This window comes from Lolium perenne, chromosome 5 (assembly GCF_019359855.2).
Source record: "Lolium perenne isolate Kyuss_39 chromosome 5, Kyuss_2.0, whole genome shotgun sequence".
Lineage (NCBI taxonomy): Eukaryota > Viridiplantae > Streptophyta > Magnoliopsida > Poales > Poaceae > Lolium > Lolium perenne.
The window spans coordinates 158245266-158317354 of record NC_067248.2 but is presented as its reverse complement, the minus strand read 5'-3'; the positions used below and the strand labels follow the sequence as shown (position 1 = coordinate 158317354).

The window sequence follows — 72089 nt, the reverse complement described above, 5'->3', positions numbered from 1 at the left end:
AGTTGAAAGCAACCGCTGAAACTTAATCTTCCTTTGTGTTGCTTCAATGCCTTTACTATGAATTTATTGCTTTATGAGTTAACTCTTATGCAAGACTTACTGATGCTTGTCTTGAAAGTACTATTCATGAAAAGTCTTTGCTATATGATTCAATTGTTTACTCATTGTGTTTACCATTGCTTCGGATCGCTGCATTCATTACATGTGCTTACAATATTATTGATCAAGATTATGATAGCATGTCACTTCAGAAATTATCTTTGTTATCGTTTACCTACTCGGGACGAGTAGGAACTAAGCTTGGGGATGCTTGATACGTCTCAAACGTATCTATAATTTCTTATGTTCCATGCTACTTTATTGATGATACTCACATGTTTTATACATACTTTATGTCATATTTATGCATTTTCCGGCACTAACCTATTAAGAAGATGCCAAAGAGCCGATTCTTTGTTTTAAGCTTTTGGTTTCAGAAATCCTAGTAAGGAAATATTCTCGGAATTGGACGAAATCAACGCCCAGGATCTTATTTTTCCACGAAGCTTCCAGAAGTCCGAAAGGGAAACGAAGTGGGGCGACGAGGCGATGCCACGCTAGGGCGGCGCGGCCCAGGACCTGGCCGCGCGGCCCTACTGTGTGGGTCCCTCGTGTCGCCCCCTGACCTACCTCTTCGCCTATAAGAAGCCTTCGTCGATAATAGTTCCAGGACCGAGAGCCACGATACGGAAAACCTTCCAGAGACACCGCCGCCGCCAATCCCATCTCGGGGGATTCAGGAGATCGCCTCCGGCACCCTGCCGGAGAGGGGAATCATCTCCCGGAGGACTCTTCACCGCCATGGTCGCCTCCGGAGTGATGTGTGAGTAGTTCACCCCTAGACTATGGGTCCATAGCAGTAGCTAGATGGTTGTCTGCTCCTAATTGTGCTATCATTGTTGGATATTGTGAGCTGCCTAACATGATCAAGGTCATCTATTTGTAATGCTACATGTTGCGTTTGTTGGGATCCGATGAATAATGAATGCTATGTTATGTTGATTATCAATCTATCATCTATGTGTTGTTTATGATCTTGCATGCTCTCCGTTATTAGTAGAGGCTCTGGCCAAGTCGTTACTTGTAACTCCAAGAGGGAGTATTTATGCTCGATAGTGGGTTCATGCCTCCATTAAATCTGGGACAGTGACAGAAAGTTCTAAGGTTGTGGATGTGCTGTTGTCACTAGGGATAAAACATCAATGCTATGTCTAAGGATGTATTTGTTGATTACATTACACACCATACTTAATGCAATTGTCTGTTGTTTGCAACTTAATATTGGAAGGGGTTCGGATGATAACCCGAAGGTGGACTTTTTAGGCATAGATGCATGCTGGATAGCGGTCTATGTACTTTGTCGTAATGCCCAATTGAATCTCACACTACTCATCATAACATGTATGTGCATTGTCATGCTATCTTTATTTGTCAATTGCCCAACTGTAATTTGTTCACCCAACATGCTATTTCTTATGGGAGAGACACCACTAGTGAACTGTGGACCCCGGTCCATTCTTTTACATCGAATACAATCTACTGCAATACTCGTTCTACTGTTTTCTGCAAACATCATCATCCACACTATACATCTAATCCTTTGTTACAGCAAGCCGGTGAGATTGACAACCTCACTGTTAAGTTGGGGCAAAGTATCTTGGTTGTGTTGTGCAGGTTCCACGTTGGCACCAGAATCCCTGGTGTTGCGCCACACTACACTCCGCCGCCATCAACCTTCAACGTGCTTCTTGACTCCTACTGGTTCGATAACCTTGGTTTCTTACTGAGGGAAAAACTTGCCGCTGTACGCATCATACCTTCCTCTTGGGGTTCCCAACGGACGTGTGCTTTACCGTCACAAGCAGCAAAGCTTTTTCTGGCGCCGTTGCCGGGGAGATCAAGACACGCTGCAAAGGGAGTCTCCACTTCCAATCTCTTTACTTTGTTTTTGTCTTGCTTTACTTTTTATTTTTACTACTTTGTTTGCTGCACTAAAACAAAACACAAAAAAAATTAGTTGCTAGCTATACTTTATTTACTGTCGCGTTCTCTATATTAAAAACACCAAAAAAATTAGTTACTTGCATTTACTTTATTTTATTTCATCATGTTTCCTCCTAAGTTTATTCTTAAAGATGTACCGGTAGGCCGAGGGTCTATCCTTGGGAAAGATAATATAGAAGATTTTTTCACTCATATTAGTACGGTTGAAGATTTTGAAGATAGACATTTGGTAGAACTTGCTCCTACTTATGAAATTGTTGTTGCTTCTTTAGTACACGCGTTAGAAGCTAGATTTGTTAATCTCAATCCTGTGATTCAACATATGTTTCTCACACTCAGTGATATGGAAGAAGTAGAAAAGAAAGATTTTGTGTTAGAAACCCTTTTAAAGAATTTGGTGGCGTAGCAAGAGAAGCTAGAAAAGTCTTTGCTAAATATAATATGCTTGGCTCTTATACCAACTTTGCTAGTACCCTTGAAAAGATGGAAAAAAAAGATAGACAAAAGTACACTAATCAAGTTAATTATGAGGGGGATATTAAAACATCAATACCTTGCAAGCTCTTAGGAATGTGCGAGGCACTAGAAAATAATTATGGTTGGCTTGTCCCTGAAAATTTGTTCTTTACTGTTCTTCGCAAACAAACATCATCTTCCACACTATACATTTAATCCTTTGTTTACAGCAAGCTGGTGAGATTGACAACCTCACTGTTAAGTTGGGGCAAAGTATCTTGGTTGTGTTGTGCAGGTTCCACGTTGGCGCCGGAATCCCTGGTGTTGCACCGCACTACACTCCGCCGCCATCAACCTTCAACGTGCTTCTTGACTCCTACTGGTTCGATAACCTTGGTTTCTTACTGGAAAAACTTGCCGTTGTACGCATCATACCTTCCTCTTGGGGTTCCCAACGGACGTGTGCTTTACCGTCACAAGCAGCACATACCAAAATTTAAGAAAGGACTGTTAGGGTTTATACCCATGCTATAACTCATATGGTGTCATTTCAACGGATTATGATGACGCTCTATTTAGCATAAAAGCGGTAGTCTCTAAAGCATAATCCACAAAATATAATGGCATCATTTTATTTTATCTTACCATTAATTCAACAAGGTTTGGATACGTCTCTCGAATACTCCATCATAGCTACGGTGTTCCGTTAAATGTGAGTTGTAGAAATTTTTTGCAACTCTCTTAGATGTTTGGTAAAATTCATAATTCAAATATTTCCACCATGATCCAATCATAGATATTTGATTTTTCCATTACGATGATTTCCACTTCATGCTGAAATTTATTTGAATATATTCAAATGTTATAGACATCTTCCTCATCGAATAAATATATCCATATATATACACTCAATTCATTGTTGGAAGTTTTCATGAAGTAGAAGAATCTTCTGCACACAACTATGCCCAATGAACCATATACATCCTCATGTATATTTCCACTAAGCTAGTTTCCCGTTCAACTCTTTGCCTATGAACGGTGTTTTCCGTTATTCTCTTTTAGAAAAGATTTGCAAGTGTCAAACGATTCAAAAACGAATGACTCCAAAAATCCATTTGCATGGAGTTTTTTCATGCGTTCCTTTCTAACATGACCTAAATGGCGGTTCCACAAATAAGTGGAATTCAAATCATTTGCATTATGGCATTTTAGCGGCAGTGTTATGCATGTGTGTTTCACCATTAAGATTTACAATAACTTATCCATCGTACATGGGGTCATAATTTGAACAACTCATTGTTTTCATTTGACCAGAGCAAATAACAATTATTAAGTTCTTTATTATAAATCTGAAGGGCTAGGTAGAATGCCAACGACAAACATAATAACACTTTATTTTGTTCCAGACGTGCATTATTACCACATTCCTTGGTAGTTACTTAGGCCATTGTATTCTTGTATTGCGTTGTGTTGTATGACATCTCATACCAACCAATATGGTACAAATACCCAAAAATTCCATTGTGTGACCAATCAAAGAATACATTCTTAACATGTATATCATTTATATGCACCCGAGCTATACTTTCTAGTATTTTCTTTCTTTTTGCCAAAATATTTTGTAGTTTCTCTTTCGGTTTTCCTTATATTTCAGAAAACACTCAACATCAATAACTTCTAGGCTTGTTGGTCAAATACCAATAACCTTGAGTTTTGTACTTTGAAGTTGATCATCACATGACAAGTGTTCCGGGTTTCACTATTAGTAATCTTTTCATGTGATGAATAATTTCACTCATAATTTTATCCATCAAATCATGACAATTTCATGATGAAGCTACTATGGCTCATATGGATATGCGAATAACGTTAGTGCCCAACTAGTTGGAGGATCGGGACGCCTAGCATTTTCAACCTTCGTACATTCCCATAAAACTTATTAGTTTATGTAGTCTCACAAATTATATTCTATCATCTTGTAAGAAGGTCTTAGATATCACATATATCTCACACCATGCTTATTTTTGAAAAAAGATTTTTCAGCTCCTTACTTTATCAAACTGATTTGAACATCAAGTTTCACGGAGACAAGATGATTTCGGATACTAATTGAAACCATTGCTCTTTGAATCAACAATTTGAGGATTACCAAAAATTTGCAATCGTACTTAATCATTTCTTGATCCTTAACAATACGGTACCAGTCCGTAAAGTTACTTGTCATATTTAAACAGTGTTTCTATCTCAATTACAAGCCTAGCGCAAGGTAGAAAACGGATGCCAATTGTACAAAATTTAATTCAAATACAATTTAGACTAAGTTCATGATAAATTGAGTTTACTATTAATTCTTAAATTAACTAGGAACTCTCACTCGAAACAACATCTCTCACATTGCTTAGTGATTACACGAACCAAATCCATTAAACCAAGTCCGATCATCACGAGACATGATGTAGCTTCAATGGCGAACATCGACATGTTCATCATATCATCTATATGATTCGTGCTTTAGCTTTCGGTTTGCTGTGTTCCGAGGCCATGTTTGTATATGCTAGGCTCGTCAAGTTAAAACTTAGTTTCTGCATGTGCAAATCTGGCTTGCACCTCGTTGTATGCACACATTAAATCTATCACACCCGATCATCACGTGATGCTTCAAAGGAAAGTGTCTTAACAACGATACTAACTAAGGACGAACACTTTATTGTCTTGAGTTTTAGTGAGAGGGATCATCTTATAATGCTACCAGCGCGATCTAAGAAATACAAGATGCATAAAAAGGATTAACATCACATGCAATTCATAATGTGATATGATATGGCCCTTTTATCTTGCGCCTTTGATATTCATATCCAAAGCACGGGCATGATCTCCATCATCAGTGGGCATGATCTCCATCATCAGCGGGAATGATCTCCATCATCGTCGACGAGGCGTCAAGGTCCATGTGGCCCCGTCTTTATGGTTGTCCACCACTTGTAGCAACTATTACAACTATTTTGAAATAAAACTACTACATGATGAATCGATGTGGAATTAAAGACAACCATAAGGCTCCTGTCGGTTACCACAATACTAATCATCTCATACATCAAATATAATCACAATCACATCACCAACCCCTACAAAAAAATTAGACACCTCTAATTTTGTTTGCATATTTTACATGGCTCTGGGTTTTCGAGTAAGATCCGATCTACCTACGAACATGAACGACGCGCTGATACAAGTGTTGTCAAGTGCAGATTGTAAATTAGATCTTAAATATAGTGAGAGAGACAGACACCCGCAAAGCCACTTATGCAATACAAGTTGCATGTGAAAGCGTGGAGCAAGTATCATGGACATGATCATGTAAGGTTAGCCCGTGATGCTTCATCCCACCACCATGATGCAAGATGCAAAGTACACGATAAGCAAGCGACAACAAAATCATCAACGCCCACAAAACCATTGTGTTCTACTCGTGCAACCAATCTATGAATAGACACGGCTCTGAACCCACTATTGGGATTCGTAGCATAGAAAAAATTATACCGCAAGAACGAATAACAAGCCAAGATCTAATATAGTAGATGGTAGCAACAAGATGAGATCATCATACCCTCGAAGACTGCTAAGCGTTAACGAGATAAATCTCGTGGATGATGTAGTCGATCACTTGCCACTTTCAAAAGCGCTTAGAACATCTTGACGGTGCCACAATCGGGCAGCACCTCCGCACTCGGTCACACGTATGGTGTCGATGAAAACGTCCTTCTCCTCGTTCCAGTGGGCAGCAAAAGTAGTATATCCTCATCGGAATCTCAGAGTTCTTTGCTGATGAGCTTCCGGAAAAGAAGTCGCAACTTGTTGGTATGAGTAATCTATCAATCCTATTAAGCCCTGGGCCACAATGTCACACTCACCCCCCTTAGAAGATCGACGCCCTCGTCGATCAGCCCCGGGCTAGGAACTTCCCCTCTTGGCACATGTCCATGCGTCCAGTGCTGACACATGTGCCACGGCGGGCCACATGTCCGCGCCCCTGACCCGCACACGCCCGTGTTACCGCGAAGGTCGGCTCTGATACCAGATGTAACACCCCGACCACCCCCCGGCCGGGCCTGTTACCGCTGGCAGCTCTCTAGGATCTCTAGACTAGCCCCACAGACCAACACATGTCTTTCATGCGCACTTTGTCCTCACTTGTGCGCACCCGGGAACTACTTCCCGGTCAGTCACCCATCCTCAAATTACTCCGGGCCAAGCACGCTTAACCTCGGAGTTCTTTGCTGATGAGCTTCCAGAAAAGAAGTTGCAACTTTTTGGTATGAGTAATCTATCAATCCTATTAAGCCCTGGGCCAGGATGTCACATAAGAGGAGGAGGGAGTCGCTAGGGTTTAGAGGGAGGGGCTAGGGCGCCGGCCCTTTGCCCTTGGTGGTGCGGCCAAGTAGTGGCCAGCCCCTCCCCTCCTCTGCCCTTTAAATAGATGGAAAACCTAGGGTTCACCCAAAAACCACATTGGAGTCCAACTCCAAGACTTACCAAATTGGGAAACCTAGAGGAAGAGGGATTCCTCCCTTTCCTTCTCATGTGGCCGGCCAAGATGGTGGAGTCCACCATGGACTCTACCTTCCCACTTGGTGAGTCCATCATGAACACTAAGATATAACAATAAACACATTTATTATTGCCTCTTGGGAATATCTCCAACAGTTTGAATAACAAATATCACTACAGGAAAATTTCTTATCAACAACGTCAATTTTTTATCGGCAAAGGTGTGTTTTTCGTCGCCAATGAGCCTAAGCCGACGATATGAGTTATGTGGTGCATATCGCGTCACCTAAGGAAGCACCATAGATTTTTTGGTTGATCGCGTTGGGGTATCCTTTGGCCACAAAAAATCGGACCGTTGCAAAAGATTTTCGAGAGGACGTTGACTGCTGACGTCATCCTAACTAACACGTGGCAGATACTGTTAACTGGTCGGTAACGCCGTTAACTTGGGGAGTGCCTGTGGTAGATGATAGTCCCACACAGGGCATGGCAAGCTTTAAATGGGTCGGGCCAATAAGGAAGACCGAACCGGACCATTTATATTGCCGGGCGAGCTAGTTGACTTGGTTTGACCGGTCAATTAAACAACTAGGACGGTCCATTAAGTACGCGGGCCGGGCCTAATTTCCCTATTTTACTAGTCAAACAATAAATGGGTCAGCCCATGCAGTTTGTGGGCCGGCCCAGCAGAGTTGTTTTGATCGGTCAATCATCTAGACGGGCCGACACACTATGTCCGTGGGTCAGGCCAAATGTCTTGGTTTGACTAGTCAACAAGATAACTGAGCTGGCCCAATTAGGTGGCAGGCCAGGAAACTTTCTTTGTTTGACCAGTCAACTTGTAACCTTGGACGACCCAGTAATTAAATGGATCGGCCCAACCTAATCTCTTTGCTTGGTCAAATCATTGACCTGGCTAGCCCAATAAGTAAGTGGGTCGACCGAAAATGTTTGACTGATCAACTTGCATTCTGGGTTAGCCTAGTTAGGATTATCAGAATGTTTGTTAAGTTTCATGGGCCGGTTTAACTGCCGCCTGATACACTAATAGTGAAAACCAATTACAGTTAAAAGTTGATATCAAACAAATACCTAGTTTAATTTAGCATGGGCAAATCACAATTACAGACATTTAATAGTGACTTAGTGTTTCATATTGTAGCTTTATGTCCAATTCATTTAAACATCATTTCAGATAATAAACTAAATTAAATAATTTTACAAATAAAAGAATAAGCAAAATTAAAAGGCAATTCATGTGCCCAAATAAAAAAATTGCATATAATCATGGAGGGATCCTATAGCTTCAATAATAACACGCTGGTATTTGGCAAACGCCTTGATTGAATCGTCCGTACTCTTTTTCAACATATCAGTTACAGATGTTAGAGGAGCAACACCCTGTCTTTCTCTATACAATACAATCTTGAGGTATGTATCATTTGAAAGGAATGATCTAGGTTGATCACTATGGGAGGATGCATCAAAAGAAAGATCAGAAATTTTTCGAGGCATCTCTTCTAATGATGATTGCTTCATTACAGCTGCATTCTGATAATATTGCAAAAAAAGTTAAACAATATATTATGCAAACATGTATTAAGCATTGTCGATATCGGATAGTCACAAGTAGCAGAAGTAAGCACAAGATAATGTACGAAACATGTACTAAGCACAGACTTACATTATATCGTTGCAAATGCTCACTGTGGATCCTTTTCTGGCGCCTATCTTCTAATGAGGACTACTTCATTACAGTTGCATTCTGATAATATTGCAAACATAATTACAACAATGAACTATTCAAACATGTATTATGCAATGTATGAGGCATCTCCATCAGCACCATCATCACCACCATCACCATCTCCAAGATCAACTTCATCCCCCTCATAGTTTGTGTTTAATTGATCCCTCGATATTGTTTTAAATGCTAGTTGCATGTTTGTGATTGGTACTTTGTTTTTATTTGGTAGAGAGATTGTAATTCTAGATTGTGTTGTAATCATTATGACTCTGGTTGATAGTATGTTTGTCACTTGTGAGTAGTTCCCCATGTTCATGAGGGCATACGATGATATAGTTATGATTCTATATGATGTGCAATGAGTATTTGGTCAAAATTTTATTTTTATGTTTTTCTATGATGGTTTTATGCAAACATCGACTGCATATTACTTCACCTATATGAGCTCATAGGGTCGCACTTTAATGTAATGATGAGGGTTGGAAGGGATAGAATGAAAGAACCCGTTTTCCAATACTTTGAGCTGCATTAGAGGGATTTATGTTGGGGACCCATGATCTAATTGTTATGATGGGACATTTATGTCTTAATGATTCCTATACTTTCTCATGAAAATGGCTCTAGGACCCATCATAAGAGGTGTACTTGCTCATATTTATGGCTGCACCTAATTTAGGCTCCGCTCCTAAGGGAATAAAACTTGACAAGATATTTACCATGTTGTGTAGAACTCTAAATGCTAGTAAATTCATGCCACCATTGGGAACATTTGTCACTTATAAGATCACACACACTTAACCGTGTCCTCATGTTGCATATAGGATTGGGATTTCTCTCACCGAGAGCATTTACATATTGTTATTTACTTTCAGTACTTTGTTTTATTGCAAACTATACACTCAAAACACCAAAACTACTACATCCTTTTTATTGTTTATTTTTCAAACTTCCTAACTGAAAGAATATAGAGCCCCCATGTGTGGTTTTGGTAATTGATGACAATCCCTATGGACTAACAGTTGTATTGAGAATCTATCTTAGGTCGTGTCCATAGCCATGAGTTGGTCTCAAGGTTGCAAGATGGAGAAGAGCGAGTACTATGAAGAAGACGGATGAAGACGGTGTCGAAGAGAGATGAAGACGGCGTAGAAGATGGATGGAGATGATGGCGTGTATGTTGGAAGGACATGGCGGCATGTACAAGGTTGAAGAGGATGAAGACGGAGCTTGCCGAGTCGAGTGGAACGCGCAAGGACAAAGTTTGTGCTCGATAGGATAGTGGTCGCATCATCGGAGAGAGCTCAAACCTTGCATGCATTGCATCGTGTTTCTTGGTTATTCTTGGTTCTTATCCATGAGATGGGTTAGAGCTTGTGTTCATTCTCATGAAAAGCTCTAGCTCATCGGAAACGGATTCTGGATGCATCGCATGTTGCATGTGCGAGGGTGATGATTTTCCCGATATACCATATTGAGAGGTTACACCTCTATGACCATGATAAAATCATCATCGGCAAAATTAGTTTCACCTCAATCGCAGTTTCCTAGCTCGAGATATTGCCGTTTCCGTATCGCAGTTTAGAGAGAAAAAAAGGGAAGGGCGGTAGTACTGGTCAGGTACCGGTTTGGTCTCTGTGAGACGCTGGATCCGGTCCGGTATTGGGCCGGTACCGACCCGGTAGTACCGCTGGAGCGGTAGTAGCGCTTTCACAGGAGGTAGTACTGCTTTGGGTCATTTTTTGACCGTTTTCTGCACAGCTCGCGCGCGAGCGGTGGTACCGCTTTGACAAGCGGTAGTACCGCTCGGGCGCGAATCTGATCGTTTTTCTAGCCCAACAACTATATTTTGGACCCCCTATCTATACCTCTCTTCCTCCTCCGACCCAACCACTTCTTTCCCTCCATTCCCTCTCCTCCATTGTTGACCTTGAAGTGTTTCTTCCTCCTCTTGATCCCCCCACTGTTTCTTGCATATTTTTGGGGGAAAGGAGAGAGAAGATCTAGATCTAGAGCTTCACCAATTGAATCCCTCTCCAAGTGAGGGGATCTTGCTAGATCTAGATCTTGGAGTAATTTGGTGTTCCTCCTCTATTTTTTTCTTCCTCCCTTATTCCCCCAATAGCTTTTGTAGCTTTATTGGAATTTGGGAGAGAAGAACTTGGGCATATTAGTGGTGTTCTTAGCCATTTCATTAGGTGCATCGGTTTGGGTTCTCTCCGGGGTTTTGGTCTCGTAGAGGGCGTGTTGACCTTAGTGATGTTGTTGCCTTCGTGGCCTTGTTACCTTTGTGGTGTTGTAGCCTTTGTGGCCTTGTAGCCTTTGTGGCCTTGTCGTCTTTGTGGCATGGTAGCCTTTGTGGCGTTGTTGCCTTTGTGGAGTGTGTTAGCCTTTGAGGTTTTGGGCCCGGTTGTGGCGCGTTGGAGTCTTGGTGGCTTTGTTGCCGGTGTGGTGTGTTGTAGCCTCTTGTGGCCTTGTACTTGAGAGCCTCCGTGTTGTGGAGTTGCCTCAAGCTTGATACTTGTGAGTTTGCCCAAGTTTGTACGGGTTCGGTGACCACCATCAAGGGTCCCTTAGTGGATCGAGGCTTTCCCCTTGGTGGAAAGACTCGAGGAGAATACGGTGGCCCTAGTGGCTCATTGGAGTGCCTTGTGCCTCCACACCGCTCCAACAGAGACGTAGCACCCTTGGGTGTGAACTTCGGGATACATCGTCATCTCCTCGTGCACCGGTTACTGATGTCTACGGGTGCTTCTATTCTTGTAGACAGTGTTGGGCCTCCAAGAGCAGAGGTTTGTAGAACAGCAGCAAGTTTCCCTTAAGTGGATCACCCAAGGTTTATCGAACTCAGGGAGGAAGAGGTCAAAGATATCCCTCTCAAGCAACCCTGCAACCACAAAGCAAGAAGTCTCTTGTGTCCCCAACACACCTAATAGGTGCACTAGTTCGGCGAAGAGATAGTGAAATACAGGTGGTATGAATAAATATGAGCAGTAGTAACGGCGCCAGAAAAGTGCTTTGCTGCCAGATCATGGCGTGTGGTTGATGGTGGTAATATTGCGGACAGTACAGATGCAGTAGAACAGTAAACAAGCAGCGATAGCAGTATTTAGGAACAAGGCCTAGGGATCATACTTTCACTAGTGGACACTCTCAATATTGATCACATAACAGAATAGATAAATGCTAGACTCTACACCCTCTTGTTGGATGACGAACACCACTAACTGTGTAGGATTACACGAACCCTCAATGCCGGAGTTAACAAGCTCCACAATATTCGATGTTCATATTTAAATAACCTTAGAGTGCACGACAGATCAACACAACCAAACCAAGTACTAACATAGCATGCACACTGTCACCTTCACGCTACGAAAGGAGGCATAGATCACATCAATACCATCATAGCAATAGTTAACTTCATAATCTACAAGAGATCACAATCATAGCCTACGCCAAGTACTACACGATGCACACACTGTCACCATTACACCGTGCAGGAGGAATAAACTACTTTAATAACATCACTAGAGTAGCACATAGATGAATTGTGATACAAAACATATTGCAATCACAAAGAGATATAAATAAGCACTTCACTATGCTCTTCATAACAGTGAATAAGTATTCTGTGAAATATAGCCTAAGAGACCCACATGGTGCACACACTGTCACCTTTACACACGTGGGACAAGGAGTCTCCGGAGATCACATAAGTAAAATCCACTTGACTAGCATAATGACATCTAGATTACAAGCATCATCATATGAATCTCAATCATGTAAGGTAGCTCATGAGATTATTGTATTGAAGTACATAGGGAGAGAGATGAACCACATAGCTACCGGTACAGCCCTTAGCCTTGATGGAGAACTACTCCCTCCTCATGGGAGACAACAGCGGTGATGAAGATGGCGGTGGAGATGGCAGCGGTGTCGATGGAGAAGCCTTCCGGGGGCACTTCCCCGTCCCGACGGCGTGCCGGAACAGAGACTCCTGTCCCCCAGATCTTGGCTTCGCGATGGCGGCGGCTCTGGAAGGTTTCTCGTACCGTGGTTTTTCCGTATCAAAGATTTAGGTCGAGGAGGCTTAAATAGGCGAAGAGGCGGCGTCGGAGGGGGTACGGAGCCGCCACACAACAGGGGGGCGCGGGCCCTAGCCTGGCCGCGCCAGCCCCATGTGTGGGCCCCCTGTGGCCCCTCTCTGGCGGCTCTCGGGTGTTCTGGAAGCTTCCGGGGATTCTAAGATGCTGGGCGTTGATTTCGTCCAATTCCGAGAATATTTCCTTACTAGGATTTCTGAAACCAAAAAACAGCAGAAAACAGGAACTGGCACTTCGGCATCTCGTCAATAGGTTAGTTCCGGAAAATGCATAAATATGACATAAAGTATGCATAAAACATGTAGATATCATCTATAATGTGGCATGGAACATAAGAAATTATCGATACGTCGGAGACGTATCAGCATCCCCAAGCTTAGTTTCTGCTCGTCCCCGAGTAGGTAAACGATAACAAAGATAATTTCTGAAGTGACATGCTACCAACATGATCTTAATCATACTATTGTAAAGCATATGAGATGAATGCAGCGATTCAAAGCAATGGTAAATACAATGGTTAAACAATTGAATCATATAGCAAAGACTTTTCATGAATAGTACTTTCGAGACAAGCATCAATAAGTCTTGCATAAGAGTTAACTCATAAAGAAAGAAATTGATAGTAAAGGCATTGAAGCAACACAAAGGAAGATTAAGTTTCAGCGGTTGCTTTCAACTTGTAACATGTATATCTCATGGATATTGTCAACATAAAGTAATATAATAAGTGCAATATGCAAGTATGTAGGAATCAATGCACAGTTCACACGAGTGTTTGCTTCTTGAGATGGAGAGAAATAGGTGAACTGACACAACATAAAAGTAGAAGAAAGGCCCTTCGCAGAGGGAAGCATCGATTGCTATATTTGTGCTAGAGCTTTGATTTTGAAAACAAGAAACAATTTTGTCAACGGTAGTAATAAAGCATATGTATCATGTAAATTATATCCTACAAGTTGCAAGCCTCATGCATAGTATACTAATAGTGCCCGCACCTTGTCCTAATTAGCTCGGATTACCTGGATTATCATCGCAATGCATATGTTTTAACCAAGTGTCACAAAGGGGTACCTCTATGCCTCCTGTACAAAGGTCTAAGGAGAAAGCTCGCATTGGATTTCTCGCTATTGATTATTCTCAACTTAGACATCCATACCGGGACAACATAGACAACAGATAATGGACTCCTCTTTTATGCATAAGCATTCAACAATTAATTTTCTCATATGAGATTGAGGATATTTGTCCAAAACTAAAACTTCCACCATGGATCATGGCTTTAGTTAGCGGCCCAATGTTCTTCTCTAACATTATGCATGCTCTAACCATTAAATGAGTGGTAAATCTCCCTTACTTCAGACAAGACGAACATGCATAGCAACTCACATGATATTCAACAAAGAGTAGTTGATGGCGTCCTGTGAACATGGTTATCGCACAGCAAGCAACTTAATAAGAGATAAAGTGCATAAGTACATATTCAATACCACAATAGTTTTTAGGCTATTTGTCCCATGAGCTATATATTGTAAAGATGAAGAATAGAAATTTTAAAGGTAGCACTCAAGCAATTTACTTTGGAATGGCGGAGAAATACCATGTAGTAGGTAGGTATGGTGGACACCAGTGGCATAGTGGTTGGATCAAGGATTTTTGATGCATGAGAAGTATTCCCTCTCGATACAAGGTTTAGGCTAGCAAGGTTATTTGAAACAAACACAAGGATGAATCGGTGCAGCAAAACTCACATAAAAGACATATTGTAATCATTATAAGACTCTACACCGTCTTCCTTGTTGTTCAAACTCTTGCTAGAAATTATCTAGACCTTAGAGAGACCAATTATGCAAATCAAATTTTAGCAAGCTCTATGTATTTCTTCATTAATAGGTGCAAAGTATATGATGCAAGAGCTTAAACATGAGCACAACAATTGCCAAGTATCAAATTATTCAAGACATCATACCAATTACTACATGTAGCATTTCCCGTCTCCAACCATGTAACAATTAACGAAGCAGTTTCAACCTTCGCCATGAACATTAAAAGCTAAGAACACATGTGTTCATATGAACCAGTGGAGCATGTCTCTCTCCCACACAAGCATTTATTCAAACAAAAAACAAAAACAAAAGCACACAGACGCTCCAAGCAAAGTACATAAGATGTGGCCGAATAAAAATATAGTTTCAAGAGAAGGAACCTGATAATTTGTCGATGAAGAAGGGGATGCCTTGGGCATCCCCAAGCTTAGATGCTTGAGTCTTCTTGAAATATGCAGGGATGAACCACCGGGGCATCCCCAAGCTTAGAGCTTTCACTCTTCTTGATCATATTGTCTCATCCTCCTCTCTTGACCTTTGAAAACTTCCTCCACACCAAACTCAAAACAAACTCATTAGAGGGTTAGTGCATAATCAAAAACTCACATGTTCAGAGGTGACACAATCATTCTTAACACTTCTGGACATTGCCCAAAGCTACTGGAAGTCAATGGAACAAACAAATCCATCCCACATAGCAAAAGAGGCAATGCGAAATAAAAGGCAGAATCTGTCAAAACAGAACAGTCCGTAAAGACGAATTTTAAAGAGGCACCAGACTTGCTCAAATGAAAATGCTCAAATTTAATGAAAGTTGCGTACATATCTGAGGATCACTCACGTAAATTGGCATAATTTTCTGAGTTACCTACAGAGAATTAGGCCCAGATTCGTGACAGCAAGAAATCTGTTTCTGCGCAGAAATCCAAATCTAGTATGAACCTTACTATCAAAGACTTTACTTGGCACAACAATGCAACAAAACTAAGATAAGGAGAGGTTGCTACAGTAGTAACAACTTCCAAGACACGAATATAAAACAAAGTACTGTAGCAAAATAAACACATGGGTTATCTCCCAAGAAGTTCTTTCTTTATAGCCATTAAGATGGGCTCAGCAGTTTTAATGATGCACTCGCAAGAAATAGTATTTGAAGCAAAAGAGAGCATCAAGAGGCAAATTCAAAACACATTTAAGCTTAACATGCTTCCTATGCATAGGAATCTTGTAAATAAACAAGTTGATGAAGAGCAAAGTAACAAGCATAGGAAGATAGAACAAGTGTAGCTTCAAAAATTTCAGCACATAGAGAGGTGTTTTAGTAACATGAAGATTTCTACAACCATATTTTCCTCTCTCATAATAACTTTCAGTAGCATCATGAGAAAACTCAACAATATAACTATCACATAAAGCATTCTTATCATGAGTCTCATGCATAAAATTATTACTACTCCCAACATAAGCATAGTCAATTTTAGTAGTTGTAGTGGGAGCAAATTCAACAAAGTAGCTATCATTATTATTCTCATCATCAAATATAGGAGGCATATTGTAATCATAATCAAATTTATCCTCCATAACAGACGGTACCAAAAGACTACTATCATTATAATCATCATAAATAGGAGGCAAAGTATCGTCAAAGTAAATTTTCTCCTCAATGCTTGGGGGACTAAAAAGATCATGCTCATCAAAACCAGCTTCCCCAAGCTTAGAATTTTCCATATCATTAGCAACAATGGTGTTCAAAGTGTTCATACTAATATGTTCCATGGGTTTTTTAATTTTCGCATCAAACCATCCATGTCTTAACTCAGGAAATAGAATAAAAAGCTCCATGTTGCTTTCCATCATGCCAAACTAGTGTAAAACAAGAAACAAAAAGATGCAATTGCAGGATCTAAAGGAAATAGCTTCGAGTACTTACAACGGCGCCGGAAAATAGCTTAGTAGCTGAGATCCGGAGTGTGAGTACCTTTTACCTTTCCTCCCCGGCAACGGCGCCAGAAAAGTGCTAGGCGCGTAGTTGATGAGGGAGGAAATGGTGTAGCTTTCCTTCGTTCCCCGGCAACGGCGCCAGAAAAGTGCTTGATGTCTACGGGTGCTTCTATTCTTGTAGACAGTGTTGGGCCTCCAAGAGCAGAGGTTTGTAGAACAGCAGCAAGTTTCCCTTAAGTGGATCACCCAAGGTTTATCGAACTCAGGGAGGAAGAGGTCAAAGATATCCCTCTCAAGCAACCCTGCAACCACAAAGCAAGAAGTCTCTTGTGTCCCCAACACACCTAATAGGTGCACTAGTTCGGCGAAGAGATAGTGAAATACAGGTGGTATGAATAAATATGAGCAGTAGTAACGGCGCCAGAAAAGTGCTTTGCTGCCCAGGACTGGCGTGTGGTTGGCGGTGGTAATATTGCGGACAGTACAGATGCAGTAGAACAGTAAACAAGCAGCGATAGCAGTATTTAGGAACAAGGCCTAGGGATCATACTTTCACTAGTGGACACTCTCAATATTGATCACATAACAGAATAGATAAATGCTAGACTCTACACCCTCTTGTTGGATGAGGAACACCACTAACTGTGTAGGATTACACGAACCCTCAATGCCGGAGTTAACAAGCTCCACAATATTCGATGTTCATATTTAAATAACTTTAGAGTGCACGACAGATCAACACAACCAAACCAAGTACTAACATAGCATGCACACTGTCACCTTCATGCTACGAAAGGAGGCATAGATCACATCAATACCATCATAGCAATAGTTAACTTCATAATCTACAAGAGATCACAATCATAGCCTACGCCAAGTACTACACGATGCACACACTGTCACCATTACACCGTGCAGGAGGAATAAACTACTTTAATAACATCACTAGAGTAGCACATAGATGAATTTTGATACAAAACATATTGCAATCATAAAGAGATATAAATAAGCACTTCACTATGCTCTTCATAACAGTGAATAAGTATTCTGTGAAATATAGCCTAAGAGACCCACACGGTGCACACACTGTCACCTTTACACACGTGGGACAAGGAGTCTCCGGAGATCACATAAGTAAAATCCACTTGACTAGCATAATGACATCTAGATTACAAGCATCATCATATGAATCTCAATCATGTAAGGCAACTCATGAGATTATTGTATTGAAGTACATAGGGAGAGAGATGAACCACGTAGCTACCGGTACAGCCCTTAGCCTTGATGGAGAACTACTCCCTCCTCATGGGAGACAGCAGCGGTGATGAAGATGGCGGTGGAGATGGCAGCGGTGTCGATGGAGAAGCCTTCTGGGGGCACTTCCCCGTCCCGACGGCATGCCGGAACAGAGACTCCTGTCCCCCAGATCTTGGCTTCGCGATGGCGACGGCTCTGGAAGGTTTCTCGTACCGTGGTTTTTCCGTATCGAAGATTTAGGTCGAGGAGGCTTAAATAGGCGAAGAGGCGGCATCGGAGGGGGTACGGAGCCGCCACACAACAGGGGGCGCGGGCCCTAGCCTGGCCGCGCCAGACTCATGTGTGGGCCCCCTGTGGCCCCTCTCTGGCGGCTCTCGGGTGTTCTGGAAGCTTCCGGGGATTCTAAGATGCTGGGCGTTGATTTCGTCCAATTCCGAGAATATTTCCATACTAGGATTTCTGAAACCAAAAACAGCAGAAAACAGGAACTGGCACTTCGGCATCTCGTCAATAGGTTAGTTCCGGAAAATGCATAAATATGACATAAAGTATGCATAAAACATGTAGATATCATCAATAATGTGGCATGGAACATAAGAAATTATCGATACGTCGGAGACGTATCAGTTACTTCTCAACCTGAGCTCCTTTACCTACGCGCTTTACATTGTGATATCTATCATGCTTGATGTTCTATACCTAGCTTGTTATCACCTTGTTGCTCATCATGCTAGCATAGGTTGTTGGTGCACTTAGGCAAACCCCTAGTTGATAGGCTTTGAGCTAAACTAGTAAACACTAAGTAGTTTTATTCCGCCTAGTTTAGCTCTCAAGTAGAATTTTTTATACACCGCCTTTTCACCCCCCCTCTAGGCGATGTCCTAGTACATTCACTAACCAATACCTTCAGCTCCTCGTGGATTCGACAACCTTTCTTACCTACAGTCCAGGTGGCGCGCACTACATGTTTGGACGCGCCACCTGGGCTCTTTTGAGCATCAGACCCATCCAGATGAGCTTCCAGGTCCCAGGGTACTTCTCCTGATGAAAAAATGTTGCTCCGAAAATCCCAGGTCAATTTGACTGCGTATAGGTCTCTGAAAGTGAAAAATACACAAAATAGGAAATTCCAGTTCTACGGAGTTATAAATCAAATAATGGGGATCATTCGGTAAATACTCATAAATCAATGTAAAACATGGTATTATCATCATATCTTTTTCAAATATGTGGCAATACAATATGATAAAGGACAAAGTTCATGTATGCATTTTACATGCATCAATACATCTCACATATAATAGGTTCCAATATCATATATCAACTCATCGAATAAAGATCCACCGCATAGGAATTACATATATGACCATAATCATGTTGAGTAGCTCATATGGTACTAGATCTATGAAGAACAAGAGAGAAATAGATCAAGCTACTGCCAGAAACTCATAGCCCAGAGGTGGACTACTTCCTCTCATCATGGTGATGATGGTGGAGACGTTGGAGAAGGTGGAGATCCCTTCGATAGTGGCTCCAGCGGAATTTCACCCTCCAATCTTCGTTGGTTCTGGCTCTATTTTGGTGTTTCGGTGTTTCTGCGACGCTCTGCTCAAGGAATCCTTGGGACGTCGTTTATATAGAGGTTTTTAGATCAGACGGAGTCCATGGGCGAAAGAATCAAGTGAATCAGACAGCTGAGGAGGGAAAGAGCATGGGTGGCGCCCCATGGCTGGGCGCCCCCTGACTAGGTGCGCCACCTAGCCCTCCTGGCCCATCTCTCCAAGTGCTCGAGATGCTTCTTTTGATGAAATATTGACATCCCTAGAGTTCTTGCTTCATTTGACTTCGTTTAGGTCCCTGAAAGTTAAAATACACAAAATATGATTTTTTTTGTCCTGTAGAGTTATAACGAAAATAAAGGGTAAAATCCGCAAAAATTAATATAAAACATGAATATAACATCATATATGTTGTAAAATATGTGGGAATATGTGTCAACAAATTACAAAATTAATGTATACATTTTACATGTATCAACATCCCCAAGCTTAACCTATGCTTGTCCTCGAGTATATATGTGATAAAACTAACATGAACTTTTGGAGTTTGTTGATTTGCTTATTTTCATTATCACACAAAGTTCATAATGTTCAATCGTTAAAGAATAACAAAAAGTAAGAGAGCTATAAGTTCATGCATGCATTTTACATGCACTAGCGATGCCTATGACCTTTGGTTTCAGGTAGCGTTCAAGATGGATCTCCCTCTCCATCTACCTTTGCTAGGCAAGCAAACAAATGCAACAATTTCTATTGGCCCTAGCTAGCAGATCAACTTATCATGTAAAGTAAACACAAGGATTGATAATGTTGTTGGCCTAGCAAATGAAGAACTTCCATTGCTGAATTCAGATAGAAACAGACATAGCAATGCTTTGTTTATACTAGTGTGCACCCGCCTCTGCGCCGTCGCAGTCGGGGATGTGCTGGTGACCAGATGCGGCTGTTGCTGCTCGTCGTGGAATCGAGGATGCTCAAGTGGAGGTGGAGGACTAGTGTAAGCCCACCACTAGGGCATCACAGACGGTGGCCGGCCCTCAAATGCCTCTTGCCTCCTGCCACCGCCAGCGACGAACATGTCCGGATACCATATCCATCGCCGATCGCCTCCATTTCCTCACCTAGACCTTGCCGAGTTCCGCTCTAACCTCACCGCTAGACCCGCGCATGCGTTTGCCTCCACACTCTCCTCAACACTTCTTTGGCCGATGGCGAGGAAGAGAGGGAGGATGTGAAATAACACACATGTGAAAGAGACGAGGGACACATGAGATAAGGCCTAGAAGACATGAGATAAGTGGAGAAATCACGTCACGAAGCTGGAAAATCATTGTAAAAACATTGTAGATGAGTTATACTACATCTACATGATACGGGGTGGCCTTCGGACACCACCGCCTCAAGACCGACAAGCCCTCCTCGTGGTCCAATGACACGAGCTCGAGCCCAAGCCCTACGCCAAGAGGTGAATTCGCTCCTCTCCACGTATGGTTTTGATACCCCTTTGGATGGCTTGCTACTTCATGCCAATACCCTATGTTCAATCAGGTACATCGACCAAGACGCGAGCCATGGAGACCAAGCCAATGGAGAGAGAGCTGGAAATGAGGAAGATGGAGCTATAGCGCCCAGGCCGGAACTTCCGCCCCCCAGGACCGGAACTTCCGCCCCCCAGGACCGGAACTTCCGGCCAGATGCCCTCAAGATGCCTTCCAGCGCCGAGGAAAAAGGATCCAGCCGGAACTTCCGCCCCAGAGGACCGGAACTTCCGCACACTGGAACTTCCGCCCAAGTTTCGCCCAAGTTCCGAAAGTCCGCGAAAACCATATTGGATGTCACTGCGGGGCAATGGCGGAATTCCGGAACAAGGCCGAAACTTGGCCGGAACTTCCGCCCCGACCGGAACTTCCGCCCCTGACCGGAACTTCCGCCCAAAATGACCGGAACTTCTGCCCCATCGAACTTCAGCACAACATCACTTGTCAGTGTGTAACTTACCTCTTCGCCCCCACCTATAAATAGCCTTGTTGGCTCAGATCTGAGATTAGACTTGATGTAAGAGAAAACATGAGCTATGCTCCTTCCCGCGGGAAACCCTTCTAGATCTACGAATCTACGAAGTTATCTACTCTTCTAGGCGGTTGATCTCTTCCATTCTAGGAATTCTAGTGTTTTGGATCTTTTTCTTTTGCAATTCTATCTATTTGCACTCTTTTCCTCTTTGGAACTCTATCGATTGCTATTGCCAATCTTTTGTGAGGGATTCTATTCCTTGTGGGTCTTTTTCTTGCAATTCCATTGGGTTGGTGTATCGGGCCAACGAAGAACAACCGGTTGTGTGTGTGTGTTGCTTTTGTATCTTCGATCCACCCTGCCATCCACCCACGTTCTTCGTGTTCATCCACCTCCCCCACGAATCCCATCCAAAACCGTGAAGATCGGGCACATCCTTGGACTTAGTCCACATCATATGGTATCAGAGCTCTTTGGTTGCCACGAATTTGACCCCCACATCACCCAATTCCACCAATTTCGCCCAAAAAAAAATTTCCAAAAAAATTTCCCCAAAAAATAGCCCCAAATTGGCCTTGGATCGATCTCTCGATTTGTTGAGTTTTTGGTGGTTTTGCTCCAATAGAAACTTGTCTTTGGTGTTGATCTGCAATTGCCCCACCTTCCCACAGCTTCTAGTGCCAAATTTTCCTCGATTTCCGCCCAAATCGACGAACAGCCCGCAGATCTGATTGCGACCGGAAGTTCCGCCCGGCAGGACCGGAAGTTCCGCCCCTCAGGACCGGAAGTTCCGCCTGGCCGAAATTTTGACAGCAACCTTCATTTTTCGTTTTGGTACTAACCCCTTTGTGTTTGGACTTCGGTTTGAGTGCCATTTCAGCTACCACAAAGCTTCCGCAACATCGACAACGACGACGACACCCCGAGGATCCAAGCAGTTCATTTGACACCTCAACCATAGCAAGTTCAAGATCGTCGGCCACCATCGTCAAGTGGTATAACTTGCTCCTAACTTGTAACCCTAGCCTCTTTTGCGTACCTTTCCTATCGAGAGTGGATTTCTAGTGTTGCGAAGCATTGCGCAAGCGTCCCGAACGTGAGGGTGTGCGTGTGTTGAGCAAAGCTTCGAAGCAAGCTCGTGTGAAAAGATAAGCAAAAGAAGTGTGCCATACTTACATAGATAGTAGTATCCTTACATAGTGAGAAAAAGAAAGAAAAAAATACAAAAAGAAAAAGTGTGTGAGTGACACCTATACACAAAAGAGTCCAAAGCTTATAAGCAAAAGAGAGAAAAGAGAAGAGAGGCGTCTTGCGCAAATCTTGTTGCTTCTCAATTTTGCAACCAAGCCACGGTCTCTCTTGCGTTAGCGTGACACCGAGCTAGTAGTCTCCGTTAGGACCATTTTGTTCTTGCTCATTTTCCAAGTCGCGCTAACCCCATTTTGTCCCACACGTGTGTTACTCCTTGTGTATGCCTTTTGTGATCACCGCCTTTGACTTGTGACTTTTGGATCTTACCCACTTTTGACAATAGACTTTTCGTTTGGTTCTTCCATTTGGCTTTCCACATCCGTACCTAACACCATATAGAGTTTTGTTTTTGTGTGTGTAACTGGTTGTTCCTCACCTTGATACACCTTTCCAATTTTGTTGTGAGTCTTTGACTTACTTGTGAGCTTTCCTCTAACCCCCACAACATAGTTCTTGTTTTAGTTGTAACCATGTCTAGTGGAGAGGGGAACCAACTACCGATGACACGGCACTAACATTGGATAGCTACTCAAGCCGTCAACAAGAGTATCCATGACCTCACGGCAAGGATCGATGAGACCGTTGCACGCTATGAAGAACGAGCTCAAGTGCAACGAAGGGACCTCAATGTCCAAGTGCAAGACATCCATGACAAGCTTGATGCTCAAGGCCATGATATGAGGGCCACACTTGCTACTCAAGGTCAACAAAACATAGCGAGCATGAGAAGGCAAGAAGAAAGGTTGGCACGCCTTGAACAAGCTATTGCCAACATCGCCAACAACCGAAGCCAACACTCAAGGTCTTCGCGTTCTCATAGTTCAAGACACCGAGCTTCGTCCCCATCTTACCATGCTTCTAATGAAGACCCACACCACCATAATGTGGATGCTCAAGTACTTCAACAACAAGCTCGAGATGTGGAGCAAGCACGTGCTCAACTTGAACAAGAGAGACTACAACAAGCACATCGCCAAGCTCAATTGGAAGAGGAACAACAACGTCTTCGTCATGATCAAGCTCGCCTTCATGCACGTGAGCAAGAACGCCTTCGCCATGAGCAAGAGGCACGTCAACAACAAGGGCAACCGCGCCCATCTCAAGTGGCCAATGCTCAAAGGAACCCACCTCATGACGGCGACCAAGAAGTGAACCAAGAACGCCAAATCATCAATATTGATGCTCCGCAAGATGATGGCGCAAGAAGAAACAATAGGGACAATAGAAGACACAACCCTCTCAATTATCGAGCTCGTCAAGCACCTCATGCTCATCAAGGTGAAGCAAGGCACCAAAATGAAGAAGACGCCTCAAGTGAATCTAGTGTCATACCACACCCCCGACAACCTCATGGAAGGCGTCCTCCTCTTCCAAACCGCCGCAATGAAAATGAGGATCAACCTCCACAACCTCGCAACCATAATGAGGATGAAGATGATGCAAGACCACCTCCTAGACGCAATGACCGCAATGAAGAGGAAATCTTTGGGAAGCTCAAGTTCACCATGCCCAAATTCCACGGAGAAGAAGACCCCGATGCATACCTCTCTTGGGTTCTCAAGGTTGACAAGATTTTCCGCATCCACAACTTCTCCGAAGCAAAGAAAGTGGCCATGGCATCACTTGAGTTTGAAGAATATGCAAATGTTTGGTGGGAAGAAGTGAACAACAAGCGTGACAAGGAAGATCTAGAGCCCATTGACACATGGGAAGAGATGCAAGAAGTCATGCACAAGCGCTTTGTGCCCAACCACCATAAACGCGACCTCTTCAACAAGCTTACTCAACTCAAGCAAAGCTTCAAATCCGTTGAGGAATACTACAAGGAGATGCACATGACCATGATGAGTGCCAATGTGGATGAGCGAGACGAGCAAACAATGGCAAGATTTTTGAATGGATTGAACATTCCCGTCAAGAGAATAGTGGAGTTCTTGCCTTACACCAACATGGTTGAGTTGCTTCATCAAGCTACAAGAGCCGAGCGCCAAGTGCGAGAAGACATAGCAAGTGCAAAAACAAAGTCCTTCTTCGCCGCGCGAAATGCAACAAACACCTCCTCAAGCATCAAGAACACAAGTGCTATTGCTCCAAAGGATCCTCCCAAGCAAACCAAGAGTGCCTTCAAGACAACAAGCTTCAAGCCGGATCAATCAACTATGTCCTCTAAAGCTTCCACGAGATCTAGTAACATCACTTGCTTCAAGTGTGGAGCTCAAGGACATAAATCCTTTGAATGCAAGAACACAAGAGTTATGATAACTCGAGATGATGGAGATGTGGAGTACTTGAGTGAAGGTGAATATGAAGCCTTGGTACAAGCCGCAACCAATCATGAAGATGATGACTTGGAAGACCAAGAGCAAGTCCTATGTGTGCATGATGCAAGCCCGTCCCTTGTGGTGACCAAAGTGTTGACAACCCATGCACTCCCCAATGAAGATCAAAGGTGCAACATTTTCCAAACAAGAGCCGGAATCAATGGCAAGTCAATAAAGGTTATCATCGATGGAGGGAGTTGCCACAATCTTGCAAGCACCGAACTATGCTCCAAGCTCAACCTCACACTCCGGAAACACCCCCACCCTTGCCATGTGCAATGGTTAAGTGACAATGGAAACGTCAAGATACAACACACCGTCTTCGTATCCTTCAAGATTGGCGCCTATGAAGACACCGTTGATTGTGATGTAGTGCCCATGATGGTGTGCCACATGCTACTTGGTCTCCCTTGGCAATATGACAAAAGAGCAAGCCATGATGGCTACACAAATGCCTATAGCTTCAAGGTCGGCGACAAGACATTCATCCTACGCCCAATGACTCCTAGCCAAGTAATTGCGGACAATGCAAAGGCTCTAGCGACGGCTAAGGAAGGTACCATCACTAGTGAGATGAGTGGTGAGAGAGTGACCCACCAAAAAGAAAGTGAGCGCCACAAGCCATATATGAGTGAGATGAAGAGTGTCCTCATAGCTACCAAGAGTGAGATGAGAGAATTGCACCACAACCCATCCACCATATTGCACTATGTGCTCATTTGCAAGGGGCCCTCTTCGGAGACTAACAACTTAACAACACTTCCTTCGTCTTTGTTGTCTCTTTTGAAGGAGTTCCAAGATGTCTTCCCCGACGAGCTTCCTCATGGACTCCCACTGCTTAGAGGAATTGAGCACCGCATCGACCTCATACCGGGCGCCCCTCTACCAAACCGCGCCGCCTACCGCACCAACCCCGAAGACACAAAGGAGATCCAACGCCAAATACAAGACCTCCTCGAAAAAGGGTATGTTTGCGAAAGCTTAAGCCCTTGTGCGGTTCCCGTGATTCTTGTTCCTAAACCAGATGAGATGCAACGAATGTGTATGGATTGTCGCCCCATCAATACCATTACCGTTCAATACCGCCATCCCATTCCGCGTTTAGATGACATGCTTGATGAATTGAGTGGTGCCACGATTTTCTCTAAGATTGATTTGCGTAGTGGCTACCACCAAATTCGCATGGCAATAGGTGATGAATGGAAGACGGCATTCAAGACCAAACTTGGTCTCTATGAATGGCTTGTCATGCCATTTGGTCTTTCAAATGCTCCATCTACTTTCATGCGACTCATGAATCACATCTTGCGACCTCTCATTGGCAAGAGTGTGGTTGTCTATTTCGATGATATTCTCATTTATAGCAAAAATCTCGAGGACCATGTACAACATGTGAGAGAAGTCTTATGCATCTTGCGTCATGAGAAGCTTTACGCAAACCTTCCCAAGTGCACCTTTGCTCAAAACAAGTTGGTTTTTCTTGGATTTGTGGTTTTCGCCAATGGTATTGAAGTTGATTCTTCCAAGGTTGAGGCCATCCACAATTGGCCCACTCCTACCAATGTTGGTCAAGTTCGAAGTTTTCATGGACTTGCCGGTTTCTACCGCCGTTTTGTGAAAGATTTTAGCACCATTGCTTGCCCTTTGAATGAACTTACCAAAAAGAATGTTCCGTTTGTGTGGGGCAAGGCACAACAAAAAGCTTTTGATGAGTTGAAAAAGAGACTTACCGAGGCACCACTTCTTGTTCTTCCAAACTTTTCCAAAACTTTTGAGATTGAGTGCGATGCGAGTGGACTCGGTATTGGTGGAGTTCTTATGCAAGATGGAAAACCCGTGGCATACTATAGCGAGAAGTTGGATGGCGCACGCCTCAACTATCCTATATATGACAAGGAACTTTATGCTTTGGTTCGTGTTCTTGAAGTTTGGCAACACTATCTTTGGCCAAAAGAGTTTGTTATCCACTCCGACCATGAGTCTTTGAAATATTTGAAAAGTCAACACAATTTGAACAAACGTCATGCAAAATGTGTTGAGTTCATTGAGTCCTTTCCATATGTAATCAAATACAAGAAGGGCAAGGACAATGTTGTTGCGGATGCTCTTTCCCGCAAGCTCACCCTCTTACTCACTCGTTTGGATATCCATGTTTTGGGTCTTGATGAAATCAAAGATTTATATGCCTCTGATACTTTCTTTGGCCCAATCTTTGCAAAGTGTTCTAGTGAGAAGGGCATCGATGATTTCTATTTGCACCAAGGATTCTTGTTCAAGGGCAACAAACTTTGTATTCCCATGTCTTCGCTTCACCTTTTGCTCTTACAAGAATCGCATGGTGGTGGTCTTATGGGACATTTTGGACGAGAGAAGACATATGCCATGCTCTTCACTCACTATTATTGGCCAAGAATGTACCGCGACGTGGAGCGCCTTTGCCGACGGTGCACAACATGCTTACAAGCTAAGTCAACTTCCAACCCCTATGGTATTTATACACCATTGCCTATTCCTCATGCTCCTTGGTCCGATATAAGTATGGATTTTGTGCTAGGATTGCCTAGAACCAAATATGGTCATGATTCAATTTTTGTAGTGGTTGATCGATTCTCTAAAATGGCTCATTTCATACAATGCTCCCGAACGGATGATGCTTCACACATTGCCTCCTTGTTTTTTAGGGAAATTGTGAGACTCCACGGTGTACCAAGAAGCATTGTGTCGGATCGAGATGTCAAGTTCATGAGTTACCTTTGGAAGAAACTAATGGCCAAGTTCAACATCAAGCTTTTGTTCTCGTCATCCTCACACCCACAAACCGATGGGCAAACCGAAGTGGTGAATCGAAGCCTCTCCACACTTCTCCGCATCCTTGTCAAGAAGAATTTGAAGTCATGGGAAGATTGCATTCCGCATGCGGAGTTTGCCTACAACCGTACCAAGCACTCTACAAGAATGAGAAGCCCATTCATGGTTGTCTACGGGTTTGAACCACCTACGGCGATTGACCTCCTTCCTCTTCCACTACACGAGCAAGTAAACATGAACATCGACAAGCGAGCACAATACATGAAGAAGCTACATGAAGATACAAGGGCAACAATCGAGCAACAAGTTCTTCGCCAAGCAACACGCCTCAACATGACGAAAAAGGCACGGATCTTCAATGAAGGCGACCTAGTGTGGATACATCTTCGCAAGGACCGTTTCCCTCAAGAAAGAAACTCCAAGCTCAAGCCCCGAGGCGATGGTCCCTTCAAGGTCCTCAAGCGCATCAACGACAACGCTTATGTCATCGACATACCAACATCCAAGTACTTGGTGAGCAACACATTCAATGTGTCCGACCTCTCACCCTATCATGGCGATGAGGAGAACAGCGAGTCGAGGACGACTCTTTCCCAAGGGGGATATGATACGGGGTGGCCTTCGGACACCACCGCCTCAAGACCGACAAGCCCTCCTCGTGGTCCAATGACACGAGCTCGAGCCCAAGCCCTATGCCAAGAGGTGAATTCGCTCCTCTCCACGTATGCTTTTGATACCCCTCTGGATGGCTTGCTACTTCATGCCAATACCCTATGTTCAATCAGGTACATCGACCAAGACGCGAGCCATGGAGACCAAGCCAATGGAGAGAGAGAGCTGGAAATGAGGAAGATGGAGCTACAGCGCCCAGGCCGGAACTTCCGCCCCCCAGGACCGGAACTTCCGGCCAGATGCCCTCAAGATGCCTTCCAGCGCCCAGGAAAAAGGATCCAGCCGGAACTTCCGCCCCAGAGGACCGGAACTTCCGCACACCGGAACTTCCGCCCAAGTTCCGCCCAAGTTTCGAAAGTCCACGAAAACCATACTGGATGTCACTGCGGGGCAATGGCGGAATTCCGGAACAAGGCCGGAACTTGGCCGGAACTTCCGCCCCGACCGGAACTTCCGGCCCGCAAGACCGAAACTTCCGCCCCTGACCGGAACTTCCGCCCAAGATGACCGGAACTTCCGCCCCATCGAACTTCAGCACAACATCACTTGTCAGCGTGTAACTTACCTCTTCGCCCCCACCTATAAATAGCCTTGTTGGCTCAGATATGAGATTAGACTTGATGTAAGAGAAAACATGAGCTATGCTCCTTCCCGCGGGAAACCCTTCTAGATCTACGAATCTACGAAGTTATCTACTCTTCTAGGCGGTTGATCTCTTTCATTCTAGGAATTCTAATGTTTTGGATCTTTTGCTTTTGCAATTCTATCTATTTGCACTCTTTTCCTCTTTAGAACTCTATCGATTGCTATTGCCAATCTTTTGTGAGGGATTCTACTCCTTGTGGGTCTTTTTCTTGCAATTCCATTGGGTTGGTGTATCGGGCCAACGAAGAACAACCGGTTGTGTGTGTGTGTTGCGTTTGTATCTTCGATCCACCCCGCCATCCACCCACGTTCTTCGTGTTCATCCACCTCCCCCACGAATCCCATCCAAATCCGTGAAGATCGGGCACATCCTTGGACTTAGTCCACATCACTACATCTACAATAACCCAAAATGATGAGGTTTCAGCAAAAGCTTGTAGCTTTTATACATGTATACTAATTTAGATATATAAAAATCCTTACCCTATGAGAATCCATATTCGTAGGTGGATTTTATGCCAAAGAAGAACCAATGCTACGACGGGCCACGTGGAAAGGGAAAACGGAAAGAACATCACATCGTTGGCCCCACGACCCACAATGTGATGGCGAGAAGACCAACGTCCGTCTACAACGGCTGATTCACACTGTGTGTATGCACATACTTGTCGACCTTTCTCACTATACCTACCTACCACGACATATATGTGTGCTGTCGTTTGATCTTTTACAACACATTCCGTATGTGAAGCGGAAAATACCCCGTGACACGTAGGTAATTGTCAAGGTTGCAAAGAGCAGCGAAAATACTTTCCGTGACTTTTTTCTAGATGACTATTAAAGAATCACGCAAAATTTCCCCGAACGACTATTAAGCGTCGCAAAATCTTTTCCCACCATGGTTAGCCATTCGATGGATATAACTGCCGTGTCAGCCGTGCTGTGTTGTTGTGTGCCCTAATTGATCATGCACAAGAAGTCTATAAACATGATCGCAAACTTGCACTCTCCATGAATTCCAATGGATTAAGCCTCGCAAGAGCTGTAATTTTTGGATTTCTTAACAGTTGCGGACGCGCTAGATAGATTCCACGAAGATTGGTTGATCTTTTTCACTATTCTTGCGGCCTTTCTCTTACAAAGCGAGAGATTGGGGCGAGGAATTCGCATGTGGGTTTCTTCTCCTTTTTTAGCGGAGGCGACAACGAGTCGAGGAGGATATGACGAAACTTTTGATTCAGGTGGCGTTCGAGATGGATTCTTTGAAACCCACACTCAAGTAAGCAAACAAACGCAACAAATTTTCTTGGCCCTAGCTCAAGAGTTCTTTAGTTGATTCTTAGATTAGTTATGAGCTCAAGGCAACACAAGGATTGACATTGTTGTTGGCCTAGCAACCACCAAGAACTTCCATCACCGAATTCGGATGCAGACATGCAGAGCAATGCTTTATTTTTATATAGATAGATAAATTCTTATCATATCAGTATCCATATTCTTAGGTGGATTGTAACCCAAAGATGAACCCGCAATGCTACAACAGGTCACATGGAAAGGGAAAACAGAACAAACACATCTCGCGACAGATAGCGAGTTTCCGAGGTTGACAAAGAGCAGCGAAAATACTTTTCGTGACGTTTTTCCGAGACGACGAGTAAAGTGTCGCTAAAGCTTTCCCCCCGACGGTTATTAAGCGTCACGAAAACTTTTCCCGCCGTGGTTAGCCATTCAATGTATACAATCGCCGTGTCAGCCCTACTATGTTGTAGCGGCCCCTAATTGACCATGCATAAACATGATTGCACCGGCACTCTCCACCGATTCCAATTGATCAAGCCTTACGAGAGCTGGAATTTTCAATTTCTTCGCATTGTCATTAATCAGCCGTGTACACGCTAGATAGATTCCATGAATGCACGGTAAATGTTTCGTGGTACATGCACTAGCTCGAAATAGTATGTTTTGCCACCCAACAAATAATCACCTCCTAATAACTGTCTGTGCACATACTTGCTGGCCTTTCTCACTGTTCTCTCGGTCTTTCTCTTACAAAGCTAGACATGTATGTTTGCACTGCGTGTCCACGACCCCTCTTTGCCCGAAGACAATGATCAAGAAGAGCTTCGTTTTGTCGGAGATCGGGGCGGGTAATTTGCGTGTTGATTTCTTCTCCCTTTGCCTACCTGGCCTAGGTATGAACAAGAAGATGTTCCTTTTCTCCGAGATCAGGGAGAGAGATTTGCGTGTGGGTTTCTTCTCCCTTTGCCACGAAACGTCGAGGAGCCATGCGCATGAGCTTTGGTTCCAGGTGGCGTTCAGGATGGATCTCCCTCTGCCTCTACCTTTGGCAGGTAAGCGAAACAGTAGCAATAATTTCTCTTGGTCCTAGCTTTAAGAGTGTTTAAGCTGATTCCCTGGATCAATTATTTGATCGAGGCAACAGAAGGATTGGCATTGTTCTTGAGCATCTTCAGCCGCGTTCCCCGAAGCGTCCCCAAAATCGCGCCGGATTGAGCGTTTGGGGGATGTGTTTTGTTCGTGCCGCGTTTGGGGGACGTCGCTCCCCAGCCGCGTCCCCCAAACGCCACCCCCAAACATTTAAAATACTTTTTTTGGCATTTTATTTCAATTTCCACAAACTAATACATAATTGGGTACGTGGTTTCCACAAACTAATACATAGTTGGAACCGTGGTGGACACAAATATAAAATATTATAAATAAACTAAACCTAACTAGGCCGTGCATCGAAGGTTTCTTGTGTTCGCTGCTAAGAAAGAACACTCGAGGGCACACCCAGTCACCCAAACTGGAAAATCCAGCGGGAGGATGGTGCCCTCGTTGGTTCTACCGATGAGGCGAACATCCAGAAACCTACGTGCACGTATTCGCTGCGAAGAAACAACACTAGTCGTCCTCCTCGTCGGTGCTGTCGCCGTGGTAGTCCCGGCGGCAGCGCGTCTCGTCGAAGACCTTGACGCTCAAGTCCCTGTCGCCGAAGTAGGAGAACAGGAGGATGAAGCCGGCTTCGAGGCTGTGGTGGCGCACGAACTTCTCCCAGCCGATGTTGAGGTACATCTTGCCGCGCGCGTCGTAGATCGCGTCGACGATCCACCGGTAGAAGCCGCACGAAGCCTCCCGCAGATGCATCGTGCGCGGGCGGTCGTCGCCGGCGACGTACTCGGCAAAGGAGTCCGGCAGCCTCTGGATGCCGCGCGGGTCGCCCTTGAGGACGAGGACGAACTCGAACAGCACGTCCGGCTCAACGTCCATCCCCGACGATGAAGACGACGGCGTGGGAGGCGACAGAGAGCGTTCAGCTCTGCCGCGGCCACGGCCACGACCACGACCACGACCATGGCCGCGAGGACGGCCTCCGCCTTTACCAGACATAGCGTCGAGTCTTGTTGAGATGGTGGCGGCTAGGGTTTGGGGGAGAGGCGCTAGGGTTTGTGTGTGAGAGGGACGATGAGAGGCGGCCCTTTTATAGGCCGGAGGGAGGCGGAGGAGCGGTGGCGCTCATTAACGCCGGCACGCAGAGCTAGGCGCGACGGGACGCGTCGCTGCGCCTCTGCGGGAATTGCACCGTCGCTGCAAAGCCAATTAACTTCCGTCGCGAGGTAGACGACGGTTAGGTTAACATTTATTGTGCCGCTGACGGGTCGGCCCCGCCACTCCCCGCCTCGCTTTTCGGTGTGTCCGGCGTCCCCAGAGCATCCCCTATGGGACGGGGACGGGCTCGGGGCGCTGGACACCGTATAAGGCCGCGTCGGATAAAAATGGGCTTTGGGGGACGCGGCTGGAACGGTTTTTTGGTCCGACGCGCCCCAAATTGCTTTGGGGGACGCGGCTGGAGATGCTCTTAGGTTAGCATATCAACAACCGAGAATTTCCATCTCCAAATTCAGATGCAGACATGCCCAAAGCCGAACCGATGAAAAGAGTCAAAGACCTGCAATGCTACGACGGGCGGGCCACACGGAAAGGGGGAAAACGGAAAGAACACCGCATCGGCCCACGGCGAGAAGACCAGCGTCCGTCCGCAACGGCCGATCGATGCACACTGGCACTGTGAACAGGGGACAGACAGACGAGCAGCAGAGCGGAGGAAGAGGAGGGAGAAAACAAATCAAGAAATTCCCCATACAGCCAGCTCCGCGGCGGCCGGTCAGCAGCAGGGGCACGGCGTGCCTCCACTCCAAGTCCAAGCCAAGCTCCCGCGCTGAACACCTCCAAAAGATTTTCGCCACGCGACATCCCCCCCCACAAAACTTCCCTCTCTCGGCCACTGAACGAACGAGCCCCCGTCTCTCCCAAATCCCCAAATCCCCCAAAGGCCAAAGCCCTAGAAGCGCTGGAGCGTCGGCACCCCAAACCCTACCCGCCCATGGTGATCGCCGTCGACGCGCGCCGGGACGACCACCCCAACGACGACGGCGACGACGACGAAGGGGACCACCCCATGCGCTACCTCCCCCTCGGCCGCCTCTACTCCTCCACCGCCCCCTGCCCGCCGCTCCCCCCCAAAAAGCCCCGCGCCACCGTCTCCGCCCCCGACTCCCCCTCCCCCGCCAAGCCCCCCGTGATCGTCTACTACCGCCGCCGCACCAAGAAGCCGCGCCTCCAGGAACCCTCGCCCGACACGCCACTGCAGCACCCGGAGGAGGAGGACCCGGACCCAGAGCCCGAGGGCAGGGGCGCGCGCCGCAAGTGCCCGCTCAGGCACGAGCTGCTCGGCCTCGGCCCCGCCCCGCCCGCATTGGACGGGGACGGCCTGCTGCGGCGGCGCCAGCGCCAGCGCCAGACCAGGCGCGCCACCGAGAGCACTTCCGCCGGGAGGCAGCCGCGCCACAAGGAGGCCGCCTCCTCCTCATCCACCGGCAAGAGATGGGTGGAGTAAGTTGGATCTGCTGCGCCCGTCTTATTCTCTTCCACACCAATGATTTCGGGCAGGCCCAGAATGCCTGTATCCTTCTATGCGAAATTGACTGACGCTGGTTTCGTAACAGGTTGCAAATTCAGGGCGCCGATCCTCAGGCCTTCATCGGACTAGCCTGCAAGGCGAGCAGTTCTCCATGCCATTTTTTTTTACTTCCTGTGTCTGGTTATTACTTCACAATCAATGTGGAATGCAAGGGAAACCCTGTGACCTGAATTTCGGTGGGGAATGCAGGTTTTCTGGCCGCTGGATGATGACTGGTACAAGGGCTCCATCACCGCGTACGCCGAACCAACCAAGAAGCATTCCGTAAGCATCCCATATCTCTGCTCCTTCTTCTTATTCATCGGAAGATGCCGCGCTTCAGCGGATTATCCATTTGTTACTTCCTCAGCTGATTTCGACAATCCTTTTGTCGTTTTCCTCGGGGAAACACTCCTTTATACCTTTTGTTTCCGAGAATCCTACTCGCTGCATACGTCTCTCAACGATGACGTGTGCACTACCTTTCGAATCCTACTCGCTACATACGTCTCAACCATGACGTGTGCAGTACCTTTCGAATCCTACTCGCTACATACGTCTCAACCATGACGTGTGCAATGTGAAATGCCTTGTGGTTGGTAACTAGAGCTAAACGAACTGCAGGTCAAGTACGATGACGGTGAAGCAGAGGACCTTACCCTAGCTGATGAAAGGATCAAGTTTTTCATTTCATCCGACGAAATGAAGTGCCTCAACCTCAAGTTTGGAATTTCCAACCTGGGTAAGAAGGGATACGATGAATTGCTTGCGCTTGCTGTCAGCTTTCATGACTACCAAGGTCTTGATCCCGGTGATCTAGTGTGGGCTAAAATAACAGGTACTCCTATGCCTTCTCTTTCTGATGTTCCCACTCGATTAACTGCCAATGGTCCTTCCTATTTTATTCTGTAACATGCCATCGCAAGTTTTGTTGCATAATTCAAAGTCACAATCCAGATTACTTTGACCAGTGGCATTATTTAATTCAGAGTCTTCTTTTAATCTTTCAAAACTTTCTTCCTTCCTACTATCTTTGCTTTCCAGAACAAAACAAATGGACATGAATTTTCCTTCCTGTTCAATGCTTTCCATTCATCTATGTGACTGATGAACCATCTTTTCTTTTGTGATGATCTGAAATGCTTCCTTATGCGAGTGGGCTACCCTCTTTATCTCTTTTTCCTGATATTGGTTCTTACATAATGTGCCTGGTGTGCCTCTCCCAAACAGGTCATGCGATGTGGCCCGCTGTTGTGGTGGATGAGTCTGATGTTCCTGCTAAGCGAGCGATGAAGCCAGTTCGGTTAGATCAATCGATAAACGTTCAATTCTTTGGTACACATGATTTTGCGAGGTATGGTTCTGTGAAAAGGTTACAGTTCAATTATTATTTTCTTCCAAAAAACGATCCTAAAGTTGTCTGCCTACCTCAGGATTAAGTCGAAGCAGGCGGTGCCCTTTCTGAATGGCCTTCTTTCTTCCTTGCATCTCAAATGCAAGCAAGCAAGCTTCTGCCGAGGCTTAGAAGAAGCCAAGGAGTATGTGTCCAGAACCTTTTTTACATTGCTAAGCAGCAATTGTGTTTTTCTCTGAATAAACATGATAAACTCGAAGTTTTTTTTTGTTATCTTGCATGATGCCCTATTAATGTGACACTGAAAATTCTGATTGTATAGGTTCCTCCTCTCACAACAGCTTCCAGAAAGTATGCTGCAACTTCGGAAATCCATTGAAAAGGATGGTTCTGATGTTAATTGCCAAGACGATGCGTTAGGCTCTTGTGATAATTTATCAGAAGATAGAGCAGAAGAAAATGAAGAGGATGCTGAAATAACTCAAATAGAACTAGGGAATCTTCGTGTGAGCAAGCTAGGTATGTTGTAGTAAATGATAAGAAATGCAGTACCTTTCATTTCTATTTCTAACTGCACCGACCAGTGAAGTTCAAAGTTGCAAAAATGCCCTGGAAGCATGTTTATCCTGCCTATTACAAGGATGCTAATTGACATCTTGGAATGTCTTTATGAGCTATGATTGTAAAAAAAATTGCGCACATGTTTATTCCAATTTCCAACGGCCAGTAAGGTTGCAACTTTTCCTTAATGAGAAAGCTGAGCAGAATTGGCACTTCTGGATAGTACAACCATATATGTCCCAGCCTTCCTGGGATATGAATATATAGTATATGCTCAAGGACAGCGCAGTTTTTCATTGCACTAGGAGTTGTCATGTACTGTCTAGTTCCAATAACCCAGGACCCTGACCTGTTTTAGTTTGTTCCCCTGCCCATAACCCTAAGGCCTAAGACATAATTGGTTACCGTTTAATTGGTTTTGATTGGCAACATTTCTGCATGCTTGTTGCTAAGATGTACTTCTCGGAAGCTAAAAAACATAACTGCTGCTCCTGATCGAAATGATAATGACTTATATTTCTGGTTCACTTTTTTTTTTGCAAAAAACTTTACTGCTTACATAACTCCGATCCACTCACTTTCTATTCCTTTATTTGTTAATATAAATTATTGGCAATTTGAACTTTGCAGTTACCAAAAAATCAATAGCACCCAGTTCAGTTGTATCTAGTGTAGGCGCAAAAGGTTTTCATCACAGAGCCATTATTCTGAACATTACTTAGATGACACTTGACCGGCTTAGAGCAGATGTGGAGCTCTTTGTCGTGTAGAATTTGTTCTCTGTCCACGCTGTTGTAGGTCTTTGGTTACCCCTTTTCTTGTTGTTGACTTAGCTTTGCATTTTTTATCTGCATATTTCCCTTTTAATCCTTGCTCAGTTTTCACAGACCTGATTGTGTGAGTTTCTTTCCAGGCAGGATAGTATCTGATTCAGACCATTTTCATAACAAAATGCATATATGGCCTGAAGGTTATACTGCTTTCAGGAAGTTTACATCAGTAAAAGGTAGTTGTTCATCTTCAGACTGCCATCAAGTTTGTGTAAAAAATTGCTCCAGTTTGGAACAGTGTGCTTTCATGGTCGTCTGGTTTAACGAGTGCAATGTAATACTGTCACAGATCCACATTTAGTAACATCTTACAAAATGGAAGTACTGAGGAATTCCGATATAAAAGCACGGCCGTTGTTTAGGGTGACCTCTGAAGATGGATTGCAGGTAAGCAGATTAACATTTATTAGTACGGGGATACTTCATTACCCTGAATCTTTTGTATTAAGCGTAGAGCATATCATGAGATGCCGTGTTATATTGCCATGTAGGGAAAGTATCAATGCAGCTGACAGTTTCTTAGCAACATCATTTTGCTGTCACATTGAAGTTGCTGTCTGTATAACTTGCTAGAATTTAGTTCACTAATATAAAGAAGTATGTATAACCTAGTGTCCTTGTCTCATCTTGTATACAGTGTGATGGAATGTTTACTTTATTACTTCCTCCTTCCCAGATATTGGACATATAACCTAGTTTTATGTTCCTTGTCTCAAGCTCTTATGGTGGCATTGTGATTAAATGGACCTTGTACTTAGTAAATAGCTGCCTTTTGCCATATTCTGGAAGATGTCCAATCATTCCTGTCTGTATTGTAGCATCATCTTCTCATTAGACTATTTCCTAATTATGTTGGGTAATTTTTCCGCAGCAGATTATAAATAAGTTCAACACAATACAGTGCAGCAACCAAAAACTGAGTGTCTTTTTAAATCACTCAGCTACTTATTGCTCTGAATGATCACCACATAGTTCATGAAAGGAGTACATTTTGAGGATTATCAGAAAAACACTCTGTATATGCCTTGGATATAGCCGCATTTTGACAAATTTAGCAGTTCCAAATCTGTATTTTTACTAACATGATGGCTGTTGGCGATCAGAGTGATGGTGCTACGCCTAATGCATGCTGGAAGGAGATATACTGCAGGATAAAAGAAAAACAGTGCGATGCTGCCTCTGAATTGGAAGGAAATGTTTGCCAGAGATCTGGCTCTGACATGTTTGGTTTTTCAAATCCACAAATTAAGCAGCTTATTCAGGTTTAATAAATACTTCTCATGATTTCCATACCTCATTTTACCATTATTGCTTTTGTTAAATAGTGCCTGGTGCTAGATGATTCGTCCATTTATAATACGGAGTACATGTGTTTTGTTTATTTTAAATATGCACTTTTGCAGATCGAAAGTTTTGTCATCTTGATGTGATTGGCTGAGGGTCCTATACTTACATTGTCAACTTATTGTTTCAAATTAGTTTCGATGCAACTGCTTTAAGAATAGGCCCCTCGCCATTTACACACTGTTCTCAACTTAGTTTGGTGTGCCTGTCATTGCTTCAGATACGCCTTTAGGCGTAGCACCATCACTCTGATAGCCATTAGCATTTGCAAATTCATATTTTGATCATTCAGTCCATTACACTGTAGGAAAGAGCATAACACATTCTTTCATGCCTGGATTCTTCTGCATAGACCAAAGCCTTATTTTTTGTTTATCTTGTTCACCTGAGGTTGAGACTGAAATCAGATCAGTAATGTTGGCAAATTTACTTTTATGCTTTGATACTACCTTACAGCTTTGACACACATAGTTTTTTTTATAGGGAGGGCATTTCTTCTGGGTAAAGTATAAGTATATTGTGCTCAGTACACCGCATTTTATATAATCTTCCATAAAAGAAATTGTCTTTATTGGAAACATGCATTTGTAGCATGTAGATGCATGTTTACAAGTTTCATTGAAAAATGGAAATCAATTGTGCCATGTAGTGATGTAATTCTCTACCAGGGGATCCCTTGTATTGACTTCACATTGGTGCACGTCTGCTTTAGATAGAGGATTATTCCATTCTTTATCTTTGTTAACTGAAAGTCACTTGTGTATTTATTAGGAGTTGCCCAATGCAAGGTCATGTTTGAAATATTTTGAAAATGGTGGGGATACCCTCCGTGGTTACAGAGCTGTTCATGTTAATTGGAAAGACCTAGACTATTGCAATGTTTGTGACATGGATGAGGTAAATGATCCTAATCCTGTTCTCAGCTTATTCAGACTGCAATTACTCAAACTGAAAAGTCATTTAAACTCTTTGCCTTCTAGGAGTATGAAGACAATTTGTTCTTGCAATGCGACAAGTGCCGTATGATGGTATACACTTACAGGATCATCCAACTCCATTTATCAAATATGTAAGTGCCTACAAATCCTGAAAGGCTTAACAATGTTGCAGGTTCATGCTCGGTGCTATGGTGAACTTGAACCATTGGATGGAGTACTTTGGCTATGCAACCTGTGCCGACCTGGGGCACCTCGCGTGTCCCCACGATGCTGTCTATGTCCAGTCACAGGTATAAGATTGTGCTGCACCGCTTGTAAAGCAAGGCTATGTGCCTATGTACTTATGTGATACAATCTCTTTTAGGGGGTGCAATGAAACCTACGACAGATGGCCGTTGGGCTCATCTAGCATGTGCTATATGGATTCCTGGTATAATCACCTAATCGATCAACATACTTTTTTCTCAGTGGTATTATATCATATTATCACAACATACTTTAGTTTTCTTAATCTTAAATTGGTTTCAGAAACTTGCTTAAAAGACGTAAAGAGAATGGAGCCCATTGATGGATTAAGCAAAATCAACAAGGTTTTCATCCCCTTCCTCTCGTGATTTTGGTTAGAGTTTTTGGAGCATATCTGTAGAAACATCATCAGCTTTATTTTTTCTCCAGGACCGCTGGAAACTTCTATGCAGCATTTGCAATGTTGCTTATGGAGTTTGCATACAGGTATGTTTAGGAACTGTTTTAAGCTTATCTTGCGATGATTATAACAATATTATGACTCTCCTCCTCGCATCAATCTAGTGTTCCCATCCTACTTGCCGAGTTGCATATCACCCGCTCTGTGCACGTGCTGCTGATCTTTGTGTCGAGGTACACTACTTTAGTTCTATGTAGTGAAATTACTTTGTTGGAGACTAAAATCTATTCCTCCATTAATGTTATGTTAATTTTAGCTTGAAGATGATGACAATGCCAATATCCACCTCATGTTACTTGCTGAAGACGAGGACCCGTGTATTCGTCTACTCTCGTATTGCAAGAAGCATAGACAACCATCTACTGAACGTCCACCTCTTGAAAGTGACCTTGGCAACCCTGCTCAGGTAGTTCAGGCAGATGCGGCTTCATCATCTGGTTGTGCAAGGACAGGTAATAGCAATGTTTATTTGACCAGCATTACTTGATTGCCACACATTAATTTTGGTTCTGTACTTCATAGTCAGTTTTAGGTATTCTCACAAAATAAATACCTGAAGTAAATATGGCTTGTGGAGTTCTGCTCTCATGTTCAGATTTTTTGTATATGGATTTGTAACTCAGATTTCTTTATTGTTTTTTGGTTTGACAGTGAATTCTTGAAATCATACGGGATGAGACTACTTAGTTCTTGAAATTTCATTTTTGTTTATTAGTAGAATCTGTTATGATTACCTATCTATTCTGTTCTTGCTCATGGGTCACATCTCCATTTACTCATTTCCTTCTTCCAGAGCCCTATAATTTTCACCGGATAAGGGGACAACAGCAACCTCAAGTTACAGCTACTGCTTCTGTAAAACGCTTATATGTGGAGAATATGCCTTATATTGTTAGTGGCTACTGCCAAAATAAAATAGGCTGTGATACTAGCTGTGAACCAATTCAAGCAGTTGGCTCTTTGGATGCTGCATCGCAAGAAGCTGTTGTCAACGTTTCTTCTATGGTTGGAAAATATAAAAGCATGAAGGCCACATTCAGGAGGAGACTGGCTTTTGGTGAGTCTCACTAATCTTCGATCCAATAGTGTTATCCATAGCATGATTTCCTTCAGATGATTAGTTTTTTGTATTTTATTGAATAACAATATCCTCTGAGGAAAACATAAACCAATATTGTTTTTGTTGTATTTTGCAAAGCATGTTTTTTTTCTTGCTTTTAACTTGATAGCATACTTGGTTACTTCAGATATTGTATCCTCTGTTTCATCATTTATGCTGTTATGTTAACTCTGATGTGGATGCCAAATGCTTCCTTTTCTGGTGTAATAGTCAAATCTATAGAAATGAACTGAATAAGATTTTGGTATAAATCTGTCCTTGTGCATATGCCAGAGGGTGTATTATAAGTTTATAACTAACACTTAGTATTAGCTTGGATTCTGATTTATGCTTCTGTGAACTGTGTTTCATGTTCTGATCTTTACTTTGCAGGAAAATCAAGAATTCATGGATTTGGTGTTTTTGCAAAGGTTGCACACAAGGCAGGAGATATGGTATGTTTTCACAACTTCCCTTGATAGATTGTAATTCCTTTCGGAGAGGAGATGTGTTCCTTTGTAGGGAAAATTTCGCCTGATGGCACTGCAAACAGCAAAAAATGCATATACTATTGCCGTTAGTCCTTCTGTTATTGTAATGTATCTGCCAGCACTTTAGGCGAGACAATAGCCTTTTAAAATAAAATGGAAATGTCCACGCCCCTACTGTAAATAAGATAAGATGGGCAGATGCAGTTGTGGATAATTCTAACCATGTCTCTTGTCTGTGGCAACAGCTGGATGGCACCAGAGTTGCCCCCTGGATTGGACCGAGGATCCAACTGACAATAAACTAATAGCAATAAAATTCAGACGAATTTTTGATGGTTGTAGTATCACTTGGGAGTTTAGGATGACTTATATCACAAATGCACATGTGTGATACTGCAGAGCTAATTTTCCTATTATGTTCCAGCCTACTTGTTCAGATATCGACTATTTTGAGGATTATTGTTATGCTATTTGTATAAATATGCACATATGCGATGCTAATGATCTAACATTATCATTTTTATGTCTACTTGTTCAGATGATTGAATACATAGGAGAGCTTGTCAGGCCACCAATATCAGACATCAGAGAGCGGCGTATATACAATTCTTTAGTGGTAAGTTTCTCTTCGGAATTTGTTTCATTTTGGGTGCTCAGAATTGTTAATAGCCAATATGAACAACAAAATTTTGCAGTTAAATTAGTAAGGTTGTTCATATAATGATCTTGTGGTCACATAGTCGAGGCATAGTTTAAAACGTTGGCCAAAGGGGGACGGATCCCTCCCGCTGGATAGCACCCTGTTTTAATTCGGTCGCACCTGTGACTCGAACCCAGATTGGCGAGCTCACCACCGTGAGCTCAAGCCGCCAAGCCAGCACTTGGTTCTCAGTCAAGGCATAGTTTCATCCCATGTATAAGTAACTGGATTCAAGCAAAATCCATTGCTTTTGTGGCTTAACTGGGCCTTCTCATTTCTCGCAAAAATAGGAACTTCGTATTCTCATTGAGATGTCCCGGTGATACTTGAGCTTGATTAGTTTGAGTTCAACCCTCATCAACCATCTTCACCTTGTTCTTTAATACTTGATATCAATTGTCTCGCTGATAAGCTTGATTAGTTTGGATTCAAGCTGTTTTTTTTTTACTTTGACATATCTGCAAGGACAATCACTGAAGCAGTTTCTTGTGTTCATGCCTGGTCATCTAAATTGCACGGATACGGACACGGGTATCCGTATCTCGCCGATACGGATACGGAAATACGACATTTTGAAAATGTGCAGATACGAGGATACGTTTTACTATTTTTTTTAAAACTAAAAATAAATGTATGTAACATATGGGAGCTACAGAATAGCAGAATGACATTTACATAGATAGCAATGTAGCATAGCATGTAGGTAGCTTGATAGGCTAATAGCAACTTAGCAAGTGGCAGAACAGATTTAGAAAATAGTAAAACACGACACGAAATAAACATTTAGTCGTCTTCCTCATCTTCCATATATTAACCACACCAGCATCCACCTCTCCAAACGAGATACCCTCCAACTCTGGCTCATCAATTGACAAGCCTGCAAGGCTGCAATCGAACTACAATCATGAGAGGATCAAGGAGAAACCGAGAAAGGAGACTGCTAATTGCTACTGCTGTGCTGCTGGAGAGGAGGAATCGAGCTGGAGAAGTGGAGAGGAGGAATCGAGCTGCTGCTGCTGGAGATGGCTGGATCTCCCCCGGATAGGTCGCCAGCTCGCCGGCGGCGCTTGCCTGCTGCTGGAGATGGCCGGATCTCCGCCGGATAGGTTGCCAGCTCGCCGGCGGCGGCTGCTTGCCTGCTGCTGGAGATGGCCGGATCTCCGTCGGCTAGGTCGCCAGCTCGCCGCCGGCGGCTGCTGGATGTAGATCGAGGAGGACCGAAGCAGGCTGCTGTGTCGGGAGAGGAGAGGAGACGGCTGTGTCGGAGGAGAAGGAGGAACTGGGAAGGGAACGGGGTCATGGACGTGGTAGAGTATTTGGTTTTGGACTTTTGGGCTGGGCCGTATCAAAACCGTGTCCAAAACGTATCAGAACATGTATCCGAATTAAAAACAATTGTTTTAATTGCTTTAATTTACCGATACGGTCAAAACCGTAGGGATACGGTATCCGGACCGAATCCGTATCGGATACTGTATCTGACACGGACACGCCACTAGTGCACCGTATCCGTGCTGCGGAGCTGGTCATGTGGTAGTGAGCGGCCTGGTATGCCCGCATGAATGCGGGTAGGCATCATGGTATCAGAACTTGCCATTCTTGCAGCCACAATACTTGGAATTTTGGGGATCTGTAATATACCTAGTTGCGCATAGGTTGGCTATAATAATTGACATGCCAAATGTAAAAGCTTGTTTGATCACACACTAGGTTTACCTCCCACCATCATCTGAGATGCCACTACCATCCACAGTCATGCCCCCCCTCCCCCCTGCGTGGCTCAGTGGAGACAAGGATGGATGTAGAAAACAATTCCAACTTCTTGTTTGTCGAATACCAACTTTCGACCCCATGCAAATCAACTTTTTACTGGAGCACTTCCTATTTTCAACTGGCAAAACAAACTGCCAATCATAATAATTTCATGAAACATGGACTTACAGTTTTTAACTGATAAAAATGAACTGTTGATTCTAATAAATTCATGAAATTTAATTGTCCACCTCCACCCCCGTGAACTCACAAGTACTAGCTTTTAACTTGAACTATCGGTGAATGTTTTTTTCTGAGGGAGGTAAATGGCAGGGAGTTTGAGACGGAAGAGGAGAGGACTGGGTGCCTGCCTAGGTTAAATGTAGGGGCGTTGGTGGGCTGAAAATTTTGACAGCCCCGTATGTTGCTTTGTTAGTCAGGGAGCAGACATAAATTAGAAAAGTAGATCATACATGTATTTTCTCACATAGCCTAGCCTGTTAGAAATGGATATCTCTTGTAACTAATAGCTGCTGCTTGCATGTTAATTACATTCTTTTACCTAGTCAGGGAGCAGACATAAATTAGAAAAGTAGATCATACATGTTAATTACATTCTTTTACCTACTCAAAGTAACTCTGTATGCAGGGTGCTGGAACATATATGTTCAGAATAGATGATGAGCGTGTTATTGACGCTACACGAGCAGGAAGCATAGCCCATTTGATCAACCACTCTTGCGAGGTGAGAAAAATATGTGTCTATTATGCTGGTGCTTTCCAGTTTTTTAGCAGCTCAGACCCCCTTTGCTTAGGAGGACTACAAGTTATTTTCTCATTGCTTTGCTTTATTGGTCTTTCCTTGAATTCTTGGCTACTATGTATCGCACATATTGGTACTGGGGACACTGGGACAATATTTTTTAGGAAACTACTGTTGAACGTCAATAGTGCCCATTCTGGCCATATTTAACATTCTTTACCAAACTTAGAAATCAGCGTGAAAAAGGAATTACACCAAGCCTGGAATGTCTCTTTTGAAGTAAAAAAGCTCTTATGGAAAGTTTATACTTATTTTGGAAAGATAGCAGAACAAGTATTTTCAGCAATATATTTTGTACGAAGATTTGCTACCATGGATGCTAGCTACGCATACATGCCAGATCATCGGATATATTATCGTGATTCGTGTTGCATAACGTGCATAATGTTTATTAGTACCTTTCCGTCAACAATTCTCACCCAGCGGTTGGTTCCATGGTTGTTTCCATTGGTCGAACTCAGGGCTAAAGTGTGAAGGCATTTTCCTTTGCCAGTGCAGTGGTTGTGCTGCATGGCCGTTGTGTATTCTAGGAACCATTGATTCTCTAATTTCGGAGGCCATAAAGAAAATTGGATCTTGGGTATGATTTATATCGAGATTCCTTGAACAAAAGATGGAAAAAATAAGAAAAAAAGGCGGATCCAGATCAGGAGGAAGTAGTCACCACCTCCTTCCATACCATCTGCGCTCCTTGTGGTGGGGAGAGACCTGACTAGTGGAGGGAGACAGCAGCTTCAGGACCCAGCTCTGGCAAGCAACGACCTCGTTCGCAGGGACTGACCCAGTTGTTCACGCGGTGGACCGAATTCGACTAATCCCTATAGTAAAAATTGCTGAGGCTCGGGTGTGCTCTTGGATAGAGAGCAAACCGAAAATTCAGATGGTTAAACCAACAAAAAAATTGATCGGAATAATACAAGAGCACTAATCGAGGAATCACCAAATACTAATCACCGCATGAACGAACTCGTTTTTCTTGGTACAGCAACTGAAACGAATGCTAGAATTCTTGAAGCAATAAACAAAGATACATAGACAAAAACAAAAATAAACAACAAAGGTCCAGATCGGAAGCTGTACAACAACTAGCTTGGTGAGGCAAGGAGGGATCCAGCTGGGTGGACATGGATATGGGCCGGCGGTGGCTCACCATGGAGTTGGCAGGAGAGAGAGAGAGAGGACTTGTCCAAGAGAGAAGAAGAGGTCACAGTGAGAGATCGAGAAAAAAAAGTAGAAAAACAAGATGGATACGGGTTGTAGCACTTACATGCGACCTCTCCTCGTCGTCCTTGCAAACAAGCAAGCGTGTCGGAGCCACCGGCCCAGCTGGATCACCGCGTGTGGTGGAGGTGGATGGCCGGGGTCGACGGACGGGGCAAATTGGCTGTTGCAGGGCGGGTGGAGCAGGGGAGGTGCGCTCGCGGTGGAACAGGGGCTATGCGCGCGGTGGAGCTTGTCTGGCGGTGCCTGCACAGCGGAGCTTGTCTGGAACCTAAGGAGGGACGGCTGCCACGGGAGCAGAACTCCAGGGAAGGGCCCCGGCGGCGCAACGGGAGGAGGGGAGGAAGATAGGCAGGTGGGATGAGGTGCTGGGTAGGGGGCTAGGTTTTTCAGGACGGGTGGTTGGTTGTTTGTAGTTAACGGGCGTTAACTCGATCCACCGGTGGAAACATGTCCTATAGCTGATCCAATGGTTGGATCAGGGTGGATAGTTACCACCCTAGGTAGCCCTGGGTAGGTGGCTAGGTTTTTCAGGACGGGTGGTTGGTTATTTGCAGTTAACGGGCGTTAACTCGATCCACGGTGGAAACATGTCCTATAGCTGATCCAATGGTTGGATCAGGGTGGATAGTTACCACCCTAGGTAGCCCGCTATTTTGCATATTTGGTATGTTTCAGCTTGTTAAAGGTCAAATGGTTTGTTCTGAAAGTTCATACAGTAATATTAATGATAACATATTACTGTACTGTGTTACTGCAATAGTAGTCCTTAATTGGTAACAGAAGTGATAAGTTGATGGGTATGGTTTTGTCATTCAGCTCTCGGCTGGCATTCTATAGTTTTTTCTTTTACCATTTTAGTTTGGAACTTATGTTTGTTTTTCATGGTATTTTGTAAGGCAATTTTCATAATATTTCTTCACCATTGCAGCCTAATTGTTATTCTCGGGTCATAAGTGTTCTTGGGGATGAGCATATCATCATTTTTGCGAAGCGGGATATAGACCAATGGGAAGAGCTGACTTATGATTATAGGTCAGATCCGAATACTATATTGCTTTTAGCCTTCTACACATTGTTCGTTTGACTAATCAAGTACATTCTTTATTCAGGTTTCTTTCGAATGAACAACAGCTTCCTTGTTATTGTGGATTTCCAAAATGCCGTGGAGTTGTTAATGATGTAGAAGCAGAGGTGCAATTAGCCAAAATAAGGGTTACCAGAAGCGAATTATTTCCGCAAAAGGACTAATGGTAAGTCCTTCCTATGCTAGTGGCCTAGTGCTAGAGTGAAGCAATTACCAACACCTAAATCTGTAATAGATACCGATGGTAGATTCCCACAGATGTGGTGAAAGTCTTCCAAAACCATCGGATTTCAATTTTTCCTACATTACGATGATCACAATCACAACTCTTCAACACCAATCAAATATGGCATGTATTGCAATGGTAAAGGGGGTTAGCAACTCTTTTTAACAGGTCCCCTGATCAACGCCCATGACTTGGTTAAAATTGTCATAGAACTTTGAACTTGTATTTAGTTTCTAGGTTGATCCTGTTATTTAGGATTGGCGAAGAAGTGCACCTCAATGGTAACATTTGTATATCTCTGCTGGTTACTGCCACAAATATATGATTGCATGGCAATAATAGATGCAGTTCTGCTGCCACAAAGTGATTTTTATCCATTTGACCTATCATAAGTCCCTGCAAGTACCGTGTCTTAATAATTTTGGAAACCTGATCAGAAGAATAAGGTATGAATTGGTAGTGTAAAAATTAAGTCTTGATATACCATCTTTGTCCTGAGGGTGAACATCATCCACATGTTCATCTTTTGTTAAAATCAATTCAATCTATAGCTTGCTAGTTGCTACAAGAACAGCCCTGTGTTACATGTTGGGAGAATGGAGCTTTATTTTGATCACATAATTGCCGCTATTCTGACAGCTTTATTTTTTACAGGTGAGTATTTGGAAATGTCCCAGGCTTGGATTTACCGAACTGAGGACTGCTGCTGCCGGTTCTTGCTGAGATAATTCTCAGATTGACCGTCTACTTTTTTAGGAATGCTAACGATTCATTTCTCACATTGTTTTAGATGGAATGCCAGTGTAATTGTATAGAAATTCAGAAATAGGTCCGGCAATCCAATATGCATGATTGGGAACCATAATCGACATTGGTTATGGAGAGCATCAAAATATTCAGAGTTTACATGTAATTCGGCAATTCAATGTTTCGAGTGTGCACTGATTTGCCCAGTAATTGAAAAGACTTTGTTACAGAGTCCATCAGAATGTTTGAGATGTCTGTTAAATGGTACCGTGCCTGTTTTTCTTAGTGTTCTTTTGCTAGTGTGGCTGCCGTAATGAACATTTGTACTTTGGCCGTAATGTCATTGCTTGAGGTTTCTGGGTCTGACTTTAGGTAACTGCCTACAGAAAAATGCCTGTCATAGCAGCGTTACAAGGCTAATGGCACTCTTTCTGACATGCTACTAGGTTGGTAGCGATACAAAATTATGTCACACGCAGCAGATTTGCACAAGTCCATGATGACAGCAGGCATAGCAGCAACAAAAGGCATGCTGAAATGGTCGCGTGACCTGTTGAGATGTAACTGTTATTGTAACCCAAAGACCTGTTCAGATGTAACTGTTATTGTAACCCTTTTGGGGGAGGTAATGGCAGAATAGAGGAAAACTTGACAAGATGTAGCAAGTGCAGAAAGGAAAAGACCCCTTATTTTTGCAGTAGCAACCAAAATGGCAGAACAGATAAATCTTTGCTATGGCATCATTCATATTAGGCTCCTCTAAAATTCTTCTCCAAAATACACTATTCTAGCTTCCAACATCGTGACTGCCAAAACTGGACAGACCTAGGCTCGTAAGCACACACATCCACATTCCGTTGTGCTTATAACTTGTACTCTCGTATTTGTTAACATCATCTCCAAACTCGTGTACTTAATATCTTTTGACAATAACCGCGAGGAAGGAGAATAGTGTACATTGTCACAGCACACAATATTAGGTGTACAATTCCTTTTTCGGGGCAGTGTGTCTGCAATCTGCAGCCTACCTCTAACCATGGCTAGCTTATTGCAGCCTACCTCTAACCATGGCTAGCTTCGTCTTGGCTGTGCTCTCCTATTCTTATTCACTGGGTCAGATAGTCTTGAGGGAGTCAACTTTCGAAGAGAAGCATGCAACATCATGACTGCAAAACATAGTGACAGTTGGTTTACAATAAGAATCTAAAGAAACAAGGAATGGGATAAGGTTCAATCACCTGCGTAACTCAACCCGATGGCATATACAAGAGCAAACTGCATGTTGCACACATATAGTAGTATAGCAGTGGCTGTTCAGGAACAAAGACAAATAGATAGTTAAAGTGACGAGAGTACCAAACTACATATGTGACATTCAGAAAGAAAAAAAAACTAAAGATTAACAGGACAAGACAAACTACAGGTGTGATACTCACAATGTGAGAGGAAAAAGATGAACATGACACATGGGACTTAAACTGATAAAATTTGCGCAAGTGGACGCATGTGCAAAATGGAAATTGGTAATTTGGCACCGTGTCCCAACAAACGCCGGTATCTTTAGTTCATTCAAAATCCAGTTTCCGCATAACAGGACAAGTAGAATGTGTCATCAAGAGAATTACTGTGACGTCTAGATGTTGGCCTATTCCAATCAGCGTAGTTCCCAAAGCATCTGTACTGAATGAGGAAATTACAACGTATGACTTGAATGAAAACGTAACGCAAGTCAAAGCAACACAGAACTAGAATGGTGACAGTGAAGTTTGTTGAATTTGCAATGCTTTATTTCTTTTGTTTCATTTATGCTGCATTGCATGTGGAGAACTTGAAAAGGTATCTGCACATCCATAAGGAGCACATTACCCTATTAACCGCATCAAATAGTGTGTGTAGTTTACCAACAGTGATGGTGTTCATGTCCAATCTGAGGAGGAACACGCCTATGTGAATGCACATACACAACCATGTGTACATGAGGGTCAAGGAATGCGCTTGCGCACATGAGATGGGATTTCTTTTGGAACTGTCCAGTGTGAATCAGGAAAGGCGAACACAGTCTTGATAAAAAAGCGAGCCATATGTGGAATTGAGATTTGTTGCTCGGAGCATTTAGATGAAGTTACAGAATCATCATAAGCAAAATCTGCACATTATTCCATATATAAGAACAGTAAATGGTACGATTGACTGTAGGTTGTCATCCTTATAAAACTGAAGCTTTGAGGAATTATCGTTTGCTAAAATTAGCACATAATTACTCTTTGGTTTATCTCTAGCCATTACTGTTTTTTTATGGGAATCTAGCAACTGTTGTGAACACTAAGCTGCTAACATTTCTTTTGTTTAAGACATCCCTTCTAATCCCGCAAGCATACTAAGAAAATGGATACAGTATACACATACACAACCATGTGTAAATGAGGGTCAATGAATGCACTTGTGCACATACAATGGAATTTGTTTTGGAACCTTCCAGTCTGAATCAGGAAAGGTGAACAGAGTGTGGATCAAATCTGAACCATATGTGGAATTGAGGTAGATTTTTTCTTCCTCGGAGCATTTGGATGAAGCACGCGACAATTAACAAAAGAAACAAGTCAAAATCATCATCATCATAAGAAAAAGTCGCCGGAACGACTAACTGTACGATGTCATCCTTGACAGAATCCAAAGCTGCCAGGTACCATCTTCAGACCTAAAATTAGCACATAACTCAATCTTTGCTTTATGTGTAGCCATTATTTTTGTTAATGGGAATCTAGGAATTGTTGTGAACACTAAGCTGCTATATCATGTAGTAGTACATTGCTTTGTTCAAGATATCCCTCCTACTTCCACAAGAATACAAAGAAAATGGATTTCACTACCAATCTTTTTTTAGAAGAACAAGGACCCGAGTGCTATGCAATTGAAATCCACCAGTTGTTGGTTTCCTCATCCCACTAGCAATGTTTGTGCAGAAACAGCAGCATTTGAAACTCAGCACTCACCAATCTGGGCACAGTGCAGAAGAGCCTGCCCGACTCCGGGCGCTCGTGTGGCGAGCCCCCACCGGTCCCGGCAGTACCGCACAGCCTCCCACACCGCGAGGCTGGCCAACATCCCCAGCAACGCCATGGGCATCCGGTACCTGCGGACACGCCGCCACAGACCGCAGCATTTGCTTTATTAGTACTCCATAGACACAGAAGCAAAGACAGGAGTACAGTAATGAAAAGAGGGCGGGCAGGAAGGGAAGAAGAGATAGTACAGGCAGCAGGCGAAGATGAGGATGGATAACGCGGTGTAGTTGCGCGCGTAGCGGCGCACGTTCTCCTGGACGCGGAGTCGGGCCTGGGTGGGGGTCGGGGGCCAGGAGTAGGAGGTGGCGCCGGGGGCGCCGACGAAGGCGAGGGACCAGGAGGGGGTGGGCTTGGCGAGGTCGGCGGTGGAGAGGCCCGCGAAGGGGTTGAGCGTGAGGAGCGAGGCTAGGGTGCGCGCGAAGGCGAGGACGTCGGCGGCGGCGCCTGAGGAGGCGGAGGCGGAGGCGGGGTTGGTGGGTGTGGCGGCGGCGGTTGCGGCGGCCGGCGCGGGGGCGGAGGAGTCGAGGAGGTCGAGGTAGCCGGAGTCGCGGAGCCAGCGGTCGAGAGCGGGGTCCGGCACGCTGAGCGAGAGCGGGTTGGGCTTGAACGACGACGAGGACATGGCGTGGCGGAGCCGTACGATGAGCAGGATAGGGGAGGCTGCTTTTGCTTTGCACCGAGTAAATGACGCAAAACTACCAGATTTGAGGCTCATAGAACAACCTCTTTTGTTCCGGGTGACGCTAAACACCACTTTTTTTTTGAGCAACCGCATATTTTTCATTAATCGAAAAACAAGATACATGAAGCAACACATGTAAAAACTAAAAAAACAAACCGAGATAAAATGATTATCCCGAATTTGCAGAGAAAAATCTAAATGATCAAGAAATACAAAACGATCCATAGAGTTTTCTGCAACCGCCATAGCCATGAGTTGACGGATGGACCGCACGGCTGTTAGGTTTGCGTCTGGAGGTGGTTAAAGTAGCCGTTTCGGACCACACCGTTATTATTCTCTTCTTCTCGGCGGGCGCCGGAGCTGCAATCCAACACCGTACGTGCTGCAATTTCCTTCCACCGGAGCTGCCATGGACGAGCGCTGGAGCTGCAATCCACCACCGTTGATGCTGCAAGTGCCTTCCGTGGGAGCTGCCATCGGCGGGCGATAGAGCTACAATCGACTAGCAGCGGTGCTGGAAGTGCTACTGTTGATGCCGACGGTGGCGGCGGCAGCCATTGGTGCTACGATTGGCGCCGTCGTTGTTGACATTGCTGCTTGGCGACTCCGTCTTCTCCGGCAACGCAGCCTTCAGGCGTCGTCGTCTTCTCCGGTGACAGGGGCGTGATGTGGTGCCATGGTGGAGTTCCAACATGGTGCGTCGTTCGTATTCTGTGTGTAGGGTGGCTGAAGATAGCGACGGTTGGAGATGAGAGCGTGGATTTTTTCTATGTGTATATTATAGGACATGTGTCAAGCAGGAGAGGTGGAGGTTCGGAACCTCCGAAGAATTCTCATGAGCATCCTTAGAAAATGGTCCCTTAGAAAAAAGTCAATAAAGCACACTCGCCGCCCCTAGTGGCGACAGATGGAAACCCATATCACTATCAAGATTAATCTTATGGGCCTGATCGGTTGCTCGCATCGATTTTTCTGTTTCTTTCCCTTGATGCAACTTGGCCCAATAGCTACCATACGAGTAGAAATTTAACTTAGGCTAGCTTTGTCACTATGTTTGGATGCTAGCAATTTTACTTGGGCTTGAGTGGAGAAACAAGAAGCAGTTCAATTGGTAGGCTGTTTTGCGCTTGGAAGAAACATAACAACGTGCTTGGTTATGAGCGGAACTAGGAATGTGATAACCTTTTTTCCCAAATGGTGAAGATACTACCCCTTTTCAGCATCAACATAGCACATATTCTTCAGTACCACATACCAAACATTCTTCAGCACGACATATCAGACATTGTTCACTACCACATAGCACACATTGTTCGATAGATAGTAGACATAGTTCATCATAGAATTAAAGTTAGTTTCAGACATAGTCACATAAATAGGCACAGAATTCACTCGTCAATCATGGCAAGGGTTGTATGATGTTGCGGACACCTCTGGACCACTTCCGTCATGGTGTAGTAGAAAATGGTGACCTTGAAGACGTCGCCCCTGAGCACCTTGAAGGTCATGAAGTAGCCTATCTTGACCTAATGAGAAATGGCAAATCCAGGCCAGCCCCAATCCAGGCTGGAAATTGTCTGCTGAGGGTACTCCTCGGCAATGCAATGGGGCTGAGGGTAGATAGAATCATGTAGGATGACACGAGACATCGGTTATCAAACAAGCGGGGAGAGCGATTTACCCAGGTTCGGGGCCCTCGATGAGGTAAAACCTTTACGTCTTGCCTGTTTGATCTTGATTATGAAAATATCGGGTTACAATGGGGTGCCGAAGGTTTCGGCTGTGATCTCGTCGAGAGACTAAGTTCTGTAATGACCTAGCCCTAGACTTGCGGTGGCTATGATTACAATGATCGCGTGTGTCCCTCGGTAGCCCCTCTCCTGGCCCTTATATTGGGAGCCAGGTCTCGAGAGGTCTATCCGGATACGACTAGGTTACAGAGAGCCCTATATCTAAACTTTCCCTGTATTCTTCGTCTTCTTGTCTTATCCTTCAAAAATCCTTCTTCGGAACTGACGTAACGGCCCACCTGGCTGTCGAGTGCCTTCATGGGTCCCTGGCTAGGTCGTAAGAGGTAGTACAATACGCGTTACCCGAAGGGTAATGCCCACATCAGTAGCCCCCGAGTGACTGGCCGAAGAAACTTCGGGCAGGGACTAAAAACGCGTCTTCTGTTCGAATCTCCGTTCTTGCCGGAAAAATCTTGACTTTCTTGCAATAGCAACATCTTCTTTATCGGGTCCGCGTTCAGCGCTCCCGATGGGAGTAGCCCCCGAGTCTAGGCACGGATGCTTGCAACCGTGTGTAGACTCAAGTTGTACTACTCAAACGTTTTCTCTGCCGAAGCTTTCTGCAAACTGTTATGGTCATCCTGATACATCTCCTTATATCAAGTCTTTATTACTTTTAAGCAAGATTTAGTACGTAAAGGATATCGAGTAACGTGCCCGGTTTTACCGGTTAACTGCCGATGGCAAAACAACGTTACCCTACACAGAATCAAGTCCCCGGGCATGATTCTGGACCGCACGAAAAATCTTCGAGTCCATAACTTTTATCGGGTGTGCATTCAGCACTCCCGATGGGAGTAGCCCCCGAGTTTGGGCGCGGATGCTTGCAACCGAGTGTAGACTCAGTCCAAACCACTCAAACATTCCAGTTTTCTTCGGATGCCTCTGGTGCAATTATTAGTGCAAAAAGTCTTTGAGACCAAATTCTATCGGGTGCGCGTTCAGCTCTCCCGATGGGAGTAGCCCCCGAGTCTAGGCATGGATTCTTGCATTCGTGCGTAGACTGAGACTGATCCAGTTGATAGTTTTTTATTTTCTTCGGATGCTTCATGCGAAGTCGATGACATCACTGATGACGTAGCCACTGCTGCGGTCTGATTGACAGGACATGACTAACGGGCCCACCCTACTTCTGCGCGGTTCAGTTTGGGAAATGACCAGTGTTTGTGCAGTAACCAAGACGTCTCCTTGATTTCCGCGCACAACGACGGAAAATATCCCTTAGTAAATTTGAGACAACGACACGTGGTGACCTAATCTCAAACTTCCTTTAGTTTATAACTACATAGGGCAGATTTTATCCTTCCCATCATTTCTTCTCGCAGCCCTTCTTCCTTGCTCATCCTTCTTACTCACAACCGCTGCGCCGCCGCCGTTCTTTAGATCTTCCTCAGATCTTTCTGACAATGGTAAAGAAGAGGAATCTTACTCTCGCCGCCAGTGTTGCGGCCAGCGGTGCCACCACTAAAGCTTCACCAAGCGCACCGAGGAAGAGTGCATCGGATGCCTCCGCCCCAGCTCCTGCGCCGCCCGCGCCGGAGAGTTCCATGGCTGGACCTGTGCCTAGTGATTGGCCAGCTTCTACAACCACCAAGTGTGACGAGAAGAGGGCTCGGAGCCTCGGTATAATTTCAGCTGACGAGGGGAACGTCATTCTCCCAGGTGCGGCTTCACGCCCCAACCCCCCCGCTGGTTTTACTGTGATGTTCTTGTCTTTCCTATATTGTGGTGTTTCCCTTCCTGCTCATGAATTCCTCTGGCGCCTCCTTCATGTGTATGAGATCCAATTGTGGCAATTAACCCCCAATTCGATCCTTCATCTCGCTATATTTATCACCTTATGTGAGGCTTTTCTGGGCATCAAACCTCATTTTGGTCTATGGAAAAAGATCTTCTTCGTGAAGAGATACAACTGTAGTAACGGGTCCTTTGTCACCGGTGGAGTTGGATTCGTTGTCCGCAAGGAAGTTAACTACTTCAATTTTCTAATGAGGGAATCTGTTCAAGGATGGAGGTTGAAGTGGTTCTATATCAAAGATTCATCAGCAGCCGACATGCAATTACCACGATTTGCCGATGTCCTCGAGGCTGTGCCCAGGAGATCTTGGAAGAATATTCTGTCACCCGAAGAGAAACCAACAGTCGATAAATTATTTGATAGAGTTCTGATAACACGTGAAGCACACGTTCATTGGGAACCCCAAGTGGAAGGTGTGATGCGTATAGCAGCAAGTTTCCCTCAGTATGAAACCAAGGTTGTCGAACCAGTAGGAGATGAAGGCCACGTGAAGGTTGTTGGTGAAGGAGTGTAGTGCGGCGCAACACCAGGGATTCCTGCGCCAACGTGGAACCTGCACAACACAACCAAAATACTTTGCCCCAACTTAACAGTGAGGTTGTCAATCTCACCGGCTTGCTGTAAACAAATGATTAAATGTATGGTGTGGAGAATGATGCTTGCTTGTGAAGAACAACAGAGAACAGAGATTGCAGTTGATTGTATTTCAGATGTAAAAGAATGGACCGGGGTCCACAGTTCACTAGTGGTGTCTCTCCAATAAGAAATAGCATGTTGGGTGAACAAATTACAGTTGGGCAATTGACAAATAGAGAGGGCATAACAATGCACATACATATCATGATGACTACTATGAGATTTACTTAGGGCATTACGACAAAGTACATAGACCGCTATCCAGCATGCATCTATGCCTAAAAAGTCCACCTTCGGGTTAGCATCCGCACCCCTTCCAGTATTAAGTTGCAAACAACAGACAATTGCATTAAGTACTGTGCGTAATGTAATCAACACAAATATCCTTAGACAAAGCATTGATGTTTTATCCCTAGTGGCAACAGCACATCCACAACCTTAGAACTTTCTGTCACTGTCCCAGATTCAATGGAGGCATGAACCCACTATCGAGCATAAATACTCCCTCTTGGAGTCACAAGTATCAACTTGGCCAGAGCCTCTACTAGCAACAGAGAGCATGCAAGAACATAAACAACACATATATGATAGATTGATAATCAACTTGACATAGTATTCCATATTCATCGGATCCCAACAAACACAACATGTAGCATTACAAATAGATGATCTTGATCATGATAGGCAGCTCACAAGATCTAACATGATAGCACAATGAGGAGAAGACAACCATCTAGCTACTGCTATGGACCCATAGTCCAAGGATGAACTACTCACGCATCAATCCGGAGGCGGGCATGATGATGTAGAGCCCTCCGGTGATGATTCCCCTCTCCGGCAGGGTGCCAAAGGCGATCTCCTGAATCCCCCGAGATGGGATTGGCGGCGGCGCCGTCTTTGGAAGTTTTTCCGTATCGTGGCTCTCGGTAATAGGGTTTTCGCGACGGAGAGTTTAAGTAGGCGGAAGGGCAGAGTCGGAGGAGGCACGGGGGCCCCACCATAGGCCGGTGCGGGCCCCTCCTTGGCCGCGCCGCCCTATGGTTAGGGTGCCTCGTGGCCCCACTTCGTATCCTCTTCGGTCTTCTGGAAGCTCCATGGAAAAATAAGACCCTGGGCGTTCGTTTCGTCCAATTCCGAGAATATTTCCTGTGTAGGATTTCTGAAACCAAAAACAGCACAAAACAGGAACTGGCGCTTCGGCATCTCCTTAATAGGTTAGTGCCGGAAAATGCATATAAATGATGTAAAGTATGTATAAAATATGTGAGTATTGTCATAAAACTAGCATGGAACATAAGAAATTATAGATACGTTTGAGACGTATCAAGCATCCCCAAGCTTAGTTCCTACTCGCCCTCGAGTAGGTAAACGATAACAAGGATAATTTCTGAAGTGACATGCTGCTATCATTATCTTGATCAATACTATTGTAAAGCATATGAAATGAATGAAGTGATTCGAAGCAATGGTAAAGACAATGACTAAACAACTGAATCATATAGCAAAGACTTTTCATGAATAGTACTTTCAAGACAAGCATCAATAAGTCTTGCATAAGAGTTAACTCATAAAGCAATAAATTCTTAGTGGAAAGTTTTGAAGCAACACAAAGGAAGATATAAGTTTCAGCGGTTGCTTTCAACTTCAACATGTATATCTCATGGATAATTGTCAACACAAAGTAATATGATGAATGCAAATAAGCAAGTATGTAGGAATCAATGCACACAGTTGACACAAGTGTTTGCTTCTAAGATAGAAAGAAGTAGGTAAACTGACTCAACATAAAGTAAAAGAAAGGCCCTTCGCAGAGGGAAGCATGGATTACTATTTTTGTGCTAGAGCTTTTATTTTGAAAACATAGAAACAATTTTGTCAACGGTAGTAATAATTTATATGTGTTATGCATAAGACATCCTATAAGTTGCAAGACTCATGCATAGAATACCAATAGTGCTCGCACCTTGTCCTAATTAGCTTGGATTTACATGGATTATCATTGCATAACATATGTTTCAACCAAGTGTCACAAAGGGGTACCTCTATGCCGCCTGTACAAAGGTCCAAGGAGATAAATCGCATTTGATTTCTCGTTTTTGATAGATCTCAACTAACGACATCCATACCGGGACAACATAGAAAACAGATAATGGACTCCTCTTTAATGCATAAGCATTCAACAACAGATAATATTCTCATAAGAGATTGAGGATTAATGTCCAAACTGAAACTTCCACCATGATCCATGGCTTTAGTTAGCGGCCCAATGTTCTTCTCTAACAATATGCATACTCAAACCATTTGATCATGATAAATCGCCCTTACTTCAGACAAGACGAACATGCATAGCAACTCACATGATATTCAACAAAGGTGTAACAGTTGATGGCGTCCCCAGAAACATGGTTACCGCTCAACAAGCAACTTATAAGAAATAAGATACATAAGCTACATATTCTTTACCACAATAGATTTTAAGCTATTTTCCCATGAGCTATGTATTGCAAAGACAAAGAATGAAATTTTAAAGGTAGCACTCAAGTAATTTACTTTGGAATGGCAGAGAAATACCACATAGTAGGTAGGTATGGTGGACACAAATGGCATAGGTTTTGGCTCAAGGATTTGGATGCACGAGAAATATTCCCTCTCAGTACAAGGCTTTGGCTAGCAAGGTTGTTTGAAGCAAACACAAGTATGAACCGGTACAGCAAAACTTACATAAGAACATATTGCAAGCATTATAAGACTCTACACTGTCTTCCTTGTTGTTCAAACACTTCACCAGAAAATATCTAGACTTTAGAGAGACCAATCATGCAAACCAAATTTCAACAAGCTCTATGGTAGTTCTTCATTAGTAGGTGCAAAGTACATGATGCAAGAGCTTAAACATGATCTATTTGAGCACAACAATTGCCAAGTATCAAATTATTCAAGACAATATACCAATTACCACATGAAGCATTTTCTGTTTCCAACCAAATAACAATGAACAAAGCAGTTTTCAACCTTCGCCATGAACATTAAAAGTAACGCTAAGAACACCAGTGTTCATATGAACGAGCGGAGCGTGTCTCTCTCCAATACAAGGAATTCTAGGATCCGATTTTATTCAAACAAAAACAAAAATAAAAGCAAACAGACGCTCCAAGTAAAGCACATAAGATGTGACGGAATAAAAATATAGTTTCACTAGAGGTGACCTGATAAGTTGTCGATGAAGAAGGGGATGCCTTGGGCATCCTCAAGCTTAGATGCTTGAGTCTTCTTGAAATATGCAGGGATGAACCACGGGGGCATCCCCAAGCTTAGACTTTTCAATCTTCTTGATCATATTGTATCATCCTCCTCTCTTGATCCTTGAAAACTTCCTCCACACCAAACTCAAAACAAACTCATTAGAGGGTTAGTGCATAATCAAAAATTCACATATTCAGAGAGGACATAATCATTCTTAACACTTCTGGACATTGCCCAAAGCTACTGAAAGTTAATGGAACAAAGAAATCCATTCAACATAGCAAAAGAGGCAATGCAAAATAAAAGGCAGAATCTGTCAAAACAGAACAGTCCGTAAAGACGAATTTTTTAGAGGCACTTAACTTGCTTAGATGAAAAAGCTCAAAACTAATGAAAGTTGCGTGCATATCTGAGGATCACGCATGTAAATTGACAGATTTTTTTGATTCTTCTATAGAGAGATCTACTCAAATTCGTGACAGGTAGAAATCTGTTTCTGCGCAGCAATCCAAATCTAGTATCAACTTTACTATCAAAGAATTTACTTGGCACAACAATGCAATAAAGTAAAGATAAGGAGAGGTTGCTACAGTAGTAACAACTTCCAAGACTCAAATATAAAACAAAAGTGCAGAAGTAAAATAATGGGTTGTCTCCCATAAGAGCTTTTTTTTAACGCCTTTCAGCTAGGCACATAAAGTGTGAATCAAGTATTATCGAGAGATGAAGCATCAACATCATAAGTTTCACAATTTGTCACAATATATATCTTAGATGCTCCATCATCCATAGTGGTACTAAGGGCTTTGTCAATTTTAGTTCTATAATAGTTTTTTGGCTTAGACACCTTAGAGACATACATGAACTTTTGCTCCTTACCCACATAAGCTTTCTCCTTAAACTTAAGAGAAGAAAAAGTTGAAACGAAGGTTCCCATAGCTTCTTCAAGTTCACTAATCCTATGGGTTTGATTATCATGAGTAGCACAAGTTTCTAAAACGGCAATTCTCTCATTAATTCCACTTAGAGATTTATCAAGTTTATCAGTGTTATCAAGTAATATTCCCAATTTAGTCTCAACACTTGGAAGATTTTTCTCTATGGCCTCCAACTTTTTCATGACATCTTCAAGAGAGATTTCAATTTTAGCTTCATTAACAGGTGGTATTCCAACTAGACTCTCAATAATGCAACTAGCTTCTAAAGCAGGAGTGCCTAGGAAATTACCTCCCGCAAGAGTATCAAGAACATACCTATTCCAGCTAGAGATACCAACATAAAAGTTCCTAAGTAGGATAATAGTGGAGTGTTTCTTAGTGCACCTATGATGAGCATCACTAATTCTATACCAAGCATCTTTAAAACATTCTCCCCCTTGTTGCTTAAACGAACGAACTTCAACTTCAGGGTTACTCATTTTTAGCAATAGTAAATTAAGCAAACTAAATAAAGTAGAGTAAATGCAAGTAACTATTTTTTTTGGTGTTTTTAATAAAGAGAACGCAAACAAGAAAGTAAATAAAGTAATGCAAGTAACTAATTTTTTTGTATTTTTGATATAAAGAAGCAAACAAAACAGAAAATAAAATAAAGTAAAGTAAGACAATAACAAAGTAAAGAGATTGGATGTGAGAGACTCCCCTTGCAGCGTGTCTTGATCTCCCCGGCAACGGCGCCAGAAATTTAGCTTGCGTGCAGTTGACGTGGGAGATAGAAATCTTTGTGGTGTAACTTTTCTTCAGGTCCCCGGCAACGGCGCCAGAAATTTAGCTTGATAACGCGTGAAGCACACGTCCGTTGGGAACCCCAAGTGGAAGGTGTGATGCGTATAGTAGCAAGTTTCCCTCAGTATGAAACCAAGGTTGTCGAACCAGTAGGAGATGAAGGCCACGTGAAGGTTGTTGGTGAAGGAGTGTAGTGCGGCGCAACACCAGGGATTCCTGCGCCAACGTGGAACCTGCACAACACAACCAAAATACTTTGCCCCAACTTAACAGTGAGGTTGTCAATCTCACCGGCTTGCTGTAAACAAATGATTAAACGTATGGTGTGGAGAATGATGTTTGCTTGTGAAGAACAACAGAGAACAGAGATTGCAGTTGATTGTATTTCAGATGTAAAAGAATGGACCGGGGTCCACAGTTCACTAGTGGTGTCTCTCCAATAAGAAATAACATGTTGGGTGAACAAATTACAGTTGGGCAATTGACAAATAGAGAGGGCATAACAATGCACATACATATCATGATGACTACTATGAGATTTACTTAGGGCATTACGACAAAGTACATAGACCGCTATCCAGCATGCATCTATGCCTAAAAAGTCCACCTTCGGGTTAGCATCCGCACCCCTTCCAGTATTAAGTTGCAAACAACAGACAATTGCATTAAGTACTGTGCGTAATGTAATCAACACAAATATCCTTAGACAAAGCATTGATGTTTTATCCCTAGTGGCAACAGCACATCCACAACCTTAGAACTTTCTCACATGTCCCTGCATTCAATGGAGGCATGAACCCACTATCGAGCATAAATACTCCCTCTTGGAGTCACAAGTATCAACTTGGCCAGAGCCTCTACTAGCAACGGAGAGCATGCAAGAACATAAACAACACATATATGATAGATTGATAATCAACTTGACATAGTATTCCATATTCATCGGATCCCAACAAACACAACATGTAGCATTACAAATAGATGATCTTGATCATGATAGGCAGCTCACAAGATCTAACATGATAGCACAATGAGGAGAAGACAACCATCTAGCTACTGCTATGGACCCATAGTCCAAGGATGAACTACTCACGCATCAATCCGGAGGCGGGCATGATGATGTAGAGCCCTCCGGTGATGATTCCCCTCTCCGGCAGGGTGCCGGAGGCGATCTCCTGAATCCCCCGAGATGGGATTGGCGGCGGCGGCGTCTCTGGAACTTTTTCCGTATCGTGGCTCTCGGTAATAGGGTTTTCACGACGGAGACTTTAAGTAGGCGGAAGGGCAGAGTCAGAGGAGGCACGGGGCCCCACACCATAGGCCGGCGCGGGCCCCTCCTTGGCCGCGCCGCCCTATGGTTAGGGCGCCTCGTGGCCCCACTTCGTATCCCCTTCGGTCTTCTGGAAGCTCCGTGGAAAAATAAGATTCTGGGCGTTCGTTTCGTCCAATTCCGAGAATATTTCCTGTGTAGGATATCTGAAACCAAAAACAGCACAAAACAGGAACTGGCGCTTCGGCATCTTGTTAATAGGTTAGTGCCGGAAAATACATATAAATGATGTAAAGTGTGTATAAAACATGTGAGTATTGTCATAAAACTAGCATGGAACATAAGAAATTATAGATACGTTTGAGACGTATCAAGTTCTTCGAATCAAGGAATCCGATGGGCAAACCATGATAGGTATTGAGATAGCCGCTGTTTTCCTGAAACGTCGAGTCCAGCCAATTATGTCCAGAGCCCACCCGATGTGGTTTTATTCAGGCCCCAAGGACGAGACCAGAGTGAACGTCGCCGAATTGTCCGAGAAAGAATTGCTTGATGAAGTTAGGCGCTTGACTCATTTTAGTCAAGAAGACTCGATTCCGCTTCTATCCCTCTAATCTCCTTTTGGTGCCGACCATCCGCCGAACGAGGTAATTTCCCCTTTATATTTGCATTAACTTATTGCTCTCAAACTTATAGTTTTCATTAACCTTACTTAACTCTTTCGATAGGTCCCGTTAGCTCCCGAACATTTTCAAGATATGTCGGATGACAATCTCGAAGAGAGAAATTCCTCCATTCCCGCAAAATCCCGTATTGAAGAAAATATAGATCCAGAAGACGAAGACAATGATCCGATGAATCCCGAAGCTTTTTTTATAGATCCTAAATCCCTTGCTGATGATACAAGTGATACGGCGGAGTCGATCCATGACGATGATGCTGATCGTGCTGCCTTTGTTGATGCAGCTACGGAGAAGGTGAATGTGCAACCCTTAAAAAGATCGTCTGGCTGGTTCGCCGATGAAGATGATCTATTTGATCTGTGAGTATTTCCCACTGCTCCAGCTCCAAGATTTTCTCTTGTATCTAGTTCTCATTTTTCCTGGTTCGTACGCTTACAGTGATGAGGGCTTCATGGAACCCCCTCCAAAGAAGCAAAGCCAAGTTCTATCAAGCCAGCTCCGGCAGCTTCCGAAGCTTCGGCTCCCGCAACAACTCCTGCAGCTCAAGTTTCAACAGCTTCTTCCCTTTCTAAAGGGAAGGAGATTCCTTCGACTGCTGTTATCACAACTTCTCCCCTTCCTGAAAAGCCTGTAAGCTTTCTTATTAACACGCCTGCTTTTGACAACTTCTAAATCTTTATAAACTTCTTGAAAAGAATCCCATTACTATTAACAACTACTTCGGTTCGTTTCTCAATTCACTTCACTCGAAGCTGACAAGGTTCAGCTTCAAGAGGAAATTGATTCTATTTCCTCAAAGCTCGATAATGCAGTTAAAATGGCTTCCAAAGCTCGTCAGAACACCGATTCTCTGAAGGGGGAGCTTGAGCAAATGAGGAAAAAACTGAAGGATGAAGAAGCTTCGAAGGCCACTGCCGAAGCTCAAAGGAATGAAAAGGACAATCTTCTTCGCCAATCCATTTTAGCCCTGCTCAGTAATTCTCATCGGCTCAACCTTATTTTTTAATTTTTTCTTTCTTGACTTAATTGTAACTAACAAATATTTCCTTTTCGTTCTTCGCAGAGGCTGCCGATATCCCTGCTGACGCCTTAGCGAAGCTCCCAGATAACTCCCCTGTCGACGCTTTGTCATTGACCCTTGAATCTAACAAACTCATTCAAGCTCTTCTCCAGAAGAATAAAGGAGTCATGATGAAGATGCACTCGATGATTTTTTCCCAAGGCCGACCAAAACAAAACTCTGGAGCAGCTAACAGATGCTTTTGCTGTCGACACGAAGGAAGTTATCGAGGTATTCAAACATACTTCACGCACCTACGACGCTCTCCTAGCTTTTCAACTTATGATGGGTCATGGCTTCAAACCCGATATTGAACGAATGTCCAAGGAACTGCGAAAGGAACAAGATGGGCAACTTATTGACTTAAGTGTCCATAAAACTTCAGCGCTCAAGTGTGCTCGTCAGCTTCTTGAATTGGTTTCATCAAACAAATCAGCTACTGGCCCAAGCTTATCTACTTAGACTCAAGCCCCTTGACTTCTTTTTTGTTGGATTGTAATCTTGTCCACTTAAAACAATTTCTTGTCATAAGACCTTTTTGTTGTAACGAATTATGTATTGGCAATGTTGCCAGTACTCTCTTGTTGTAATGCTTTCGACACTTTTAATTACACGCTCCCGATGGGAGTGAGTCCAACTGGTAAGCTCACATATTCCACCATGTGCTTAATGGTATAACTTTGTAGGTGGTTCTTGTGCCCTCCTTCACCGAAGGTCCTTCGGATGGCTCTTCTGAAAATGATCGCCTCCAACGTATGAAATCTCGAATTGCCCAGATGGAAAAGGATATGCGTGGTATTCATGCTATGGCCGCTATTATAAAGAAGAAGAGCGAACTAGCCACCGACGCAGAACGGTATGCCCCTACTGAGTTGCACAAGGCAACAGAAATTTTGAATTGTAAGTATCCTAACTTCCTTTTCCTTAGCTTCTTGAATAATTCTAAAGATAATCTCCTGACTTTGCTTCCTTCATTGCCTCTTATAGTCATTGTCGTCGTGGTGAACAGACAGATGCCATAGGATTTCTTAAGTTGGGGCCGAATGGACGCTAGAGGATTCGGGGGAGGGTTTTGGTTATATGGGATGGATCACCGGATGCTATCTAGATGAACTTGGCCTTGGCCAGAGGTAGAAGAAGAAGAACACAGGGGCTAATTCACCTCTAGATCTTTCTATTGCATGATCATACAAGGTTACAGGTTTTTCTCTACTAGCTTGTACGTGCGTCCCTTACATGCCCGCGATGGGGTGTGCCCCTCTCCTTATATAGGGGAGAGGGTGGCTTACAGGGGAAGAAACCCTAGGAAACCCTAATGGCATCTTTGACTGGACAAACTACTTTACAAAGCCTCTTTGGCTACCGGTAACGCCGATATGTCTTTAATCAGGAGTAGTGACATCCTCCGGTACCTTTTACGTCATCATCTGCTTTCCCCTCAGAGCTTCGATTAAAACTGAAGTGTTTCGCTCATCCTTGTCCTCTAGCTCTTGAGAGAATCTTTGACTAGTCTTGCCGACGTGCTACAGTGCATCTTGTACCGGTAATCCGGTACCTTCTTAGCTCATTCCGATATACCCCTCCTGGGATACCGGTATAAGTTTACTTAGCCAAAAGTTTAGCTTCACAGCCCGGAATAATCTTTAAACCGGTACTTTGATAGTCCAAACCATCCGGTTTGGCATGCCTTTGGCCTACCGGGGGTCATCCCCCCAACATTAGTCCCCGAAGCTGGTATAGTCCGGTGGATCCTATCCAACGGACCATGCCAGGTTCCCATTACTCAAGGTACCGGTTTAATCCTCGCGGCACCTAGTTCGAACTTTCCGGCATCTCTGCCGGACTTTCCTTTTCATACCGGACCTTTCCGGTATCTTTGCCATTAAAACCTTCCTCGGTGAAGTCGAGAATTTCTCGGGTACAGTGCATGTCAGTGACATGCGCACTGTTTGTGACGCATCAGTGTCAGGGGTCACTTTCCTTCGACTTCTGTGCTAGCATTTATGGCGCCACACCGGATCTTCGCCACCGTTCCGGATCCATGTGGCCTCCCTGCGGCATCTTATCTTTTTCGCGTGTATTTTCGCGCCACGTGGCGGCCCATGAGACGAAGCACCGCGGCCCAGCGGTTGCCGGCCCACGAACGCCACCTCCTACTTAAGGGCGCGGCAGTTCCACCCCCTCTTCTTCTTCGCATTCGCAAGTTCCAGAGCACTCGAAGCCCTCGCCTCTTGCGCTCTGCTCCCAGTGCTCTTCTGCGCCGTCGTCCGCCGTTGAAGTTCCCTTCACCGGCGAACTCCTCCAGGAAGCTCCGCAGGACCTTGCCTCGCCGAGGCTTCTCGAAGGACTTCAGCTTTCCCGCTGCGAGCACCTCCGGCAGCTCGTCTTCCTCTTTTCTCGCCGTCGCCATCTGCTTGCCTGCCCAATCTCCGGCGGCCATCTTCTTCGTTGCTCTCCGCCGCCATTCTCAGGTCAGCACCAATGCCTCTACTCTCTCTTCCTATTGTCTCCTCGTTCTGGGATTGGTAGTATATTTATTTCTTCTTTTTTCTTTGTTTTTCTCTTACTCGTAGATCTTCGCGAGGGGCTAGTTTCTGGGAAAATTGTTTATAGGTAGATCTGAACTCCTTTTACCGGAATGTCTTCCGAGGATTACGAATCAGAGTCCGCGGCTAGCAGCCAGCAGAACGAGAGTCCCACCGCTTCTTCCGGAGGGGAGACTCCGGTGACCCAAGCCTCTGACGGGCTCGAGGCGGATCTCGCCCGGATGGACGCCTCTTCCTCTGCTACAGAAACCGGTGCCGGAAGGGGACAAGAGGCCAGCAGCTCTGGCCAAGGTTCCGGTGTGACCCGCAGAGCCTGGAAGGGTTCTGATGTAAAGCAGCCGGAAATCGACTGGCTGTACCGCTCCCGCAGGATTCCTGCACAGGTGTCTTGTCGGCTTCCGGGCAACGAGCAGGATCCCGTGCCCGAACCGGGAGAAGTCGTAGTTTTCCTCGCTCACTTCGAGCGCGGTTTCAGCCTACCGGCTTCTAACTTCTTCCGCCAGCTTCTCGATTTTTACGAACTCCAACCTCACCATCTTCCTGGCAACGCCGTTTTTTATCTTTCTTGCTTTGTTTCCTTCATGGAGGCCTACATAGGTCTCCTCCCTACTCTCGAAGCTTTTGTTCGCTTCTTCTGTCTTCGGATCAACTCGGTCCAGGGCAAAAACATTCCTAAGCCCAAACCTCCAGTCCAATGCGGATCTTGCATTATCGGCGCCCGCCAAGGGAGCCCTTTTTTCAAATTCTCCGGTCTGGAGTCTTGCCGCACATGGCAACAGACCTTCTTTTGCGTGAAGAACAAGGGCGCCGCTGATTTCATCAATCTGCCAGCTTACCATCCGGGTACGCCATCGAGGGCCAACTGGAAGCACAATCCTGGGAATTCCCATATCGGAACCAACCGGATTGTCCGGTTGATGGAGCAGCTCATGAAGGATACATACATTTGTTCCGACGATATCATCCGCGCGTTCATCTCACGCCGGGTGCTCCCCCTCCAGCGTCGGGTTCATAAGATGAGCCAGATGTGCGCCCCCCGCGATCCCACTAAGATTACCAGCTGCGGCCTAAGCAAAACAGACGTGGTCCTTAAGGCTAGGCAAATTTGCCAAACCGATATGCCGGAGGAATGGTCGTGGGGCCTTCTTCCCCTCAGCTCCACCAATCCTCCAACTGCCGAAGTAAGATCTTAAGCAATCCGGATTGTTTTCCCGGTAGCTTCTGACGTGTAGCTAACCATCTTTTTACTCTTTTTCAGGCCTGCGAGCGTTTTCCTCGTATTGCTGTGGAGGCACGAGGCCCTTGCCGCAAGCGCTCCTTGGACGAGGTTGACCCGGATCCTTACGTCTCCAGGAGTTCCAAGAGCTCCAAGATGGGCAGGACTCACACTCCATGCCCCGGTAACTTTTCAGCCAACAATTCGGTTCTGATGATGAGGTCACTATTCTTGAGGTATTTTATTCTTTCGCTTCCTCATATATTGTCTCTCTGTAGATCTCCCCTCAGTCAGCGCCAACCCATAGGTAGTGGAGCGCGCTACCCCGCTGCAGGCCGAGGTTGGCCAGGAGTTCCTGGACAACCTCGCCTCTCGGGGCCAGAAGAACAAGGCTCCGGCGCCCGAAGCCGGCTCCAGCGAGGCTCCACCTGCCAAGCGCTCCAAGAAGGGCGGTGGCTGGAAGCCCTACACCTCAAAGCGTTACCGCAGCCAAATGCCGCTCGCTTCCGGGTAGGCTTCCGTTTCTTCTTTGCTTTTGTTCTGTGAATCTCTTTTTTCCGGTTGCTTTTTCTAACTCTTTCTTTCTCTCTTTTCAGGCCTGCGCTTAGCCTCACTAAGAGCGCTACCGGCATGAGGCCGGAAACCTCCGAGGATGCCGCCAGGGCCTCACCTCCTCGAGGATTTATCTTCCCCTTCAGAAGCTGAAGACACCGGCGCCAGCAACATCGGCGCCGGCACCGAAGATGCCGGGAGGGCGGAACCTTTGGTTCCTCCCGTCCCCAAGAAGAAGAAGGAGAAGAGCACTGCCTCCTCCCCCTCCAAGACCGCGCCGGAGCCTTCCGCTCCGGTAGCCTCTCCTCCAGCCAAGGGCGCACCGGAAGCCGCTGCGGCTACCAAGGAAGCAACGCCTAAACCTCCGGCAGCTCCTTCCGGCAAACCTGCTGCCGCCAAGCCCACTCCGCCAGAGGGTGCCAAGCTCACCGCCCAGCAACTTGCTGCGGTGGTCACAGCAGCAACCTCTCCTTCTTCCGGCTCACAATCTCTTGTACTGCACACCGGCCGCGCCGCCGTTGTTGCTGGTGAGATGGCCTCAACTCAGCTGGGCCGGATCACCGAGCTCAGCCGCAGAGAAGCCACCCCGGGCCATCTGCTTGATTACGCTGAAAACTGGAATCAGGCAGATCTGTCCCCAGCGACGCGCGGCCTCGGGAAGGACAAGCTACCGGTGGTTGATCCCGCTGGCCCTCGGAGCACCGGGCAACACTTCGGCCGGCTCAGGCGCGCGGTCAAAGAGTTTGACACCGCGTGGCATGACGCCAACAATAACGTAGTGGTAAGTTGCATAAACTTCAAAGCTCTTTAAATCTATGCCGGTTTTCAATCTTCCATCTTTATGTATATACTCCCAGTCCCCGAGTTTCGTGTTGAGTATGTAGTACTTAGCGCGAAACTTCCTTAGAAATACAAAAAACCGGCATTATCTTACCGGAATTTTTTAACTCGAACAGAGCATGCTAGACACCCGGAAGCGGCTCTTCGAGGAGCTTCTGTGGGAGCATCGGTACCTCGCTGAGGCCCACAGCAAGTGCCAAGGTTGGCTTCTGCGCCTCCGGCTTTATTTTACCGGTTGCTTTTTCCTTTCAGTACTTATAAATCCTTTGCACACCAGCTCTTCCGGAAACCTCCTTCGAGGACCTCCGTGCCCAGCTCTCCGCGCTTAAAGGTACCATCCCTTGTTTTTACATTTTTTGAAACTACCGGATTATTTCGTTAATCCTCTTTTCTTCCGGACTTTAGCCGAAAAGGAGCAGCTTGCCCTGGAGCATCGCAAGGCCCTAGCCGCCCAGGAGACCATCTCCGCGACGCTCAAGGATCAGCTCGTGCAGGCTGAGCTCCGACATGATCGGGAGCTGAAGGAGACCCAAGCTGCTGCGGAGGCCAAGCTGGATGAGTCCTTGAAGGACTTCACCGACGCTAGCGCGGTGCTGCGGGCGGAGCTGGAGGAGGAGACCCGGGCGCGGAAAGACGCGCAAGCCCGGATCACTGCCCTTACCACGGATCAGGATGAGTATGACCGGTTGGTCATGCAGGCCGATGCGTTGGCTCTCAGTAAGTCTTTTTTCTTTTCCACTTTTGCTTATAAGCTTATATCTTCCGGCAGTGTGTCCTTATCCTTTCTTCTCTTTTCTTGCAGGGCTTTTCCCGGAATCACAGCCGCATGCCTCCAAGAAGGTTGCAGAGCGTAGGGCTGAGCAATCTATGAGCACTCCGGATGCGCCCTGGGACGCTTATGACCACTTGGTCGCGCTTGCCGCTCGGATCTAGCACATGCGAGCTGTGGACCGACACTTGGTCGATCTGCCGGATGTGGCCATCCAGATCTTCAAGGTGATGTGGCCTGGGGAAGCCGTTCTGGCCAACGTGACGCTCATCTCCGATCGCCTGAAGGATGCTTGCCGGAGGATCCGTGAGTGGAAGTGCTCAGCGGCCCGTGCCGGAGCAGACGCTGCGCTATGCATCGCCTGTTCGTGGTACGAAGAACTGGATCTGGATGCCCTCCACAGCCTTCGCGGTGATGCGCCCACTGACAAGGATCCAGTCCTAACGGCAAAGCGGCAGGACCGCGCCTACCAGATTGTGGAATTCGCCCACATCCGCACCTTCATCCCTCCTCCTCCCGACGTTAGGGACGCACTCTCTGACGACGAGGAAGAAGACGTTGATGAGGAGGATGAGGATGCCGGAGAAGGAGATGCCCCTCCGGAAGAAGGCGATGCCTCTCCGAAAGCTCCCGAAGCTGGCCCGCAGCCCCCTGTCGCTTAGCTATTCTCATTCTGCACCTGTTGTATCTGTTGGCTGAAAACAACGTTGGTTAAATTCTACCCCGGTATGCCGGGGTCTTTGATGTAAGATAAAACTTAGCATCTCTTTTGGTTGTGCTATAATTTTTATGCCGGTGTCTTTTATACCGGTAGCTTATCAAATTATGTTGGTGTGCTACTTTAGCAACTTGCCTTTACTGTTTTGCTTTGATCTTGCACTGTGGAAATTCCGGAATTGTTTCCGCATCCAATTTGATGCACACTTGGTTCTTTTGCTTTGGCTCTGCCTACCTCTCTGGGTGTTTTGGCGTACGAGTCACAAAGTTCTTTTGCCAAGCGAACACTTTCTTGAACTTAGAAATAACTCGAAATTTTTCACAAAAAACAGGTATAACCGGGGTTAGTTAAACTTTTGCCCGAATTGTTTGTTCTCATTCCCTCTTTTCGTGTTTCACGTGCTTAGTTCCTTCCGGTTTATCTTGCTTGCCATGAAGCCGGGTTCCGGACAGCAGCAAAGTCGAAGACTCCGGTAGGTTTAGCACGCTACTATACCGGAAAAAGAAAATGTCCAACAAGCAATCGATATACTGAAAAAATAAACATGTTGCATGCAATTTCGGTAGAGGCAGTCCCTGAGATTCATTCGAGGTGCCGGCATCTTTTATTCATAGCAAATAAGGTACAAAAAAGGAACTCCTTACAGCACATCTTCAGGAATAAAAAGGACGCAGCAAAGCTATGTTCCACGGACGCTTGGTCTCATCTCCGGATCTATCCGCCTTTCCTTCCTTCCACTCCTGTGCATCGATCAAGTAGTAGGCATCATTGTGGAGAGCTTTGCTCACAATGAATGGTCCTTCCCACGGAGGTGAGAGTTTGTGGCGTCTCTCAGTGCGCTACACTAGGCGTAACACCAGATCTCCTTCCCGGAACACCCTCGGGTTAACCTTCCGGCTATGATAGTGTTGCGGTCAGAAACCCACCGGCGAGCAGCGACGGGCGACACCGTAGAGCCGGGAGGCTCCCAGGATTGCAGCTGACCCTGGTCCCTCAGGCGACGGCCCGCAAAGCCTTCTGGTACACGCGTCCTGGTGCTTACGAGGGCGTGCCACCTGACCTATACCTAGTCAGGAAGGTGATGGATTGCTTCGACTAATTTCCTGCATGGCAAACACGTAAACATTAAATACGAGCCCCGATCGGCTCTTAAATTGTTCTGTGGATCGGCTCAAAGAGCCGATTGCCCCATGGTTCATGTTAGATTTATAAGGACATGGGGATCATGCTTTATCAATATCAAGCTAAACTAATCTACGATAGTCTAGGGTTTTCACCGTATAGTCGGAACATCCTATGCGTAGTTGAGCCTAGCAGATACGTAAGATAACGGAAAACCAGCCCTAAAGAGGCCTAAAAACCAACGTAAAGTTGATCCCCGGAACAATCCCTCTAGAGCTTAATAAACCACACCTCACGCACTACCGGATTGTTCAACCCGTTTATAAGGCCTAACCATACAGATATC

General features: G+C 44.7%; 2 protein-coding genes across 4 annotated transcripts; one reads left to right on the top strand and one right to left on the bottom strand.

Moving 5' to 3' along the window:
- The first annotated feature begins 33475 nt into the window (after window positions 1-33475).
- Window positions 33476-48265, top strand: LOC127303692 (histone-lysine N-methyltransferase TRX1). The gene is made up of 25 exons (XM_051334400.2): window positions 33476-34083; window positions 34197-34248; window positions 34361-34435; window positions 34775-34988; window positions 35381-35504; window positions 35584-35688; window positions 35827-36023; window positions 36979-37071; window positions 37185-37282; window positions 37999-38157; window positions 39011-39136; window positions 39220-39267; window positions 39350-39467; window positions 39542-39607; window positions 39706-39767; window positions 39853-39909; window positions 39988-40056; window positions 40140-40335; window positions 40677-40940; window positions 41376-41437; window positions 42012-42089; window positions 44575-44670; window positions 46901-47004; window positions 47082-47222; window positions 47937-48265. The coding sequence occupies exons 1-24, from the start codon at window positions 33575-33577 to the stop codon at window positions 47218-47220; spliced, it is 3111 nt and encodes a 1036-aa protein (XP_051190360.2). The 5' UTR covers window positions 33476-33574; the 3' UTR covers window positions 47221-47222; window positions 47937-48265.
- A 430-nt stretch (window positions 48266-48695) lies between these two features.
- LOC127300349 (PRA1 family protein H) lies at window positions 48696-51801 on the bottom strand. Of its 3 annotated transcripts, XM_051330449.1 has the most exons (5): window positions 51283-51798; window positions 51023-51162; window positions 49268-49339; window positions 49089-49195; window positions 48696-49057 (listed from the first exon to the last, which is right to left on the bottom strand). In XM_051330449.1, exons 1-4 carry the CDS (start codon window positions 51714-51716, stop codon window positions 49101-49103), a joined length of 741 nt encoding a protein of 246 aa, XP_051186409.1. In that variant the 5' UTR covers window positions 51717-51798; the 3' UTR covers window positions 48696-49057; window positions 49089-49100. The 3 variants fall into 3 exon arrangements, with proteins under 3 accessions (XP_051186409.1, XP_051186411.1, XP_051186410.1); XM_051330451.1 differs by lacking the exon at window positions 49268-49339 and having other exon boundaries at window positions 51283-51801; XM_051330450.1 differs by having other exon boundaries at window positions 48696-49195; window positions 51283-51799.
- Between the last annotated feature and the right edge of the window lie 20288 nt (window positions 51802-72089).

Coding starts and splice junctions, on each gene's coding strand:
- LOC127300349 (XM_051330450.1), bottom strand. CDS start 51,716: ATGTCCTCGTCGTCGTTCAAGCCCAACCCGCTCTCGCTCAGCGTGCCG. Junction 51,163..51,282: donor CTCATCTTCGCCTGCTGCCT/GTACTATCTCTT, acceptor GCGTGTCCGCAG/GTACCGGATGCCCATGGCGT. Junction 49,196..49,267: donor CATCGGGTTGAGTTACGCAG/GTGATTGAACCT, acceptor TATGTTTTGCAG/TCATGATGTTGCATGCTTCT.
- LOC127303692 (XM_051334400.2), top strand. CDS start 33,575: ATGGTGATCGCCGTCGACGCGCGCCGGGACGACCACCCCAACGACGAC. Junction 37,072..37,184: donor GAAGTTTACATCAGTAAAAG/GTAGTTGTTCAT, acceptor ATACTGTCACAG/ATCCACATTTAGTAACATCT. Junction 42,090..44,574: donor GTATATACAATTCTTTAGTG/GTAAGTTTCTCT, acceptor CTCTGTATGCAG/GGTGCTGGAACATATATGTT.